Source organism: Saccopteryx leptura, chromosome 1, assembly GCF_036850995.1.
Source record: "Saccopteryx leptura isolate mSacLep1 chromosome 1, mSacLep1_pri_phased_curated, whole genome shotgun sequence".
In the NCBI taxonomy this organism is placed as follows: Eukaryota; Metazoa; Chordata; class Mammalia; order Chiroptera; family Emballonuridae; genus Saccopteryx; species Saccopteryx leptura.
In genome coordinates this window covers 12,042,290-12,103,237 of record NC_089503.1, presented here as the reverse complement: position 1 = coordinate 12,103,237, position 60,948 = coordinate 12,042,290, and the positions used below count along the sequence as shown (strand labels likewise).

Below are 60,948 nucleotides of genomic sequence, written 5' to 3'. Positions count from 1 at the left end.
TACTTGAACATAGTTGACCAGTAAGAGGCCTAAAGACAGCAACAGACGAGCACTTCTCTGTGTTGATCTTCCTATTCCTGGTTAGGCACTATGAAGTGATTACGTTGAACCCCACTGCTCTTGCTCAGAAGTAATGCTGTAATAGTTTATGTTATGATCAAACTTGTATTTTCCTCATGACTGCTAATTCAGTATCTCCCACCTCGGTCACTCATGCTCACTGACGTCTAGTATGTTAAATTTGGAACACTAGGAAGCAAAGAGAAGCCATTCGGAGCCCCCATGTTTCTAAGGAGGAGAAAATTGAGTTGTCCCATCTGTTCATTTGTTTATACAGCAAGAAAGGGACACCCTGTCCTAGGTGATTCACTCCTTAGGTGCTGGTTAGAAGAGGTGAGTCAAAAGCTGAAGGGAGTTTTAATGGCCAGCAACTCTCTGTACCCCTGTGGCAAGACCCAGGACCTTGGACTCCGGATAGAACACGGGGCCCCAATCAGCAGTGGCAAGATCCTTCAGGGACAGATGTCTTCAATGCCACGGTCCTGGCTCTTGCCTTCCCTGCTTCTCTTCAACAAAAGTGGAGAAGCTGCTTCTTCAGGAGCCTGAGGCAGACATCACAACCCCAGAGTGACTGGGCTGCCAGGCCTCAGGGGGAGCAGTAATGCTTCCTTTCTAAACCCTGCTGCAAAGGTTCAGCGGCTGTCTCCCTCCAGCCTGCGACACTGAGGTTCCAGGGAGGGCGGAGAAGGCACCGAGAAGCGGACCAGTAAGATGAGCGGTCTCTCCTGGGTGAAGTTTTCCTGCTAGATCTCCTGATGTCTGGGCTCAGTTTGTCCTCCCTGTTCTTCTAACCCCTTCCCGACTCCCTCTTTGTCCACCTGCCACCTGTATCTGACACACTAGGAAAAAGAAACAAAACCCACATCCCTGCCCCAGCAGCTCCATCCCTTCTCCAGAGGTCTCGCATATTCCCCCTCCCTCTTTGGGTCCCAGATCTGCCTAGGTGGGAGGGTTTGAGCTCACCCCCCCCCATATTAGAAGTGTAGTGGCATTGTCCTTCAAGGTCCCCTCTGCTCTGGCTCCAGAGGCTCCTCTTCCAGGTGGGAGGTGGGGGGCAGTTGTTATTGGTGAAGATAAGCGTCTAGCCAGAGTTGCCCGGACTCCTTCAGCGAGCTGCAGGGATAGAGGGGAGCAGGCAGTGAGGGAGACGGGGCGGAGGTGAGCCCCAAAGCCTGACCACCCACCGGGAATGCAGTGGGAAGCTCCTACAGAGGCACGGGAACTTGTCTCCATGACATCAGGCACCGTCCCATGTAAACACTGGCCTCCCCTTTGTCTGAGAGAGAGCTTGGGCCATGGCCCTGATGGCAAAGGACTGACCTGGCCCCCGTACCAATAGCGTGCCCTGCTTTCGCCTTACTGACCTCCATTCCATTGGGGAACCTTCCTACAACTTCAACCCCGCCCTCCACACACACCCGGCACTGCCCGCCCTCTTCCTGCCCTACCAGCCGTCTTCCCAGGCCCGGGTACTCACTGAACGATGTCGGCAAAGGCTGAGAGCAGGGACTTGGACTGGTACTCAATGCCATGCTTGGCACACAGGGACTGCACCAGGGGAGCCACCTTGTGGTAATTGTGTCGAGGCATCGTGGGAAAAAGACTCGAGGGAGAACGTTACAGTCAGTGAGTGGCTCCTACTTCTGTTCCCCCCCACCCCCCACCCACTTGGCCCCTGCCCAAGACCCTGCTTCCCAGGTCTCCCTGCTTACTGGTGCTCGATCTGGAAGTTGAGATGCCCACTGAACCAGTCATTGAAGGCAGACTTGTGGACGTTGCATGTGGCCTGGAGCTGGAGGAGAAGAAGGAGGGTGCAGAGCTCTGGGGACTGGGTGTGAAAGCCAGTCCCGCCCTCTCCAGGTGAGGCTGCCTGAGGGGCTCCGGGCCTGCCCCTGGCCCCTGGCCACTCCCATCCCCACATGGTAGCAGAGCTAATGAGGCAATGCCCTGGGAACTCTTGTTACTGCCCACCCACCTTTCTTTAGTTGTGTCATGCCTAGGTCTTCCAAGTCACCGTCCCTTACCTGGGTGGAGACCCAGTCCCTGTTCCGGTCGTGATCAATGTGCATAGGGATATGGTTCATCTGGGTCACCCACACAAACCAGTTGCTTTCCAGAAATCTGGCGGGTATAACAAAAACAGTACAGCGGAGCCCAGAGTTCCCACTCCTCACAGATAAACGCTCCAGCCTGGCCACCTTCCTGAGCCAACACCTGAACCACGCCGTCACCCAAAGCCCCGCACAGCCCTCGGCCCAGACTGGTCACCCCCAAACACCTCCTCCTCTTTCCCTACCCCCCCAGCCCCGCACAGCCCTCGGCCCAGACTGGTCACCCCCAAACACCTCCTCCTCTTTCCCTACCCCCCCAGCCCCGCACAGCCCTCGGCCCAGACTGGTCACCCCCAAACACCTCCTCCTCTTTCCCTACCCCCCCCAGCCCCGCACAGCCCTCGGCCCAGACTGGTCACCCCGAACCCCTCCTCCTCGTCCCCCCCCCCTCCTCGTCCCCCCCCCTCCTCCTCGTTCCCCCCCCCTCCTCCTCGTTCCCCCCCCCTCCTCCTCGTTCCCCCCCCCTCCTCCTCGTTCCCCCCCCCTCCTCGTCCCCCCCCTCCTCGTCCCCCCCCTCCTCCTCGTCCCCCCCCCTCCTCCTCGTCCCCCCCCTCCTCCTCGTCCCCCCCTCCTCCTCGTCCCCCCCCCCTCCTCCTCGTCCCCCCCCCCTCCTCGTCCCCCCCCTCCTCCTCGTCCCCCCCCCCTCCTCGTCCCCCCCCCTCCTCCTCGTCCCCCCCCTCCTCCTCGTCCCCCCCCTCCTCCTCGTCCCCCCCCTCCTCCTCGTCCCCCCCCTCCTCCTCGTCCCCCCCCCTCCTCCTCGTCCCCCCCCCTCCTCCTCGTCCCCCCCCTCCTCCTCGTCCCCCCCCTCCTCCTCGTCCCCCCCCCTCCTCGTCCCCCCCTCCTCCTCGTCCCCCCCCTCCTCGTCCCCCCCTCCTCCTCGTCCCCCCCCTCCTCCTCGTCCCCCCCCTCCTCCTCGTCCCCCCCCTCCTCCTCGTCCCCCCCCTCCTCCTCGTCCCCCCCCCTCCTCCTCGTTCCCCCCCCCTCCTCCTCGTCCCCCCCCCTCCTCCCCGTCCCCCCCCTCCTCCCCGTCCCCCCCCCCTCCTCGTCCCCCCCCTCCTCGTCCCCCCCCCCCCATACCTGACCATGAAGAAAAGGCCCAGCAAGCCTCTCACTCCCAACAACGGCCCGTAAGTGAGGAAGACGCGGATGTAGAAGGTGAGCATCCAGGCCAGGTCCTGCGGTGAGAGGCAGGGAGCGTCACGGCGGCACAGAGCACCTCTTCCTCTTCCTCTTCCTCTCACTTCACCTCTCTGCACGGTGTGGCTGGCCATCCCCCTGGTACCCGGGCTGGGGCGCTGTCACCGTCAGCGTCGCTCTCGCTTGCCCAGCCCCGCGGTATCTGGTGCCGCTGCTCCCTCCTTCCATTCCTGGTGGCACCCCCGGCTCTGCTTGCCTGTTTCCTTCACAGGCCTCCCTCGCTCCAGCTCCTCCCAGCCCATCCGAGTCCTTCATCCCTTCCTCATGCTGCCAAATGAATCTTCCCGCAGCCCCATGACGGCTCAGTCCTTGCCGACGTCCTGATCAAATCTCCAATCACTTCTGCGCCAGATGCCTCCCCTGGCACTTGAGTCCGCCATGAAACTTCCAGTGGAAAACTCACCCCTCAGTCCCCCGCTGCTCTGCTCGAGTCCATCCTCTCCCCCCCACCACCTGTCTCTCCTCCAAAGCCAGTCAGAAAGGACTTGGACAAAGACTTTCCGGAGGCCTCCCCTCAGCCGTTTGTGGTCAGGCCCCTTTCGGAATCTCAGAACCTTGCCTGTAGCCCCTTTCTGGTGTCAGCCACATCCTGCTTCATCAGAAGTTTCCTGAGAGTCGCTGCTGTCTCTTCCTCATTCCCCCCACGCCCCAGCCCCTCCTGGCTCTTTGCGCCCAGCTGGGGAGCCTCAGAACTACAGAATGAAACGGGGCCCTGAGAGTCGGGTGGTCTGAGCCCAGACCGTCCCACTAGAGACAATAACTCGACCTGGTTCCAGTTCTTTGCTCTGTCTTAGGCCTGAGTGAATCTCAGTGGAGCTTTCTCTGGAGAGCCCCTTTTCCCTCCCGCAGGGTACTGAGCCCAGAGGATGGGAAACCCTTGGGCCATGGATACTCACCACCCACTTCTTGCGCTGGATAACGAAATAGAAAATATACCACTGGAAGTAGAGAGGCAGCAAGGCTGGGGGCCCAACTGGGGAGGAAACAGAGACAGGGAGGAGGTGTGAGCAGCATGAGGGTCCCTAAAGGGCTGCCGGGTGCTGCAGGGATGGCCTCAGCATCTCGGCCATCTCCCGCTGTCCCTCCTCAGTCCTCTGGGACCAGCAGGAAGGCGGGAATGAATGCGAGTGTGAAGAAGGCAAAATCTCCCAAGAGGATGCCGGAGGGTGAGGGGTGGGAGTGGCAGTCTTTTCCAGTGGAACAGGGCAGCTAGGGAAATCCAGGCTCTAGTCATGGATCTTCTCTGCGCCCATGCCTTTTAAAGGGCATGGCTAATACCCCGAAGTTGTCCTGGCTACAGCCCTGCCCCTGCCAGGGACCCTCCTACTGACCCGATGCCTGTCCTTGCAGTCATCTGCCCAGTGTTCCCGGCTGCTCCACCACGCGAAGGGGCAGGAGCAGGAAAGTGTGTGTACGCGTGCGTGTGTGCATGTGGATGGGGACCTGCTGCCCCTTCACGGGCTAAAAGCTCACTTCCTCGGACTTGAGAAATGAGCTTGTGCCACCCAAGCTGCAGCCGAGGGGTCAGCTGTGAGAAGCCACAGAGGGGCTTCTCCTCACACTGGGAGTGGAAGTGGGTCCCATCCAGGGTGCTGTCCTGTTTCCTTTCAGGCGTCCCATCTCTGTATAAGCCCCGCATTACCACGCGGACCCGAGGCTCCTCCACCCCGAGGGGTCATGCGTTCTAACCTTCTTTCTTCCGGACATTTCCGTCCCACCCTCTACCCTATCCCCTTTCTCCAGCAGGGACGGCTGGTAATAGGCAGTTAGGATAAATTCCTTTGAACTAAAACGGGATCGACGGAATCATCCCTTCCCTTCCTTTAAAAACTTGAATTATTTCCTTCTTTTTTAAAAAGAAAGAAAATAGAATTTCTATAGGAGTTTTAAAACTCCAATTTTAAGCATTATGGAGATTTTTGAAGCAAGGAACATACAGCCGTCTTCAGAAAGAGCTTAAGACAACTACAGAAATGTCTTCTCCTTTCTCCAGCAGCTCTTCCAATCCCTCTTCAGGGGCTGGACCTCCATGGCGACATCCGGGGGATTGGACTGTACCCTGGGTCACCTTGACCCAGGTCTCTGTTTGACAATGTTCAAGGTGAGGTTTAAAGCTAATCAGGATGGCCCCACGCAGCCACTCAGTTCCCTTGTGGAAACCAGGGTGGGACTGCAGGAACGAGCTTGCCCCCAGCACACATGAACTTTGACCAAACATTAGCCTCCCTGATGACTTTGCTTAGCTGAGAGGGTGGACGGCTGCCCAGCACTTGTTGGGAGTGGAGTACTCCATCCAGACTTTTCCTAAAATACCGTGATCCCTTGGAGAGGCGTCTCCTCCTCAGGTCCGTTCAGCACCCCCCCCCCCCCCCCCCGAAGGTAGTCTCCCTGTGGTGGATGGGGACACTCACTCAAGAAGAAGTATTTGTGCTGGTGGTTGTATGGCATGTACTTTTTCTTCTGTTTCCCAAGCTGTGAAGAAAAGCAAACACGAATCAGCACCCACGGACCAGTCACCCATGGCTCTCCCCTTTGACCATGGCTGTTCTCTGCTCAGGAGCTCAGGGCTACTCCTGGGGCTGTCAGCTTGTTGGTGTCACTGGAAGGCTCCAGCAGACCCAGTCTGACCTCCAGCACCCGGCACATGAAGCCCAGGCCACACCACGGCATGCAGCTCAATGGCCCACGCCACAGGAGGCATGTCCACCACAGTCTCTGAAAGGCCCAGGACTCCTCACGTTGACTCCAAGACACCTTCGTCACAAGGTTCCCAGGCCCCTCCCCCTCTTTCTCTTACACCCCTGCACAGGTCAGGACGCCCTCTACATCCAGCCCTTGTACTCCTCATTAAAATCTCTTGGTCTCTTGACTTCCACCTGAGCTTTATAAACCCCCTTGAACACTAAGCCAAGTTTGGCAGGTATTTATAGACAAGGTACCAAGAATCTGAACGGCAGTCTGAAGATTCTGGCAAGGTTCTTTCCAGCAGGTGGTGGTTATTTTGCCAAACTGCTGGAGAAGACAAGCTGGGACCAGCAGGTCAACCAATCAGCATGGAGCCCCTAGCGCTGCTCTCACTTGACGGCTCCTTCTGCTCCTCTTGCCCCACTTAGTTGTGGCGACCAGACAGCCACGGAGCGGGGGAGGCACCTTACCCAGAGCAAAACGCCTGCTCCTTCTTCTTTCGTACGTCGACCCGCTGTTTTGACAGGTCATTTATTGAGAGTGTATTCTGTGCCAGGCACTTCTGCTAAGTGATGCATTCTTTCTCTGTTAACTGATTCATTCAGCAAGGACTTACTGAGTACCTACTATGTGCCAGGCATTGTTCTCAATGCTGAGGATACAGCGGTGAACAGAACAAGCTTACTATCTTCATGGAATCTGGAATCTGCCAGGAAGCCGGTGATAAATCTAAAAGCAGGGCTCACGGTATAGATTAAAAACAAAATATTAACAGAAGGTGAGGGAAGCAGTGTTTGGGCTGGGGTGCTCAGAAATGACCTCCCTGAGGTGCTGAGGTATGAACTGAGAACGGAATGATGAGAGGGGCCAGGACCTCGAAGGTTCGGGGGAAGAGCATTTACAGCACGGAGAGCTGCCATACGAAGGCTTGGGGTAGTCAAGGAACAGAAAGGGGTCAGCATGACCAGGAACACCAGGGGAAGAATAGTTGAGAAAGCCGAAAAACAAGGCCTGGCCAAATCACGTCAGACCTCCGAAAGCCCTTGGTAAGCCCTGGTAAGATTGGATTTTATTCCAGTGGTGATGGGAAGCCACTGGGGAGGCTTTCCATGGGTTTGGCATGATTTGCTTTGTGATTTAAAGCAGTGTTCCTCAACCTTTTTTGGGCCACGGACTGGTTTAATGTCAGAAAATATTTTCATGGACTGGCCTTTAGGGTGGGACGGATAAATGTATCACGTGACTGAGACAAGCGTCAAGAGTGAGTCTTAGACGGATGTAACAGGAAATCTGGTCATTTTTAAAAAATAAAACATCATTCAGACTTAAATATAAATAAAACGGAAATAATATAAGTTATTTATTCTTTCTCTGAGGACCAGTACGGGTCCGTGGCCCAGGAGTTGGGGACCACTGCTTTAAAGGACTCCCTGGCCCTGGCCAGATAGATAGCTTGGTTGGTTACAGCATTGCCCTAAAGTGCAGAGGTTGCTGGTTCAATCCCCAGTCAGGGCACATATAGGACCAGATCCATGTTCCTCTTTCTCCCTCTCCCTTCCTCTCTCACTAAAATCAATCAATAAAAATTTTTTAAATAAATAAATAAAAGGCTCCCTGGCTGGCAGTGGTGAGAATGAACTGTAGGGGGCAGGTATAGTCTCAATGAGAAGGCTAGAACAGTGGTTCTCAAAGTGTGCGCCCTAGAAGATTTCCAGGTGTGCCCTATGGTATTCTAGAGAAATACGTGCCTGTTGGGGACCAAAAAAACAACAAGAGTTTTTGGAGTTTAGATTTTTGGGAACAGAGGTGTGGGGAATTGGCTGTAAGCTGAGTCTGCCCAACCCCCCACCTCACTTGCCTGATTAGGTTGCAAAAGGCTGTTAAGCTGTGGTGCTGGATTGTTTACACTACCCCCATGTTCCCCAGAAAGACTGGAGGCAAGTTTCTTCTATCCTTTGTTTGGTGTAAAGTTAAGATGATGTGTATGGTGGGGATTTTCTGCACTTAACACAGTTAAGAGTAAAAAAGAGAGGAATCCTTCAATGTATTGATGAGAAAATGAGAGTTTGCCTTTCAAATATCTGCCCAAACATTGAAGAAATTGCTAGGACACATCAGGCTCATGTTTCTCATAAACACAAGAATGAAAAAACTTAACATGTTCGTACCAGGACCTGCTAAATTTACTAAATCTTACTAAGAATGAATCTATATATATAAAAAGATAATTTTTTGTCTTTTTTTTACTTTTTAACCCTTTTACGAATTCTAAAAAGCATACCTAAAAAAATGTGACATAAAAATGTTTTTTAATGTCAGAATAAATTTAATTTTGTTGTATTTATTTCATTTAATTACCATAAAAGCACGCTTGGACTTTATATTTTTTTCTTTGATAGTTGACTTAATTATTATAACATATTTCTCAGAAATTTGTATATAGTGAGCCTACAATTATCTGTAGGATTTTAAATGCGCCCCAACTTCAAAAAGTTTGAGAACCACTGGGCTAGAGCAATAATCTAGAGCCTGGCTGGATCAGACCTGGGGAAGGGAAGCAATGGAGCTGGAGAAGTCAATGGGTTTGGGGTACGTGTTAGAAGCAGTATTAACAAGGCTTGATGGTGTAGAAGTCCATCCCACCCCAAGCAACACTAATCGAGAGGGGGAAACTGGAAGAGGAGCAGCTGTCTTATCCGATGCGTGGATGGGCTGGAACTCTGGCCTCCTACTTCGGAAGAGCTGTGGAAGGAAGCCCCGTCTGGCCTCCTTGAATGGCAATCACATGCCATTAGGATCCTAATAAACTGCCTCCTTGTACTTTGGCTCTTGAAAATCAGAAGGGTTATATTTAGGGTGAAGTGTTCCCTGTATCGCTTGTCCTCTGGGGGAGCTGGGAGGCACTGAGGTGGACCAGCACGGAGATCAATGCCCAGGGAACTAGACCCAGGGAGGGTGAGCCGAGCCCCAAGCAGCCTGTACCCAGTGCAGTTACTAACATGCTGACAGGGTGCTCACCTTCAACTTCATAACTAGGCAGAAAACGGGGGTGGGCATTCTGGTCCCAGATCATTCTCAATTTTTAGGGTCTATAGGTAGGAGTTTCCTAAAACCCTAGTGCCAAGAAGCAATACAGGCAGTGGTGCAAGAAGGCTCTCTTCCACTTAAAACCCCCACCTTTTTTTTAACCCGCTATAATAACAACAGATGTGCTACCAGGAGCTCCACGATCTGCCTCATAAGTAACCCACACTGCTCTCAAAGCAGCCACTGAGCCAGGAGACGGCCAGGGCTTGGTCATCTTCCGCACAGTGTTGACTGTCACACTACTGGACATGTAGCAAACCAAACAAGTACCCGCTTAGGAGGTGGGAAAATTAGGGCATTACAGACAGGTGAGAAACAAGTTTCAAACGAGGGGCTTCTGGTGCTGGGACAGCCAGTGCTGCCAAAGCCTTTCCGCAGAGTTCTCACGGCCAGAGGGGAGAGAGCCAGGCCACCTTGAACTCATTCCTGGTACTGAATGAAACGTGTTTAATGACAGTTTAATTCTAGGCAGGCTGAAATGTCATAAAGTGGTGGAAGGGGACCTCCTGACTGCACCCTAGAGCAAGGGTCCCCAAACTATGGCCCGCGGGCCACATGCGGCCCCCTGAGGCAATTTATCTGGCCCCGCCGCAGTTCTGGAAGGGGCACCTCTTTCATTGGTGGTCAGTGAGAGGAGCACAGGACCCCGCAAAGCGCGGCGTCGCTCACATACAGTACTACTTCCGCACGGCCCCAGAAGCGCATCGTATCACTTGTTACGGCTAGCAGTGACAAATATGGAACCGGACATTGACCATCTCATTAGCCAAAAGCAGGCCCATAGTTCCCATTGAAATACTGGTCAGTTTGTTGATTTAAATTTACTTGTTCTTTATTTTAAATATTGTATTTGTTCCCGTTTTGTTTTTTTACTTTAAAATAAGATATGTGCATTCGATTCCCGGCCAGGGCACACAGGAGAAGCGCCCATTTGCTTCTCCACCCCTCCGCCGCGCCTTCCTCTCTGTCTCTCTCTTCCCCTCCCGCAGCCAAGGCTCCATTGGAGCAAGGATGGCCCGGGCGCTGGGGATGGCTCTGTGGCCTCTGCCTCAGGCGCTAGAGTGGCTCTGGTTGCAACATGGCAATGCCCAGGATGGGCAGAGCATCGCCCCCTGGTGGGCAGAGCGTCGCCCCTGGTGGGCGTGCCGGGTGGATCCCGGTCGGGCGCATGTGGGAGTCTGTCTGACTGTCTCTCCCTGTTTCCAGCTTCAGAAAAATGCAAAAAAAAAAAAATAATAAGATATGTGCAGTGTGCATAGGGATTTGTTCATAGTTTTTTTATAGTCTGGCCCTCCAACGGTCTGAGGGACAGTGAACTGGCCCCCTGTGTAAAAAAGTTTGGGGACCCCTGCCCTAGAGCCTTGGGACAAAGGTTTTACATGAACTTTTCAAAGGTCACGGCAGGCCGTTGCATTGCGCTCCCTGAAAGCCCGCCAGCTCCACCCTCAGGCGCTCTTCTGTAAGCGGCTGCATTCCGACTTGCTCACAATCTCAGATGACAACTCAAACCCAACAGTGACTGAGCACCCAGGAAGTGAGACTGGGATCAGGTGGGTGGGAAGAGTTATCTGGTGAATGAATGTTCCAGCCACAGGGTGCCAAAGAAGAGGAAGACAGTTACGCCTTGATGGAGGAGACAGACACAGTAAGATATCAAAGAGTAAGAGAGGAATAGAGTGTGGCACGGGGCAGGGCGGGGATGACTGCCTAGGCTAGGAGTGTCAAAAAAGCCAACAAGGGCCATCTATCACCAAGGATGAGCAAGGGTTTGCTCTTGTTTATCCTTTAGGTCCTTAGCAGCCTCTGGTACCTTTATTTTACAAGTTGAACTCACTAGGGAGTACAGGTGAGTCCTCCTCGGGCCGCCATTTACTGCCCGCTGCCTCCCACACGACTTCCAAACAGCAGGGAGCCAGCCCCCAATGTCTTCCCCACACTGACAGCCCTGTGAGCATTTCTCCCAAAGCCCTCTGTGCTTGCACGTTTCCATTCTCCAAGCCCTTTCCGCGCATAACTGCTCACCTCCACAGAGAGGATCTTCCCCAAGGCAAAGAAGAAGGGGTGCATGTTGATGTCTGGGTCTTTGCGGAAACAGTTGGGCTTGGCATGGTGCTGGAAGTGCATGTGGTTCCACCAACTGGCCGGGGCCCCCTACAGAAAAGCGGGGACATGAATATGAAAACCTAGTGCCCCCCCCCCCCAGTAGTCCTTCATGAGCCAGAGTTTCAGAAAGCCCCTCCCGATCCACTGACCTTCAGGTGGCCAATCACAAAATGATGTAGCAGGTGGTTCCACGTAGAGGTGCTGAATACAGATAGGTGCCCAAAATCATGCTGCAGCCAGCCAGCCTGGGCCTGGGTGAGAAAGCAGCACTGAGAGCAGCCCACCAGCCCAGCACCCCTCTCACTGACCTCAGGGAGGTTCTCAGCCTCGAGGCCTGTGATGGCTGCAGTACCCTAACTTAGCACACCAGGAAAGGAGTTGGGAAGCCTGGGCCCTAACTCTCGCTCTGGCACTAACTCACGTAAGAGTTGGGTCAAATCACTTTCCCTTCCCTGCCCATTAGTTTCCCTCGCTCTGGAGGTCTGTGACTTATGATGGACTGAACATCCAGGCTGCAGGAAAGGACAGAAAGTGACAAACTCAAAGGCTTGGCAAATGGATTCGGACAGCCAGATATCAGAGCCTAGGCACTGTGAGCACGGTGGGCAGTCTTGCGGTAGGGAGGACGCCAAGCTTGCTGATAAACCAGAGTCTTGGTTCTTGGCACACTTGGGCTACAGCAGAACCTAAATGTGAAGTTTCAGAGGAGAAATTCCCCAGGAAGAAGGAGACCCTGGGAGAAGCAGCTGGAGAGGCAGTGAGAGGAAGGAAGGTGCGCAAGTGACTGATGAGCAGACAAAAGCCACAATGGCATGTGTGTTCCCTTTCGTACCAACTCTCTGCCCATTAAAGGGGAGGGCCCCTTGGCCCCCTGAGGGCTACGAAGAGCTCTCCCTAGGGGAGACACAAACCCACCTGAACTGTGCTGAGCAGCACCGCACAAAGGACGAAGGGCACAAAGGACGTCCCAAAGACCCGAAGGGTGAGCCAGGCAGCAACATCCAGCAGCAGGATGTGCAGCAGGTACAGCAGGAAGAAGACGTGGTTGGCCTTCATGAGCCCCATTTGTTCCACTGTGGTCCGTAGCTCCCGGAACTCATCGGTCAGCTCTTTCTATGGAGCGGAGAGGGAGGCTGTTATACTTCCCAAAGCTGCAAGCCAACACTGCTGGTGACAAGGGCCCCCTTCAGCTTAAGGCCATCGCACCAGGGTCGCAGTGGGAAGTCCACAGTCCTAGATAAAAGTACCACAAGACTGAGGAAGGATGATAGAAGGTGCTATGGGATCACGCCTAAGAGCACATAGTCTTTGGAAGTTCGACTTGGTTCAAGTCCCTGCTCTGCCATTTACTAACAGTATGATCCTTGGCCACACTGCTTTAACTTCTCTGAGCCTCAGTATTCTCATCTGTAAATATGTTTGAGGGTTATATGAGGCTATGCTTGGCACAGAGTAATTGCTCAAGATAGGTCCCATGCTGCTGCTGCTGATGACAACAGTGACAGCTTTGTGAGAACCATGGGTCCCTAAGCCCTGCTCTCTTAGGCATGTGACCCAATGACTATGGAAGAATCAGAAACCTCAGGATTCCCAAGAACTACTGACAGTAGTGTCCTGTGATCCCACCTAGGCCTTTCTGCCATCCCCTGCCCCTCCACAACCACAGGGTTTGCAAACAGCAAACAGGGCCTCACATTCTTAGTGGGCTCAAAGCTAGGCTGCTCCGGAGACAGTTCTCCAATCAGGAGAGAGCTCATGTACTTCCTCACAAGGCCCTTGTTGATGTGGAATGCCACAAAGGGATCCTGCAAAACAGAGAATGCAAAACAGTGAGGAAGCCAGCCCAGGTCTCCTGAGCTCTTGGAGGGCGCCCACCAAAGGTAATCCTCCTGACCCAGCAAGGAGACTGTACCAACGTTCAAACAGACACCACCTCCGTCCAGCCAGCTGTCCTTTGAGGGTGCTCAGACCTCTTCCAGGTGTCCACAGCGCAGGATCACCCAGCATCTGCGGTCCAGTAAGGACACCACACCAACCAATAAGAAGCACAGGTGGGGGAACCACAGAAAGACGTCCCGTGCCTGGCCTTTCCTCTGGGCCAGGGACAGCTTTTACATGTGAATTTAGATATTGGTGAAAAACAGAAGGGGAAGTGAGGCTACCAGACTTTTCTCTATCTTTTTCTGTGGGACTTAAACCCCTCTCTGAGCCATCAGTCTCAATAAACTGTTTTGAGAATCCCCAGGAACTTGAGCATTTCTCCTTCGCTCTGCGCTCTGTTCCAGGTGGGCTTCCATATTTCCCTAGTACTTTAACACATCCTGCCCTAGCGCTGCTAATTTCGGTTAAGCGAGGTGTGTGTGTGTGTGTGGGGGGGTGTCCTTGGTGATAAGATTCAGGTCCTTGGGTCAGGAGGCCCCAGGCCTAGGGGGAATCCGAAGAAGAGGCGGGAACCGGGGCGGAGCCGGTGGCCGGTGGCGCCACGCAGCCGGACCAATCGCCGTCCCAGCTGAGGTCGGCCCCGGCCCCAAATCACACTACAGGAAGCCTTGGAATTACTGCCTGTTCGTTCTGCGCGTGCGCGGGTCCAAGCCGTGGCCTTCTGCCACGGTCTGGGCTTTCCAGTGGTCACTCCCGGTGACAAGCGCAAGCTATGGCCTCGTTCCCCAGGCCTGCCGCGTAAGATGGAAGGGCGGGCCCTCACCTTGAAGGGCCTGTGTTCCTTTGCGACATAACGGGAATCCTGACGGCCCGGGACGCCCTCCAGGATGGCAAGGGCTGAGGGTGGCTACAGCGGAAGAGGTCGAGCCGCTGGGCGCGAGATGGGAGGAGGATATAGGGGAAGGAGATGAGGCGAAGCGAACGCTCCAATCTTTGGGTCCCAAGATGTGATCCCAAGCTCTCCAACCCGGGAAGAAGCCAGATGTCTTAACTCTGAGAGCCAGGGGGTCTAAAAAGGGAAGCAGGACCTGGGCTGGGGCACGCGCTGACCCCGCAGGGCAGCTGGAGGGAGGGTTGCGACCCTGCACCAGGACTACAGCCCTGGAACGCAAAGAGCTGTCCGCTGCGGCGAATAGCTGGAGACCCCGCCGGCCTGCGGCTGAGTGAACGCCCCACAGGATTAGAGGACCGTTCCGGGGTCCTCGCCAAGTGTGTGTTGATGCAGCCCCCCACCTTCAGCACGTCACGGCCTTCTCCCTGTGCACGAGCAGCCGCTACCCTCTCCGGCTGCTGCGGCCCCTTCCCCGCCCTCCCGCCTGCACCCTGTTGTGCAGGGGTTCCCAAGAGAGGGGGCGCCATGTGGCTTCCCACCTCAGCCCTTTCCCTGAGAGTGGTTCCCTGTCCAGCTCCCGCTCGCGAGTGTAGCCCAGCACACTCAGTCCAGACGTGGTTGCGCTCCCTTCCAAACCACCGTCGACACCCCCTGCCACTGACCCCTCCTCCCTCGGCCATGGCAGCACGACCAACCCGCGCCCTGCATCCTTGCTGTCCTCCCTCCTAGCCCTGCTCAGGGCTGGCCCACGCCTGAAGACCGCAGACTCGCGGCCACAGATGGAATGCATGCAGTCCCGTGCGGCCCTTTGTGTGTATGTTGCCGGCCTCCATCCCCACTTCCCAGACTCGTTTTCACAGCCTCTCCTGCCCTTGCACCCTGTGTGCACAGCACACCCAAGTATGCTCGGGCGTCTTCAGCTTTCCGCCTGAATTAGTTGGTGTTAGCCAAACTTGCTGTCTCGCACAGTGAGCCTCTGGCCGCGGCCGCCGGCCCCGCCTCCTCCCGTGTCCCAGTCTAGCAGTGCTCACCGTAGCATCCTGCCCCGCGTAATGGCTGATGACTCGGGAGCCTCCGGGGTGCCGGCGGGTGAACTCGCTGATGTTATACACCTTCCGCTCGATCACCAGCCACCGCTCCTTCTCGCGCCCGGAGCGCTGCGCCACTTCGTCCCAGGTGAAGTAGCGCGGGGTCGGCCCCTGGGCAGCGGTCTCGGGAGCCATTCAGGCCTGGCGTTGTCGCGCGCGGACAAAGCGGAGGCAGCCAGGCGCGCGCTTGAGGCCCCCGGATAGCGCGCGCCGGCCTCGCGTGCTTGGCGAGCTGGTCTGCTGGCGCGCGCCCGGATCCTGCGGCCCGCGCGCCGGGTTTTCAGCACCCGCCGCAGGGACCGCTGCGCACGCTCCCATTGGTCGAGCCGCGTGGCGCGGGATCGAGCCCCCGCCTTGCAGTGAGGGCGGGCAGTTGCAGGCCTGTCGCAGGCTAGGAGGCCGCCCCCTTGCGGGCTCAGTAGCGGGGTCACCTCTGGGTCCCACTTCCCGATTCGGCGGCTTTCGCTCCCAGGAGGCGCTGTGGGTGAATAACGGTTCCGGTGGAGGCTCTTTGATGCGGGGTCAGCTCACTAAGGACAGTGGCTCCGAGTGTGCAGGTGGTCCTGGGGCTTTAGAGCTGGAGTTGGCTCCGCTGGCGGCCAGGGCCTGGCGACAAGAGAGGCTGTCCATCTGGCGAGGTTAGGGAGCGTGGTAAGGGAGGTGGAGAGGATCTGTCCCTGCTGCTGAAGTTGTCCCGGGGCTGAGGCTGTCCCATTGATGGAAGCTGTGGTCCTATTGATGGAAGCTGTCCCAGGGGCATTGTCTGTAGGCTATGAACGCCCTCGCCAGCGTCCATACCCTGCCTGACCTTTGGCAGTGTACCTGATGAACTATTTCCTCTGCATGCTGCTCCACGGCCGGGTAACTCTTGAGAACACCTGGCAATTATCTTGTGAACAGAATAATTGTAGTGTATTGGGGGGGGGGGGGTTGTTATTGCTTTGCTTGATATAACATTAAAAATGCTCCTCAATATTTGTAACCGTGTGTGTCTTTTTGTTGTTTTTTATTTTTGTTCTGTTTTAAAATTAACTGAGATCCTTGCCCTGGCCCCATAACGCAGTTGGTTTGGGCCACGGACGGGTTTAATGTCAGAAAATATTTTCACAGACCAGCCTTTAGGGTGGGACGAATAAATGTATCACGTGACTGAGACAAGCATCAAGAGTGAGTCTTAGACAGATATAACAGAGGGAATCTGGTCATTTTTTTAAAAATAAAACATCGGCCCTGGCCAGTAGCTCAGTGGCAGAGCGTCGGCCTGGCGTGCGGGAATCCCGGGTTCGATTCCTGGCCAGGGCACACAGGAGAAGCTCCCATCTGCTTCTCCTCCCCTCCCCCTCTCCTTCCTCTCTGTCTCTCTCTTCTCCTCCGAAAGCCAAGGCTCCATTGGAGCAAAGTTGGCCTGGGCGCTGAGGATGGCTCCATGGCCTCTGCCCCAGGCGCTAGACTGGCTCTGGTCGCAACCGAGCGACGCCCCGGATGGGCAGAGCATCGCCCCCTGGTGGACAAGCCGGGTGGATCCCCGTCGGGCGCATGCGGGAGTCTGTCTGACTGCCTCCCCGTTTCCAGCTTCAGAAAAAATAAAAAATAAATAAAATAAATAAAACATTGTTCAGACTTAAATATAAATAAAACAGAAATAATGTAAGTTATTTATTCTTTCTCTGTGGACCTGTACCAAATGGCCCATGGACCGGTACTGGTTCGCGGCCCAGGGGTTGGGGACCACTGGCTTAGAGCATTGTAGGGATACACCATGTTTGTGGGTTTGATCCCAGGTCAAGGTACATAGAAGAATCAACCAATGGCCTAGCCTGTGGTAGCTCAGTGGATAGTGTGTTGACCTGGAATGCTGAGGTGGCTGGTTGGAAACCCTCGGCTTGCTGGGTCAAGGCACATATGAAAAGTAAACAATGGACAACTAAAGTGAAACAACTATGAGTTGAGGCTTCTCATTCCTCCCCCCACCTCTCATCTCTGTAAAATCAATACATCTTCAAAAAAACAAAAACAAAAAACAACCAATGAATGCATAAGTAAGTGGAACAACAAATCAATCACTCTCTCTCCCCCTCTCCTCTCCCTCTCATTCTTGTTTCCTCTCTCTCTTAAAAAAAAATCAACAAATTAACTAGATCCTTAAATAAGAGGAAATATCAGAGATTTCTAGGAAGCCCTGTGTGAAGAGCCTGGGCCTTCAAGCTGAGGCAGCTACAGTACTCCATTCTGGGGGCAGCTGGGCTGTATGAGAGATTTGGGGCTCAGATTCCCGGGCTTTAGGAAGCAGTAAGAAGCACCCAGAGGCTGGGGCACCAGTCACAGAGCTGTTGTGGTATAAAGAGACCCACAGTTTACATGTTAATTTTTTTTTTTTTGTATTTTTCTGAAGCTGGGAACAGGGAGGCAGTCAGACAGACTTCTGCATGCGCCCAACCGGGATCCACCCGGCACGCCCACCAGGGGGCGATGCTCTGCCCATCTGGGGCGTCTCTCTGCTGCAATCAGAGCCATTCTAACGCCTGAGGCAGAGGCCCCAGAGCCATCCTCAGCACCCTGGCAAACTTTGCTCCAATGGAGCCTTGGCTGCAGGAGGGGAAGAGAGAGAGAGAGAGGAAGGAGAGGGGGAGGGGTGGAGAAGCAGATGGGCGCTTCTCCTGTGTGCCCTGGCCGGGAATCAAACCCGGGACTCCCACACGCCAGGCCGACGCTCTGCCACTGAGCTAACCGGCCAGGGCCACATGTTAATTTTATTAAACATATTATACAGCACTTAACTAGTGCCAGGCGACCATCCTTAATGTTCTGCTCATTTCATTCTCATAGAAACCTTATAACAGGGGTCCCCAAACTTTTTACACAGGGGGCCAGTTCACTGTCCCTCAGACCGTTGGAGGGCCGGACTATAAAAAAAACTATGAAAAATCCCTATGCACACTGCACATATTTTAAAGTAAAAAAACAAAACGGGAACAAATACAATATTTAAAATAAAGAACAAGTAAATGTAAATCAACAAACTGACCAGTATTTCAATGGGAACTATGCTCCTCTCACTGACCACCAATGAAAGAGGTGCCCCTTCCGGAAGTGCGGCGGGGGCCGGATAAATGGCCTCAGGGGGCCACATGTGGCCCGCGGGCCGTAGTTTGGGGACCCCTGCCTTATAAGGTAGAAACTATTGTTAACCTCACAAATGGAGAAACTGAGGCACTGAGAGGGTATTTTGTCACATAGCTAGTAAGTGGCAGGCTGTGCTCTGAACCCATAGGCTCTGCTGCGTCTCCTCTAGTGGTGGGGCACTGTGATGGGGCTGCAGACAAGGGGGAGGAAGCAAAGCTTCATCCCATGCACTGAACTAAGTCTGAGCCCCCGGGAGTCAGGGTGATATAGAACTGACTGGGAGAAATACAACTAAGATGGCTGGTAGAAAAGGCCCTTAATCCATCCAATTCAAATCCCTCATTTTATAGGTAAGAAAATTAAGGTTCAGAATGGGGAACCTCAGGTGACCTGGCTTTCAGCTAAGATGCCAGACTGCTGTGCCTTGCTCAGGAAAGGTGGTGCAGGCAGCTGCTCTTCGGTACAGTCGGCTTTCCTTTAAAAAAAAAAAAAAAGCAAGCACGCAGCTTGACCAGGTGGTGGTACAGTGGATAGAGCATCAGACTGGGATGCAGAGGACCCAGGTTCGAGACCTCAGTGTCACCAGCTTCAGTGCAGGCTCATCTGGCTTGAGCGCAGGTTCACTGGCTTGAGCGCAGGGTTGCTGGCTTGAGCATGGGATTATAGACACGACCCTATGGTCACTGGTTTGAGCCCAAAGGTTGCTGGTTTGAGCCCAAGGTTGATGGCTTGAGCAAGAGGTCACTTGCTCTGCTGTAGCCCCCAGTCAAGAAAGAAATCAATGAACAACTAAGGAGACTAAAGAGCCACAACGAAGAATTGATGCTTCTTATCTCTCTCTGTTCCTGCCTTGTCTGTCCCTATCTAGCCCATTCTTTTTCTTTTCTTTTTCTTTTCTTTTTTTTTTTTTGTGGCAGAGACAGAGAGAGTCAGAGAGAGGGACTGACAGATAGGAAGGGAGAGAGGTGAGAAATATCAATTCTTCGTTGTGGTTCCTGAATTGTCCATTGATTGATTTCTTATATGTGCCTTGACTGAGGGGCTATAGCAGACCGAGTGACCCCTTGCTTGAGCCAGTGACCTGGGCTCAAGCTGGTGACCTCGGGGTCTCGAACCCAGGTCCTCTGCATCCCAGTCCGATGCTCTATCCACTGCGCCACCACCTGGTGAGGCTCTATCTCTTTCTAAACAAACAAACAAACTTGCCCAGCAACTCAGCAGTGTGTAACAAGAGCTATAAAATTATTTGTACTCTTTGGTCAAGTAATTTTACTCTTGGGAAAGTGGGGGACAGGAAATTGCAAAGATATTTATAGCAACAACTGGAAATGACTGAGTCCTAACAATAAGAAATCATCCAGCTTGCTGGGAGGTATAAAAGCACCCCGAGAAATTACAGAGCAATTGACAATAACCAAGAGGCCCTGGCCGGTTGGCTCAGAGGTAGAGCGTCGGCCTGGTGTGCAGGGGACCCGGGTTCGATTCCCGGCCAGGGCACATAGGAGAAGCGCCCATTTGCTTCTCCACCCCCACCCCCTCCTTCCTCTCTGTCTCTCTCTTCCCCTCCCGCAGCCAAGGCTCCATTGGAGCAAAGATGGCCCGGGCGCTGGGGATGGCTCCTTGGCCTCTGCCCCAGGCACTAGAGTGGCTTTGGTCGCGGCAGAGCGACGCCCCAGAGGGGCAGAGCATCGCCCCCTGGTGGGCAGAGCGTCGCCCCCTGGTGGGCGTGCCGGGTGGATCCCGGTCGGGCGCTTGCGGGAGTCTGTCTGACTGTCTCTCCCCGTTTCTAGTTTCAGAAAAATAGAAAAAAAAGAAGAAAAAAAAAAGAAAATAACCAGAGGCGAACTATGTCATTAGGGAGGAAAAGCAGAACCCAAAGTAGCAGGGACTCAGGTGACAGCTATGTAAGAAACCCGTGAGTACTAAACAGAAAAGTTCGCTGTGATGAGAACATTTCATAGTTTAACATTTTTAAGTTTATTTTTCTGTAAAGTTACTTGATCTCATTAAAGAAAAAATAAAAGACCTTGCTGAAACCATTATTCTGGTAGTGATAGTGCTATGGGATAGACACTCGCTTAGACTTCTAGTGGGGATGTAAATTGATTAACTTTACTGGAAAAATAGTTTGGCAATTTTATTTAGAACCTGAAAAATGAATGTTCCTGGACACTGGCCAATTGTCTCAGTGGTAGAGTGTCAACCCCACATGTGGATATCCTGGGTTCTATTTACGGTCAAGATGCACAGGAGAAGCGCCTGTCTGCTTCTTCACCACTCCTCCTTCCCCTTCTCTCTCTCTCTCTCTCTCTCTCTCTCTCTCTCTCTCTCTCTCTCTCTCTCTCTCCTCCTCCTCTTCCTCCTCCCACAGCCATGGTTCGATTTAGCTCAGTTGTGCTCATGGTCCCAGATGGGCAGAACATTGGCCTCAGGGGTTGCCATGTGTATCCTGGTCAGGGCCCATGTAGGATTCTGTCTATTTCCCCTCCTCTCACTTGGAAAAAAAGGGGGGGAAATGAATATTCCCAATAATTTCATGTTTAGGGATATAGTCTAAGGCAGTGATTTTCAACATTTTTCAGCTCACAGCATACATAAACTAATTACTAAGATTCTGCGACATACCCAAGAATATATTTTTTGCCAACCTGACAAAAAAAAAAAAGGTATAATTGTGATTTATTCACAGTGGATGGCTATTGTTGTTGGCTGTTGTCGATTTTTTTTATTTGATAATTTAATGTAAAATAGGACAGTGTCCCTGACTGAATAGTCGTGTATTTGATGTTTTAAAAATTCTCGTGGCACATGGGTTGAAAATTGCTGGCTTGGAGGATGATTCTTTGATTCACTCACCTACCTGAAACTATTAAGTGTTTCAGTCAACATTTGTGGAGTGTTAGCTCTTTGTCATATTTTGAGAGGAGCTGCAAGTACAAAATTCAATACGGTCTGGATCGTGCTTAGCTGAAGCGCACTGAGGAAGACAGACAGACAGTCATTGATTATAGGTCAGTAGGATAGAGGCAAGTTATTCCTTTTTCCATTATGCAACATGTAAGCAACTTTTGTGACGGGGATCTGCATTCACATTTCTTTGTTTCATAAGTGTTCTTATGCCAGTGCCTTGTATGTTGGCTACCTCCCTAACTCAGTTGCAACCTGGGACAGGGACTGTGGTTTCTTTTTACTGCTTCCTGATAGCAAGAATATGCATGTTTGGGGTTCTATATAGACTCAAAAAATTTGTTGAACGGATTATTTTAACCTGAAAAAAAAATACAGTTTAGCAAGTGTGAGGTCGGTTGACAATGGGGGAAGGTCACGTGAGAAACCAGGCCCAGGAACTTTGGCTGGAACCGCCCACACCCAGGCCCGACAAAAGAAACTTCCCAGGAGCCCTCTGAAAAAGAACGACTGTCTGTCAGCCAGTGAAATTTCACACGTCATATCAACCTGACCACCCTACTGACGCTATAAATTACCCCCAAACAGGGGAGGCGGCGTGACTTCTCTGGCCTGTTTTGCGGACCAGAGAACCTCATCTGGGATGCACTCTAATAAATAAAGCTTTTGCTATTCCACACTTGGGGGCTATGCCCTTCTTTCTTCCATGGCGGGGAAAATACCTTACGTTTGGTGCCAAAACTGGAGAGGAGCTTGGAGCCTGCTGGGGCCGCTCCTCTCCCCTTCCCTTCTGAGGAAGAACCAGGATCTCCGACCTCCCACCCACTTCGGCATGTAGTGCGGTAGGTCCCATGCCTCCAGCCTCCCCTCAGTTCTTTCCGCTGAGACTCCCTGTTCGTAACCGCATCTGCGTCAGGGACCTCTTATCCATTCCAAGTGCGTGTGTGCCCGTGGAGATGTCCCGGACACACCCACTCTACCTAACCATCCAGTGACCAGAGCTTGAGTTGTGGCACGCCAATTCTCATCTCTGATCACTCCGAGGACTGAGGGTGGCCATAGAAGCACAGGAATCTAAAAACCTGACTCAAAGACACTCCTGGAGTGCCTTATCCGGAATCTCTCCCTCCCTAAAGAAGAAGAAACTGATCTTCTCCAATGTGGCCGGGCCACAGAACCCACTGGATAACCAGACCAGGTGGCCTCCTGAAGGGACTTTTGATTTTAACAACCTCACCAATTTAACTATTGCCAAAGAACTGGGAACTGGTTGGAGATCCCTTACATTCAGGGCTTCTAGTATATGCACTCCCATCCTAATCTCTGTGCTGCCTGCTACATGGTGCAGGCCCTTTTTGGCCAGTGTAGTGGAATAATCCACTACATGGCCTTGGATGGGAACACAGCCAACAAGAAAAGAATGTTTTGCCAAGAGAATTGTTTTGTGACTTGAAGGCGGGTCACTGAAACAGGTCTATGTGACTGAAGGCAGTACGGGGCTTTTCTCAGTAAAACATTCTCATAGGATTTCTGTTCCTTTCAAGGTTATCCCTTAAGATAAAGGGAGGAATGTTGTGGGAACCATAGAAGCAATAGCAATTAATGCCTTTTGATATTATATTATTATTAAGCTATCATGCAGGTGTACTCCACGTATCTTTAAGTAAAAGTTATGCTTGATGTTATGCCAATTTCTCAGTAAATAAGTTTTTTGAAGTCTTGTGAATAAAAGACTTCAAAATAAAACAGGCCAGAGAAACCTCAGCTAAATCCTCCACTCCTGATCTTTCCTCCTTTGCCAACCCCCAACTCTCTCCCCCTCCTGCCCGACCCCTGGGGGGCGCCCCTCTCTCGGGACCCCTCTCTGGTCCCTCTGCAGACCTCTTCCACTCGGGTCTCTTCTCTCCAGGAAGCCTCCTCCCCTGCTGGCCAGGATTCCCTCCCTTCTCTGCTGTGTTCTTAAGCCCCTCCCCCGTCAGGCCCTCTTCTGCCGGCCATTGGCCCTCACACAGGTTTGCAGGGCTCCTGACCCCACGGCCTAACCCCAGTCTTCTTCTTTTTTTTTTTCTGTATTTTTCTGAAGCCAGAAACGGGGAGAGACAGTCAGACAGACTCCCGCATGCGCCCGACCGGGATCCACCCGGCACGCCCACCAGGGGGCGACGCTCTGCCCCTCTGGGGCGACGCTCTGTTGCAACCAGAGCCACTCTAGCACCTGGGGCAGAGGCCGAGGAGCCATCCCCAGCGCCCCGGCCATCTTTGCTCCAGTGGAGCCTCGGCTGCGGGAGGGGAAGAGAGAGACAGAGAGGAAGGAGAGGGGGAGGGGTGGAGAAGCAGATGGGCACGTCTCCTGTGTGCCCTGGCCAGGAATCGAACCCAGGACTTCTGCACGCCAGGCCGACGCTCTACCACTGAGCCAACCGGCCAGGGCCTAACCCCGGTCTTCTTGCAGGAAGGCCTGGCCCTGTCCTGCCTCTGGTTCCGGTGTTTCCAGATGGATCTGGGTGCTGGGCTCCCCAGGAGCCCCCCCTCCTCTTATTCTCAACCCCCAAAGCCCTATCCGACACCTGATGAACATGGCATTTAAAGTTTTTAATGGTCGTGGCTAGTAGGAAAAGGCCGAGGCTGCTCGCCAGGCCCGCATGCAGCAAAAGGTGACGCTCCAAACCCAGGCTCTTGTGACAGCCCTGAGGCCGGCAGAGCAACAGGGGTAAGGGATAGGAGATGCCCGACCCAAGTCCGAGCCGCAAAGAGGAACCCTACCAGGAGCTTGCTTTAAGTGTGGCAAGGAGGGTCACTGGTCCCGGCAGTGCCCCTGCCTGAGGCCGCCTACTAAGCCCTGCCCTGACTGCAAGCAGCCTGATCTCTGGCAGAGCGATTACCCCCTTTGGGTAACAGGCTCTTTCTTGGCACCTCCACGTGGAGGACAAACCGCCCAAATGGGAGGCCAATCCAACCAGGCGGGCCCATCGCTCGAACTCTCATGGACGACTTACCTGCTACCTGCAGTATTACCCTGGGCCCAGACTTGAAGACCCCCATCACCCTCGCCGAGCCCAGGGTAATACTGCAGGTAGCGGGTAAGTCCATCTCATTTCTTGTGGACATGGGGGCTACCTTCTCTGTTTTGCCATCACACTCTGGACCTCTAGTTCCCTCACGGGTCTCGGTTATGGGAGTGGACGGGACCCCTTCTTTTCTCCTTCGCGCACCACTCCCGACATGCAGTTTGAACGGAATTCCCCTTTCTGCACTCCTTCAGATGCTTTCTTCCCTTGCTCTAATAGGCTTCTTTAGACACTGGATTCCCAATTTTGCTCTCTTAGCCAAACCCCCCTCCTCTCGCCACCTACCTCCCCTTTCTGTCTTTACTCTGCCATCTTCTCAGGGAACACATGGACCGGACCCTTCCTCCCATAGGGGGTCCAGATGAAGCACACCCAGCGGTCCCCATCCAACCAGGAGACAGGGTTCTTCTGAGGGAGCTCCAGCCCGGCTCCCTACAGCCCAGGTGGACGGGACCCCATACGGTAATACTGACTACTCCTACCGCAGCCAAGCTCCTAGGGCAGACACCTTGGTGCCATGTCTCTCGCCTCAAGCTCGCCCCCATACAGGACCGCTGGCAGTCGGAACCACTGGGCCCCACCTGTCTCTGGCTCACCAAAAGATTGGGCCCTGAAGATCCCCCCGTTGCTCCTGTCCCTCCCACCAGGAACCTGCCGCCAGAGTGAGGTAAAGCAGGGAGCAATGCTGTGCAGTGAGACTGGCCCGAGGGAAGGAAACATCAATGTCCTCAACCGTCTACAAGAGAAACTGCACAAGGCCCTCTCCTCCTACAGCCGCTTCACTCCTGGTGGCAGCCACCCATCCTCACCTGGGCTGCCCCTATCCTAGGTCCTCCTCTAGTTATCAGCATATTACTCATGTTTGCTCCTCTTTTTCTTAGATTCTTACAGGGCCGCATCCGCGAGGTTTCTCGAGTCACGGTCAACCCGATGCTCCTACACCCACATACACAACGCCCCTCAGAGCCGCCACCTTCCGACCTCCCTTTCCCCCGACGCCCCTAACCAGCAGGAAGTAGCCAGAGGAATAGCGGCGCCCTATCTGACATAAAAGGTCGGAACGTGAGGTCGGTTGGCAATGGGGGAAGGTCACGTGAGGAACCAGGCCCGGGAACTTTGGCTGGAACCACCCACACCCATGTGCGCCCAAAGAAACTTCCCAGAAGCCCTTTGAAAAAGAACGACTGTTGGCCTGACCTGTGGTGGCGCAGTGGATAAAGCATCGACCTGGAACACTGAGGTCGCCGGTTCAAAACCCTGCACTTGTCTGGTCAAGGCACATATGGGAGTTGATGCTTCCGGCTCCTCCCCCCTTCTCTCTCTCTCTCTCCTCTCTAAAATGAATAAATTAAAAAAAAGAAAAAGAAAAAGAACGACTGTTTGTCAGCCAATGAAATTTCGCCACGTCATATCAACCCGGCCACCCTACCGACGCCATAAATTACCCCAAACGGGAGGCAGCGCGTTTTGTGGACCAGAGAATCTCATCCCTGATAAAGCTTTTGCTGTTCCACACTTGGTGGCTCTGCCCTTCTTTCTTCCTCGGCGGGGAAAATACCTTACAGCAAGCTTTAGGGCCACTATGCAAATGTGCCTATCCTCCTACACAGGGTCATGCAGATTGTAAACACACTATTTCCTGGCTTGAGTCAGGGGTGGCAGGGAAGGGTGGCAACTGGACAAATCCTTTGCCTTGTGGGCACTGTTGATCCTACACTGTCTTATCCAGGAAATAAATCACATGCTTAATTCCGGGTTGGGACTTGTGAATGCTCCTAATTGTTGTGGCTAGATTTATTAAGGGGACAGAGAAATCAGCTTAAGATTCTAATGCTAATTCCGACCAGACCATATTTAAGTAACGTGCTTGCTAAAAACCATTGCGGTAACCTGAGATGTGAGTTCACATTCTGATCTGTTTTGAGAAAAGACACAGCAGTCAAAGGCCTGGACCCTTTACAAAGGCGTCAGGTGCAGGAGGAAGGATAGTGGTTGTATTCAGCCCCCGCTGTAGCCTTTCCTGATTGACAGCCCCGCAGGCCACTAAACATCAAAGCCATTTTCTAGTATCTGGGTTTCTGTGAAATTAGGTAATTTACTGGGGGTGGAATTAGATTCTTTATGGCACAGAGTAGGCACTAATAAAGTTAACTGAACCGGTCTTTGTGGAGCCTCCTGTTTTATAGATAAGGTCGCTGCGATCCAAAGACTTGGAGCCACATGCAAAAAATAGGAAATCTGCGGCTGGAATTTGCCCCAGGACTCGTTTATACCTTTAGTTCCTCTCTGCAGCAATTTCTAAACAGCGGGTTTAATAAGTGTGTTTGATACAAGGCCACCCTGGCTCCAGGAAGCGGTGCCAGGGTCATTTTGCTGTTGGAGCAGCTTCTTCCTTCCTGGTCCTTATGCCAGCCACAGCCTCCGCAAAGCTGGAGCAGGCAGGCCCGCGCAGGGGGCCCGCTCAGGGCTCCCCAGGAAGTGGTCCTCGTCCCAGGCTCCCACGGCAGCTTTTGCTAGTCTTTTCATGCAACTTCACAGTACAAAGGATCTCTATCGAAAAGAAAAGAAGGGAAGGGAAGAGAGGGAGGGGAGAGAAGGGGAGAGAAAGGGGAAGGAAAGGGATAGGGGAGGAGAGGGGAGGGAGGGGAGGGGAGGGGAGGGGAGAAGAAGGGAAGGAAAGGGAAGGGAAGGGAGGGGAGGGGAGGGGAGGGGAAGGGAGGGGAGAAGAAGGGAGGGGAAGGGAGGGGAGGGGAGGGGAGGTAAGGGGAGGGGAGGGGAGGGGAGAAGAAGGGAAGGGAAGGGAGGGGAGGGGAGGGGAAGGGAGGAAAGGCGACTGGAAGAGAGGGGAAGGGAGGGGAGGGGAGGGGAGGGGAGGGGAGGGGAGGGGAGGGGAGGGGAGGGGAGGAGAGAAAGAAAGAAAGAAAAGAAAAGAAAAGAAAAGGGCTCAGCTCAGGATACTTATCACAAGAAGGTCGTTCACTTCACTGTAGCAAGTCACCATAAACATATACCCTAAAATCCCTTTCTCTATTATTGGACATTTGTTTAGAAGTGTTTGCTTGTATAAAATTGAAGTGATGAACCATTTTTTTTTTTGCCCATAATTAAAACTACTGAAAAACTGAGACCAAAATAGATCACTGTTATATAGATACTTACAAAAGTAAATGTAATTACAGTATCTTGGTAGATTAACCTGAATTACTAAACTGATAAAGGCTATATATTTTTCTATTTCTCTTCCAAGGATGGATGTGGTAGATCTCTAGCCAAAGGCACATTGGTCCTTTCACAAGCCCAGCCCTTCCATATCTCTGAGGAGACGCCCCTGGCCAGCGCATGCCATTTGCAGTGATGGACTTTTACAAAAAGCACTAGCCAGAGGGAAAGGTGGGGGGTGGGGGTAGAGGGCTGGGGGCAAAGGGGGGGTAATGGGGTGGAAAGAGACTTTGCATGGGGCATGACATGGAGTGTAGAGGGTGTTGTTATACTGAGTGAGACACTCGAAAATAAAATAAAAAGCATAGTGAGTCCTGGCTGGGGAGCTTAGTTGGTTAAAGTGTAGTCCCAATATGCCAAGGTTGTGGGTTCGATTCCAATCAGGGTGCATACAAGAATCAACAGTTGCCTGACTGGGCAGTGGCGCAGTGGATAGAGCATCGAACTGGGATGTGGAGGACCCAGGTTCGAGGCCCCAAGGTCACCAGCTTGAGCGCGGGCTCATGTGGTTTGAGCAAAGCTTACCAGCTTGGACCCAAGGTCTCTGGCTAGAGCAAGGGGTCACTCAGTCTGCTGAAGGCCCATGGTCAAGGCACATATGAGAAAGCAATCAATGAACAACTAAGGTGTCACAATGCGTAACGAAAAACTAATGATTGATGTTTCTCATCTCTCTCCATTCCTGTCTGTCTGTCCCTGTCTATCCCTTTCTGACTCTCTCTGTCACTGTAAAAAAAAAAAAAAAAAGAAGAAGAAGAAGAATCAGCCTGACCTGTGGTGGCGCAGTGGATAAAGCGTCAACCTGGAAACACTGAGGTTGCCGGTTCAAAACCCTGGCTTGCCTGGTCAAGGCACATATGGGAGTTGATGCTTCCTGCTCCTCCCCCTTCTCTCTCTCTCTCTCTCCACCCCCCCTCTAAAATGAATAAATAAATTTTATAAAAAAGAATCAATAGTCAACCAATGAAAGCATAAATAAGTGGAATAACAGGTCGATGTTTCTCTCTCTTTAAAATCAATAAAGAAATATATATATTAAATAGTGAACTGATGTTACCTCAATAAATTCAGTAATTTAAAAAAGAACATAGATATTGGTTTATACTTATATTGGTTTATCTAAGGATAAGTTCTACATGTATAACTAGCAGATTAAAAGATAAGAACATTTTAGGCTCCTGTTATTTGTTGCCAAACTGTTAGTCAGCAAAGTTTATTGAGCACTTACTGTGTTCTTCAGTTTTAACTGCAGCTGCTGTCCCCAGCACAGGAAAGGAATGTCTTCCTGCTGCTCCCTGGCCAGCTGCCTCCCCACCAATGCTCTGAGCTCTAAACATGCAGCAAAACCACTCTGGGTCTCTCGGCGAGTCTCCCGGTGCCCTTGAGTTCTATCCAAATAACTGCATCATTGAACTGCAATCAAACTCTATTCTAACGCATTTCATAGAGAGAGAGGGTCCATTAAATTCCATCAGGGTGAGCAGGGAAGAGAAGCCATGTGGTAGATAGACTGATTGGTATTTTAAGAGATGCAGGACCTGACCCTGCTACTCCACGATCTCTGTTCACCTAGAGATCGTGCTTCTCATAATAACTGATAGGTTTGTTCCCCAACCTGCCATCTTAAGGCAACTGAGTTTGACACACCTGGGTAAGTGTATGCCATTTTTATTGTTGATAAAATTTGAATGTTATTTAAATGGTTATGATGTTCACCAGAAGTGAATAAGTTGCTATCTAATGAGCTTGGTGTAAAGTAGTTTGGGCTGACAAAAGTTGTTAGCTAAGGCCTGACCAGGCGGTGGCGCAGTGGATAGAGCATCGGACTGGGATGTGGAGGACCCAGGTTCGAGACCCCGAGGTCGCCAGCTTGAGTGCGGGCTCATCTGGTTTGAGCAAAGCTCACCAGCTTGGACCCAAGGTCACTGGCTTGAGCAAGGGGTTACTCGGTCTGCTGTGACCCACGGTCAAGGCACATATGAGAAAGCAATCAATGAACTGAGGTGTCACAATGAAAAACTGATGATTGATGCTTCTCATCTCTCTGTGTTCCTGTCTGTCCCTCTCTCTGACACTCTGTAAAAAAATAAATAAATAAAAGTTGTTAGCTAAGCTAACACACGTGTGGCATTTTCACAGACCCTGTGTTCTTCATTCCTCCTTATTAAAACAAAACAAACAGTAGGTGAGATGGGTCAGAAATTTCCACTTTTATCATGACAAAGCTGAGGGGCTGAGAGGCTGTGAGACCTCACAACCTGCAGTGGTTGACAGAATAGGAACACTGTGTGGCTCAGCGGCTGCCCTGGTGACCTGGGCCTAGGCAGTGTCTCGTTCCCCTGACAACAGTCACTGGTTTAAGGGGTAGCTACGTGGCCTCAAGCCCATTAGAGTCAGTTCCTGGGATTAATTCATGGAAGCAGGGCACAGGCGGGCATTCCTTCTGCTAGGGTTGATTAGCAGGCACAGCCGTGTTTTCTGTCACGCGGAGAAGACCTTTCTGCACCAAGAGAGAATCAGGCCAACAGAGAATGAAAAGCGGAGGCAAATAGAAAGTGTTGAATGGCTGCTTCCAGAGGCCCTAGTTCCCACTGCTCTGTAGTTTTACGACCTATCTGCCCAGTCTTTCAGGCTCGGTGAGTCAATACAGTTCTTTTTCCTTGATGCTAGTTAGAACTTTTTTATCTTTTGTCATTTGTCACCCAGAAATGAACCTAGAACCTCTGGTTTTCAGGCCAGGGTCCTTTCTTCTAATGTTAATGATTGCTGTGAGTAGTTGGACACTTACAATGTGCCAGGCAGCGTGCTAAACACTCCCTTCTGTTTACTGTTGTTCCGAAACAAAAGCCCCAATTCAGAAGGGCTAAATATAAAATCCTGGAAAAGAGACCCCCTTCCCCAGGTACTGTGGCCTCTAAACCATCTTTTTTAAGAAGTGAGGAGATAGGAACTTTTATAAAAATGTGACCAAGTGATTCTGCCCTGGCAGAGAAGGACACCTAACTGTGGGGGGAGGGCTCCAGACCATAACACCCCCCTTCTACAGGGAGGGAGCTAACCCTTCCCCTCTCTCCTCCCTGCTAAGTGCTTCCTCATTCTCATCGGCCATTCTGACTCAATAATGTGCATTGTGTTTTTTGACAGAAAGGTTTGATATAAGAGCAAGATCTATTTCATTGCTAAATCATGCTTTAAAATTTTCTAATCCATTGCTATTTTTTTAAGTGGAGGTACAATTGACGTAGAGCATTATGTTACTTTCAAATGCACAACATAATGATTCGATATTTATGTATATTGCCAAACAGTCACCACAATAAGTCCAGTTAATGCTACATCCTTCTAGATGGCAAAACTCTAAATGTCCACGTCATTACATTTAATTATTCTCAGACTTCACACTGAGAACACAAAAAGCAGTTCCCATTAAATTTATGTTTAATCCAGACCACTCTTTTGAGCTTCTAATTCACAGAACCAGAACCAGTGGCTTCTTGCCACTTCTGCTGATATGTCTTACCATCATCCCTAAATTAGCATGTCCAAGCCTGAACTTTCTACCTCCCATTTCACCTCCCAAACCAGCTCTCCTTCTGTCGCCTCCTCCACGGTGACGGATGCTTTGTTCTTTCGGTGAGATAAGCCAAAGACCTGAGCGTCATTTTTGAAACTTCATTCTCCGTGAGCCCCCACCATTGATTCCTTATCAAGGCCTGCTAGTTACACCTCCGGAAATGTCATACATTTCCTCCCTTCCCTCAATCTCCAGAGTCTCCACTCTCCCCAAGCTATTGTCACTTGCTCAGATTTCTGCACTAGTGTCCTGACCGCCCCCCTGCCTTTATCTACCCTGGACTTCCTCCTATCCACTCACAGAATAGCTCCAGTGATCTTTGAGAATTTAAGATTGTATCAGTTTCCTGCTTAAAACCTGCCCTTAGTTTCCCGTAGCACTTGAAATAAAAGTCATACTCCCGCAGCCCCTACCTACCTCTCCAGTCTCATCTGGTGGCACTCTTCCCCTCACCGGGGACACTGCAACCATGTGGCCTTTCTTCCCCTGAACCAGGCTAAGCTCCTTCCGGAATTAGAGCTTTCACATATGGCTGTTCCTTCTGCCTGAAACATGATCCCTTGCTTCTCACATGATTGTCTCCTTCTTAACCATCTGTTCCCAAGGTACATTTCATTTCTTCAATACTCCTTCCATAACTACCACTTTTTTTTTAATTTATTCATTTTAGAGAGGAGAGAGAGAGAGAGAGACAGGGGGAGGAGCTGGAAGCATCAACTCCCATATGTGCCTTTACCAGGCAAGCCCAGGGTTTCAAACTGGCGACCTCAGCATTTCCAAGTCGAGGCTTTATCCACTGCGCCACCACAGGTCAGGCCCACTTTTTTTTTTTTAAGTGTGAGTGGGGGAGATAGACTTCTGCATGTGCCCCTACCGGAATCCAGCTGGAAACCCCAGTCTGGGGCCAATGCTCTGACCATCTGGGGCCAATGCTAGCAACTGAGCTATTTTTAGCACCTGAGGTGGAGGCTCCATAGAGCCATTCTCAGCACCCAGGGCTGACCCACTCAAATCAATTGGGCCATGGCTGTGAGAGGGGAAGAGAGAGAGAGAGAAAGAAAGGAGAAAAAGAGAGAGGAGAAGAAACAGATGATCTCTTCTCTTGTGTGCCCTGACCAGGAATCAAACCCAGGACTTTCACACGTTGGATTAACACTTTACCACTGAGCCAACCGGCCAGGGCCACTCCCACTCTTTCTAAGGAAGATACGCCCCCCAGCCGCTATTCTCCCTACTGCTGCTTCCTCGTGGTTTTAACCCCTTCTTTGTTTTCTTCTCGCAAAACGTGTAATTGTTTCATTCTTTCTTTGCTAATTTTCCTTCTCCCAGACTGGATGATACACTTCATGAGGGAGCGGCTTGGTCTTGTCCACTGTCGTAGTCCTACTATGTACTCAACACAATCAGCTGGGTAAATGACTACAACCAGTAACCAAAAAACAAGCCAGAATGGGTGACACCAGCAGGAGGTTAGGAGGTTATACGGAAAAAATGCGTAGAGAGCCAGTAAACACGAGAAGGTGCTCAAACTCTGTCCCGGGATTTTAAAAAGAGTTGTGCTTTTCATGTTATCAGAACGGCAAATGTAGAGGTTTAGCCATATCTCTTAGACTTGGCAAGAGTTTGGAAAAACAAGTTGTGATTTAGTGCAGTGTTTTTAGAAAGCATTTGGCAATATCTAACAAGTTATAAAAGGCTTATAGCCATGACCCAGGAATTCCAGAGATAGGTTTGCACAACAGTCAAGTAAATATGTTCCAGAATGATCATGGCAGCATTGTTTGGAACAGGAAGAACGTGGAATAATAACAGCAAAATGTTCGCAAACTCACTGTGTTCCCTGAGCTGTTCGGAGACCTCTGCGTGCAGTATCTCATATACTTCACAGAGCAGCCCAATGACGTAGTTGTTGTTCTTTTATCCCTATTTATTTTTTAAGATTTTACTTCTTCATTTTAGAGAGGAGGGCGGGGATGGGAGAGGAGCAGGAAGCATCAACCCCCATATGTGCCTCGACCAGCCAAGCCCGGAGTTTTAAACCTGCGACCTCAGTGTTCCTGTCAACACTTGATCCACTGCGCCACCACAGGTCAGGCTGCATCCCAATTTATAAGTGAGGGAGATGAGCTGGTAGCTTCCTCAAGGACACACAGCCAGTAAGTGGCAAAGCCAGGAATTTAACCCAGAGCTGCCCACTTAATCATTATGCTATAACATCATTTAGCACAACCAAATTACCCACTAAAGTAGAGAATGAGTTACACACCTGGCCCTCCGAACTAAATAAAGCTATTGTCTGGGACACTGTACACTAGGCAGTGCAAGACTGTGACCCCCAAGTGAAAGGAGGACACAGAGTGAATCCCACTGTCTCCCTGGCCTTGTGCCCAGTGGCCCTTGGGACACAAGCAGAGAGCAGCTACTGGGCCTCACAGCACTGGGTGACACAGAGTTCCTATTAGCCAGACTCAGAGACCTCAGCAGATACGCTGAGCACTCAGTTGAGACCCCAGTAAGGCATGCATTAGTAGGCTACTCTAGCTAGCTCTAGACTATGTGCTACTCTAGGCCTTTCCAATAAAGCTTAAAAATAAGCTTTAGAAGACAATGGGGAAAGTACTCTCAACCTAGGAATCGATATCTATCTATCATCTATCTATCTATCTATCTATCTATCCAATTTTTTCTTGAGAGAGGGGAAGGAAGAGAGAACCATCAACTCTTTGTTCCACCTAATTGTGAACCCACTGATTGCTTCTCATACGTGCCATACCAGCGCCCCCGGGATGGAACTGGCGACCTCAGCGCTTTGTGACGACTCCAGCCACCGTGCCACCACCAGGGTGAAAATATCCTTGATAAATGAATGCCTGTGTGCAGAGAAGGGAGAATGCAGGGGTATGTGAGACTTTTCTGTACTTTTCACTCAATTTTGCTGTGAACCTAGAACTGTTCTAAAAAGTCTATTTTTGAGGCCCTGGCTGGTTGGCTCAGTGAATAGAGCATCAGCCCAGCTTGTGGGCATCTGGGTTCAAGCCCTGATCAGGGCACACAAGAGAAGCAACCGTCTGCTTCTCTCCCCTCCCCCTTTGCAGCCAGTGGCTGAGGATGGCTTGGTAGATTCGGGCATCGGCCCCAGACAGCATCTGCTGGGTGGATCCCGGTTGGAGCACATGCAGGAGTCTGTCTCTCTATCTCCCCTCCTCTCACTTAAAAAAAAAAAAAAAAGTCTATTTTTAAAAATGAAGCCAATGCCCTGGTCAGATAGCTCAGTTGGTTGGAGCGATGTCCTGATATGCCGAGGTTGCAGGTTCAATCCCTGGTCAGAGCTCATACAAAAATGAACCAATGACGGCATGAATGGGTGGAGAAACAATACATGTTTCTCTCTCTGTCTCTCTTCCTTCCTCTCTCTCTAAAAATCAATAAGTAAAAAAAAAATTTAGTGAAGTTAAATTAAAATATTTTTAGCCAAAAAGGCTGAGAGAATTCATCAGTAGACCTGCGCTGCCAGAAATGATGTTAACGCAAATTCTTTAGATCAACGGAAAATGATGTAAGATGGAAACTTTCATTTATAGAAAGGAATGAAAAGCACCAGAAATGGTGCTTATGTGGGCAAATAAAAAATACCTTTTCCCACTTGTTACCTTCCTTTAAAAGATAATTAACTGTTCAAAGAAGAAATAACGACACTATATTGTGAGGTTTATACAACGCATAAAAAGAATGCAAACTGGCTCAGCGGTAGAGTGTCGGCCTAGCGTGTGGAGGACCCAGGTTCGATTCCCGGCCAGGGCACATAGGAGAAGCGCCCATCTGCTTCTCCACCCCTCCGCCGTGCTTTCCTCTCTGTCTCTCTCTTCCCCTCCCGTAGCCAAGGCTCCATTGGAGCAAAGATGGCCCCGGCGCTGGGGATGGCTCTGTGGCCTCTGCCTCAGGCGCTAGAGTGGCTCTGGTTGCAACATGGCGACGCCCAGGATGGGCAGAGCATCGCCCCCTGGTGGGCAGAGCGTCGCCCCTGGTGGGCGTGCCGGGTGGATCCCGGTCGGGCGCATGCGGGAGTCTGTCTGACTGTCTCTCCCTGTTCCCAGCTTCAGAAAAATGAAAAAAAAAAAAAAAAAAGAATGCAAACAAGGGGAGCTTATCTCAGGAATGCAAGTCTGCTTTAAAATTTGAAAATCACTGCAATTCACCACAGTTTACAGGATGAAGAAGAAAAACCATATGATCTTTTCACAGTAGATGCAGTAAAAGCATCTGACAAAATTCAATGCCCTTCATGATAAAAACCCCCAATTACCTAAGAATAAAAGGGGACTGCCTTAACTTTTTTAAGATTTTATTTATTTATTTTAGGGAAGAGGGAGAGAGAGAGAGAGAAGGGAGGAGGAACAGGAAGCATCAACTCCCATATGTGCCTTGACCAGGCAAGCCCAGGGTTTTGAACCAGCGACCTCAGCGTTTCAAGTCGATCCTTTATCCACTGCGCCACCACAGGTCAGGCAGGGGACTGCCTTAATTTGACAAAAGCATCTACGAAAAACCTACAGCAGACATGTACTTAATGGTAAAAGGCTAAATGCTTTCCTCCTAACGACAGAGGCAAGAATGTCTGTCCTCATGACTGTTCAACAGCATCACAGGAAAAGAAATAGAAGACACAGATTGAAAAGAAAGAAGTGAAACATTATGTACAATGTGATGTGTATGCAGAAAACATGATGGAATCTATAAAACAAACACACAAACCCACACCAAACTTGCTAAGTGAAATCATCAAGGTCACCAGATATTAAGTTGACAATTAAAAATCAATTGTAATTCTATTTTTTTTTTTCTGAAGCTGGAAACGGGGAGAGACAGTAAGACAGAACCCAGCACGCCCACCAGGGGCGATGCTCTGCCCACCAGGGGGCGATGCTCTGCCCCTCCGGGGCATCGCTCTGCCGTGACCAGAGCCACTCTAGCGCCTGGGGCAGAGGCCAAGGAGCCATCCCCAGCACCCAGGCCATCTTTGCTCCAATGGAGCCTTGGCTTGCGGGAGGGGAAGAGAGAGACAGAGAGGAAGGAGGGGGGGGGGGAAGCAAATGGGCGCTTCTCCTATGTGCCCTGGCCAGGAATCAAACCTGGGTCCCCCGCACACCAGGCCAACGCTCTACCGCTGAGCCAACCGGCCAGGGCCGATTGTAATTCTATGTACTGGCAATGAAGAGATGGAAAATGAATGTTTAAAACTGCCATTTACAGTATTAAAAAATACATGAAATATTTGGGATCTATTTTATGGAAAGATAAAGTCTCTATACTGACACTTCCATGGGACTGTATTGTAGCTATTTCAAACCTAATGTTAAAAAATGGAATTTTTTATTCTTCATCCTTACCCCCACTCCACTTCCCCATTCCAGTAATGGTATCATTATCTATTCAGTTGCTTGAGCCAAAGGCTAGGAGTCTTCCTTGATTTCTCTCATTTCTTCGTCACCACCACCGACCCTGCCCTGGTACATCCAGTTCATTCGTAGGCCTTAATTCTACCTCCAAAAGATTCTGAATTTAGCCACTTGTCTCCATTCCATCCCGTCTGCCCTTAGTGAAGCCACTTTCTTTGCCTGGACCACTACGGGGGTCTCCTTTCTAGGCTCCCTGTTTCCATTCTTGCCCCTTTAGAACCCACTTTTTGTACATAAGCCAAAGTCATCTTTAAAAAAAAAAAAAAAGTCAGATTATTCCTCTCCCCTGCTTTTAAAACCCTCCAGTGGTTTCTCAATGTACCTAAAATATAAACTCACTGAGACCTTTGAGGTCTTGAGTGATCTGGCCACCGCCTTCCTCTCAAACTTGATTTATCGCTGGTCCCGCGCCCCCCTGCCCCCGCCCCCAGACGCTCTGTGCTCCAGCCACACTGTCTTTCTTCTTCCACCTCAAACACTCCAAATTCATCACCCTCTTGTTGGTCTCTCTTCTTGGAATACTTTCCTCTCAGATTTTTATAAGTCTGTCTCCTTCTTATTCGGTTCTCAGCTGAAATAAACATCCTTGTCTCAGAGGGGCCTTTCTTGCCTTCCTGCAATGTTCAGATTAGATTAGAGATGGGCACGATGCGAACGCGCGCACGCGCGCACACAGAGAGCCGCTCCCCACGAATGCCGACACAGGCATAGGAAGGGGCGTGGCTCCTCAGCAGAGCCGCGTGTCGGCCTCAACTCTTCGCTCGCTCCCTGGTCCCTCAGCACAAGAAGGGTCCTGCCAGAACCCAGGAGGAAACCAGATTCCTGCCACATTTCTGCTTTTCTAAACTCAGGCTTACGTACGTCACTGTGTGGGAAGACTGCACTAACAACCGCGTGCTTCCATGTAAGGGCAACTTTGTACGCCCGGGCTCTGCCGGCTCTGAAACAGACTGAGCACCGGCGGGACTGCACCCTCCTCCAGGAGAGATGAGCCTCATCTCTGCACTCAGCGCTCTCCTGTGCCACACAGCCTGTCTCCCCCTGGAACCCCCTCTCTTCCTGGCCTCTGCCAGTGACACTTTGCTGCTCTGTTCCTGCTTCTTCAAGACTTACCACTCTCGGGAGGTATTTGTTTTCCTGTTTCCCCCCACTGAACTATGAGGACCCTGTGAGCAAGACCTTTTCTTTCTTGTTCACAGCTGTCCTTCCAACACGTAGAACAGCGCTTGGCCCAGAGCAGATAAGCAGTAAAAATGTGTTGAGTGAATGAATGAGTTTACCTCCTGCCTCGGCTATGGCCACACTCTAATTCCCATGCCACCTGTAGCCACTCAGTCTCCTGGCTCCTCACTGACCTTGTGATGAAGTGTAATTCCTGGTCATGACCTGCAAGGCCCTTCGTGAGCTATGGCTGCTCGACCCTCAAGCTCTGCCTCTCACTTTCTTGCCTGGAATTCACTCGAGAGCCGGTGTCATTCCTTAACACTCAGCTCTTAGCTCCTTAGTACTTAACTCCCTGTCTTGTGAGTGATGTGTATTCATTGTCACCTCTCCATGCTGGGAGCTCCGTAGGACCAGAGGTTAGTTCATTTAATTGTATATATGTTCACACACACACACATCTTAGAAGAATGCATACAGTGCTAGTAAAGTAGATTGTGTCTGAGTGGACAAGGTGTTTTTTAGGTTTAAAAACATTGATTTGTATTTTCTGATTTTCAAAACAAATATCTCAACAACAAAAAAACACAATTGTAAGACTTACCATAAAGCTACAGTGATCGTAACAGTGTGACATTAACAAAAAAGTCGAAAAATGGGTCAGTGGAACAGAATAGAGTCTAGAAAGAGACCCAAACATATATAGTTGTCAACTGATCGTTGACAGAGGAGCAGAGCAACGAAATGGAGAAAAGATAGCGTTTTCAACGGATGGTATTGGTACAACTGGACATTCATATGCAAAAAAAGGGAATCTAGACCTTAGATGCCTCACAAAAATAAACTCAAAATGGGTTATAGACTTAAATGTAATTTTAAAAAATTTATTGATTGATTTTAGTGAGAGAGGCAGGGAGAGGCGGGGGAGAGACAGGAACATCAATCTGTTCCTGGATATGCCCTAACCAGGGGTCGAACTGGCAACCTCTGTCCTCTGGGACGCCGCTTTTAACCAACCTAGCTATCCAGCCAGGGCTATAGACCTAAATGTAAAACACAAAATTATAAAATTCCTAAGAAGATAACATAGGAGAAATCTAGATGATCTTAGGTTTGGCAATGTCTTTTTTTTTTCTTCAGAGAGAGGAATGGGGAGCGACAAGTATCAACTGACAGTTGCTTCACTTTCCATGTTCATTGCTTGCCTGTTGCTTGTCGTATGTGCCTTGACGGGGCAAGCCCAGGGTTTCAAACCGGCATCCTCAGCGTTCCAGGTCGACGTTCTGTCCACTGCGCCACCACAGGTCAGGCCGCAGGGGAATGGGAAGACACGCCACAGCCTGGGAGAAAATATTTATAAAGGGCATATCTGATACAGGACTGTTACCCAGATATACAGAGAACTTGTAAAACTCAAAAATAATAAAACAGCCTGACCTGTGGTGGCGCAGTGGATAAAGCGTCGACCTGGAAATGCTGAGGTCACCGGTTCAAAACCCTGGTCTTACCTGGTCAAGGCACATATGGGAGTTGATGCTTCCAGCTCCTCCCCCTTCTCTCTCTCTCTCTCTCTCTCTCTCTCTCTCCTCTCTAAAAATGAATAAAAAAAATTATTTTAAAAAAATAATAATAAAACAAACGGGAGAAAATACTTGCAAAGTATATATCTGATAAGGGGTTACTATCCAAAATATATCATATAAAGAACTCACTTTAGGGCTATATATATTCTTAATAGCAAAATAAAATAAAATTCATTTTAAAAATGGGCGAAGTACCTTGTGAGATAAGAGAGAATAGACTGCTCAAAAAAAAAATGAGGGGATATTTGATCGCTTCGTATTCATCTTGACATGTCCCCGCATTTCTGTGAGCAGTGTATGTACTGGTCTGGGCCCTGGGTTCCTGGCAGGGCGCCCGAAACCCTTGTACTGTCCTGGGTGATAGGATTACCTTTTGTTCTAAGGAGGTGACTCTGGGTGGGCTCTTGCATGGGGCCAGTCACCAGAAAGAAAAGCCATAATTAGAAGCATGGAATTTTCACCACCACCACCCCCCCATTCTCCAGAGAGGGTAGAGGGGCTAGAAATGATTGATTATGCCTTTGTGGTGGAGCCTTCACAAAAATCTCAAAAGTCTGAGGTTTGGAGAGCTCCCAGGCTGGAGGACACAGGGAGATGTGGGCAGATGGGTGCGCCCGTGGAGTGGGAGCTCCGCACCCCTTCCCACACACGCATCTCTCCCACCTGGAGGTCCATTGTATCCTTTCTCGTGTGTGTTTTGTGCCATTGAATCAGCTCTGACTCCCGACAGCCCTGTGAATGAGTGACGTCCACAGTGTCTGTCCTCAACAGCCTCTCTCGGCGCCCATGGACTCCTGCCCTTGGCTTCTCTTAGGGAGTCAGCCCACCTCCTGTTTGGTCTTCTCCGGTCCCTGCTGCCGTCTAGTTTCCCCAGCATTACTGGGTTTTCCAAAGACCCCTGCCTTCTCATGATGTGAGCGAAGTAGGACAGCTTCAGTTCTGTCATCTTTGCCTCCAGCAATGTTTCAGGCTTAATTTTATCTAGGACCCACTTGTTCATCTTTCTGGTGGTCCAGGGTATCCCCAGATCTCTCCTCGGACACCCTATTTCCAATGAACCCATTATTTTTCCCTAACAGCCTTCTTCACTGTCCAACCTTCACATCCATACTTAGTAACTGGGTGTGTGAGGGTGTGGATGATCTCAATTAACTTCCGTCTCTAATGACGCCTCTTCGCTTTCCGGGATTTCTAGTTTCCTCCACTGCAGCCCTCCTGAGTCTCAGCCTTCTCTGAAGTTCCTGGCTGCAGTCTCTATCTGGATTGATGACTGAACCAAGCAAGAGAAGCAAAACCTCTAACAATTGCGATATCTTCCTTGTCTCTGTTAAAGTTGTATCTTTATTCTGTAGTCCTGCCTTTTGTCTCCTTGATGTTCAAATACAGTCCTGCTTTGGCACCCTCATCTATCAAATCTTTTTATTATATACTGGCAAAGAGAAAGTAAACATTTCCTGAGTTCTGTGAGCTGCTCCAGAAAATTTATAGAACCCAACGAGGGCATCCTGGGAACCTCAGATTTATCGCTGATTGGTCAGCAACAACCTGGACTTTTCGACTGGCATTTACAGTCATGGTGGAGGGAGTCTTGTGGGGCCGAGCCCTTCACCTGCAGAATCTGATGCCATCTCCAGGTAGATAGTGTCCGAACTGAGTTAAATTTTTGGTGTCCCAAAATTGCTTGATGTAGGGACCCCCCCCCCCACACACACACACATTTGGTGACCAGAGAAGTGTCATAAGTGAAGTGTTCTAAAAGTGAAGGAGAGACATAGGACATAAAGACGACTTAGTTTTCCTAATATAGACCTGCATGGACATTTTTCCAAAGAAGATACACAAATGGCCAACAGGTACAGGAAAAGGTACTCAATATCACGAATCAGGCCCTGGCCGGTTGGCTCAGCGGTAGAGCGTCGGCCTGGCGTGCAGGGGACCCGGGTTCGATTCCCGGCCAGGGCACATAGGAGAAGCGCCCATTAGCTTCTCCACCCCCCCCCTCTTTCCTCTCTGTCTCTCTCTTCCCTCCTGCAGCCAAGGCTCCATTGGAGCAAAGATGGCCCGGGCGCTGGGGATGGCTCCTTGGTCTCTGCCTCAGGCGCTAGAGTGGCTCTGGTAGCGGCAGAGCGACTCCCTGGAGGGGCAGAGCATCGCCCCCTGGTGGGCAGAGCGTAGCCCCTGGTGGGCGTGCCGGGTGGATCCTGGCCGGGCGCATGCGGGAGTCTGTCTGACTGTCTCTCCCCGTTTCCAGCTTCAGAAAAATACAAAAAAAAAAAAAAAAAAAAAAAAAATCACGAATCATCAGGCAAATGAAAATCAAACCCACAGTGACATATCACACTAGAGAGGATGTCATTTATTAAAAAAATGTGTTAAGAGTTGACAAGGGTGTAGAGAAAGGAGAACCCTTTGCACTGTTTCTTTGTTTTACTGTATTGATTTTAGAGAGAGATGAACAGCAAGGTGGCGGGTCGGGAGAGAAACAATGTTCTTTTGTTTCACTTACTGATGCCGCCGCTGGTGGTTCTTGTGTGCGCCCTGACCCAGGGTCAAACCCGCAACTTTGGCATATCAGGGACGACACTCTAACGCAGGGGAAGTCAACCTTTTCATACCTACCGCCCACTTCTGTATCTCTGTTAGTAGTAACATTTTCTAACCGCCCACCGGTTCCACAGTAATGATGATTTATAAAGTAGGGAAGTAACTTTATAAAATTTATAAAGCAGAGTTACAGCAAGTTAAAGCATAGAATAATAATTACTTACCAAGTACTTTATGTCGGATTTTTGCTAAATTTGGCAGAATAAATCTTTATAAAACAACTTACTATAGTTAAATCTATCTTTTTATTTATATGTTGGTAGCTCTGCTACCGCCCACCATGAAAGCTGGAGCGCCCGCTAGTGGGCGGTAGGGACCAGGTGGACCACCACTGCTCTAACCAATGGAGGTGCCCGGCCAGGGCCCCTTGTACACTGTTGATGGAATGTAAATTGATACAACCACTATGGAAAATAGTGTAGAAGTTCCTAAAACAATTGTAAATAGAGCTACCATCTGATCCAGCAGTCCCAGTTTGGGGTACATATCTGAAGGAAAGGAAATAACTATCTCAGAGAGAGATCTGCATTCCCTTGCTCACTGCAGCATTATTCACAAGAGCCAAGACACGGAAACAGCCTAAGTGTCTGTTGATAGATGAATGGACTAAAAAAATATGGTATGTTTACAGAATGCATTATCCAGCCATAAAAAAGAAGAAAATCCTGTTAGTTGCAACATGGACAGACCTTGAGGCCATTATTCTAAGTGAAATGACTCAGGCAGAAAAAGACTGACTGCCTGGCCTGTGGTGGCACAGTGGATGAGGCGTCGACCCGGAACGCTGAGGTCGCCGGTTCAAAGCCTCGGGTTTGCCTGGTCAAGGCACATATGAGCAGTAACTATGAGTTGGTGCTTCCCGCTCCTTGCTGTCTCTCTCACTCTCTCTCTCTCTCTTTCTCCCCTCTCTCTAAAACCAATAAATAAAATCTTAAAGAAAAAAAGAAAGAAAGAAAGAAAGAAAGGAAAAAAAGAAAGAGACGAATACTGTATGTTCTCATATATGTGGAGCCTAAAAAAAGCAAACTCCTAGAAACAGACAGTAGAGGAGGTATGGAGGATGGGTGGGCGAGATGGGTGATGGTAGTCAAAGGATATCAATTTCCAGTTACAAGATGGATATCTAATGTACGGCACGGTGACTCTAGTTAATAGCACTCTGTTGTATCTTTGGAAGTTACTAAGGGAGTAGATCTCAAATGTTCTCATCAGACACACACAGAGGTAACTATGTCAGGAGATGAATGTGTTAATTAACCTTATTGTGGCAATCATTTTGCAATATATGCATGTATCCAATCATCACATTGTACACCTTCAAGTTGTACGATGTTATATGTTAAATATATCAGTACAGCTGGAAAAAATAAGAAAACGAACAATTTGCCTGACCTATGGTGGCGCAGTGGATAAAGCGTCGACCTGGAATGCTTAAAATCCCGGCTGGCCCGGTCAAGGCACATATGAGAAGCAACTACTACAAGTTGATACTTCCCACTCCTCTCCTGCCCCCTTTCTCTCCTTTTCTCTCTCTCCTCTCTCTTTAAAATAATAGCAATAATTAATAATAATAATAAATCAATAAATAAAATCTTAAAAAAAAGAAAGAAAGATAACGAACAACTCGATTAAAAAGTGGGCAGCCTGACCTGTGGTGGCGCAGTGGATAAAGCGTCGACCTGGAAATGCTGAGGTCGCCGGTTCGAAACCCTGGGCTTGCCTGGTCAAGGCACATATGGGAGTTGATGCTTCCTGCTCCTCCCCCCTTCTCTCTCTCTGTCTCTCCTCTCTGTCTCTCCCTCTCCTCTCTAAAATAAATAAATAAATAATTTAAAAAAAAAGTGTGCAAAGGACTTTAAGAGATACTTCCCCAAAGAAGATATACAGATGGAAGTAAGCCTTTGAGAAGGTGCTCAACACCCTATGTAGTTGGAGAATTGCTGATTAAACCAACAGTGAGCTCCCACTCCACAGTTACTAGGATGGCAGAAACCCAAAGCACTGATTACACCGAATGCTGGCAAGGGTACGGGGCAACAGGAGTTTGTGTTCGTGGCTAGAAGGAGTGCAAAGGTCCACCACCTGACAAGACCTTTGGGCAGTGTCCTACAAAGCTCAGCATGCTCTCACCCTGCAAGCCAGCGGCCGAGCTCCTTCTCTTTGCCTGACTGAACTGGAAACTTATGTCCACACAAAAGCCTGCCACTAATGTTTGGCTTTATTCATAAGCACCAAAAACTTGAAGCAACCAAGATGTTCTTCATAGGTAAATGGACAAACAGACGGGTACATCCAGACAACAGAGTTTCTTCAGTGCTGAAGAGAAACGAGCTCTCCAGCCACCAGAACTGCATGGAGGCACCTTAGCTGCACACGGCTGAGGGAAAGGGGTCTCTCGGACCGCTCTAATGGAGAACTAGACACTGGGTGGCTTGTGAGCGACGCACATGTACTTCTCACCTTCCCGGAGGCGGGGAAGTCCCAGATCAAGGCACTGGCAGATTGGGGGTCTGATGACAGGGTCCACTTCCTAGCCAGCTGTCTTTTCACTTAACCTCACATGTGAGAAGGGTCAAGGGACCTGGATCTCTGTGGGGTCTCTTTTACAAGGACACGAATCCCTTTCATAACCTAATCACTCCCCCCCTCAAAAAAAACCCCATTTCTAAACTCCATCACATTGGGGATTTGGTCTCAACATTGGCATCCTGAGGGAGACACAAATATTCAGATACAGTATACTCTGTGGTTCCATGTATATGACATTCTGAAAAAGGCAAAAATTACAGAGACAATGCACTCTGTCATATCTGGTACTGAAATATAGAAAAGAAAGGCCCTTAGCATGAATAACTCTTAGCAGAACTTACTTTCTCTAAAACAAAGAGACTTGCCTGACCAGGCTGTGGTGCAGTGGATAGAGAGTCGGACTGGGATGCCGAGGACCCAGGTTCGAGACCCTGAGGTCGCCAGCTTGAGCGCAGGCTCATCTGATTTGAGCAAAACGCCTACCAGCTTGAACCCAAGGTCACTGGCTCCAGCAAGGGGTTACTCGGTCTGCTGAAGGCCCGCGGTCAAGGCACATATGAGAAAGCAATCAATGAACAACTAAGGTGTTGCAACGTGCAATGAAAGGCTAATGATTGATGCTTCTCATCTCTCTTCGTTCCTGTCTGTCTGTCTCTGTCTGTCCCTCTCTCTGTAAAAATAAATAAATAAAATAAAATGTCGGTTATGGCCTTTAAAAAAAATAAATAAATAAATAAAACAAAGAGACTTTTGGCAGGACTTACTGTTCTAAAAAGACTTCCTATTGGCCTTGAGGCCGGCCTCCTGGACTGTGGCCTTGAGCTAGCTTTGCAAGGTTGCAGGTGTTCTCAGAATGTTTCCTCCTGAATTAATCCTTTAGATAAACATTGTAAGAAAGCTTGTTTCACTGCTTTGTCCTACTGCTATGTTTCCTCTCCTCCCCATTTCTCAATCAGTACATAATTTTGCCTTTAAAAGCTAGCCCCAGACTATATTCGAGACCACATGATTTGAAAGACTCAGGCTTCTTTTTTTTTTTTAATTTTTTAATTTATTTATTCATTTTTAGAGAGGAGAGAGACAGAGAGGGAGAGAGGAGAGAGAGAGAGAGTGGGGAGGAGCTGGAAGCATCAACTCCCATATGTGCCTTGACCAGGCAAGCCCAGGGTTTCGAACCGGCGACCTCAGCATTTCCAGGTCGACACTTTATCCACTGCGCCACCACAGGTCAGGCGATTCAGGCTTCTTGATTGTGTGGCAGGACGTCTCTTTCTCGCTGTTCCGATACAACAGTACCAGTTTGTGGATCAGCTCTTGTGCTGGCTAAATAATACCTCCCAACCGTAGTCCTGGGAGGCCTTATGCATGTTAGTCCTTGTGTTGCAGAAGGTCCACAGCAGATATCCTTAGTGCTGGGCCTGAGCCAGAAGTGAAGAAGAAATGCCAGCACTGGAGCCCGTGCCCTGCGTGCTGGGCCCATTATTATTAATACTAAAAACAACCCTGTGGAGTAGGGATTGTGGGTGACGTGCTGAGGCTTGGGAAGAGCAAGCAACCCGCCCAGGGTCATACTGTCGTAGGCATCTAGGCAGCACCAGGACGCAGGCCTGGGCCTGTCTTGACTTCAAAGCCCATGTTGTTTCTGCCCAGCACTCTCTTTTCTTATGGAAGCAATATTCTCCTCTTCTAAAAAATGGCTCCTCCCCCCCTTCCCCCACTCCAACATGTGATTACTTGAGGTCCAACTCCAGGCCACAGCTGATTCATCCCGGCCTGGGAACTTGATCCACAGAGGGAGTGCCTGTCCGGGTTCTTCCTCGTGTGTTTGAGTTCACAGCTCAAGAGACGAGAAGGCGTTACAGGCCAATACAGCAAGCCACGGGGTCTGAGACTCAGCCGTTTTCAGCAGTCTCGTCCCCGGGACTGGCCTGCAAAACGAGAGAGAGAGAGAGAGAGAGAGAGAGAGAGAGAGAGAGAGAGAGAGAGCAGGAGAAACCTGGCAGCCTGCGAATCCCTAGAGCCACTTGTTCCCGAGACCCCCATCCCCACCTTTTCGTGGTTAGATTGTTTCACTCTCCCTGGGATTTAGTGTTAGATTGTTTCACTCTCCCTGGGATTTAGTGTTAGATTGTTTCACTCTCCCTGGGATTTAGTGTTAGATTTTTTCACTCTCCCTGGGATTTAGTGTTAGATTGTTTCACTCTCCCTGGGATTTAGTGTTAGTTTCACTCTCCCTGGAATTTAGTGAGTCCTAAATCCTTCCTTTTTCCTGGGCCAATGCAAGTTTCTATCACACTCGATCAGAACAGCTTGGATTCCAGCATTGTCATTCTTTTTGCCAGGAAGGAGCCAGCACTGCATTCCGGTGGAAAGAATGTGGACTTCTGCGTGTGGTCCTTGACCAGATGTGGACAAAACAGTTCTTCACCGTGTCAGAGCTTCAGAAACTGTCAGAAGCACTTCCCTTAGCAATCAACAAACAACTAAAAGTGCCACAACTATGAGTTGATGTTTCTCATCTCTCTCCCTTCCTCTCTCTCTCTCTCTCTAAAATTAAAAAAAAAAAAAAAAAAAAAAAAAAGATCAGAAGCACTTCCCTTAAGCCACCCCAAAAGGGACAAGAGACGCCCTGGCCGGTTGGCTCAGTGGTAGAGCGTCGGCCTGGCGTGCAGGAGTCCCAGGTTCGATTCCCGGCCAGGGCACACAAGAGAAGCACCCATCTGCTTCTCCACCCCTCCCCCTCTCCTTCCTCTTTGTCTCTCTCTTCCCCTCCCGCAGCCAAGGCTCCATTGGAGCAAAGTTGGCCCGGGTGCTGAGGATGGCTCTGTGGCCTCTGCCTCAGGCGCTAGAATGGCTCTGGTTGCAACAGAGCAACACCCTGATGGGCAGAGCATCACCCCCTGGTGGGAGTGCCGGGTGGATTCTGGTTGGGCGCATGCGGGAATCTGTCTGACTGCCTCCCTGTTTCCAACTTCAGAAAAATACAAAAAAAAAGTACAAAAAAAAAAAAAAGGGACAAGAAACTGAGCTGTTGTCTCAAACACCAGACAGTGCATTTGGGCTGTTACTGTGCTGGAGACACAGATCTTAGATCTACTTGAAGGAAAACAAACCGCTAACCTGTATGTTTATTTTCAGTTCAGTCACTTTTGAAGTCATAACAGAAAGTGCAATTATGAACTGAAACTCTCTTCTCCACCAGTCATGCTTTCTAATTTTAACATTTTACAATTGTACTTTCTTTTCTAGAACATATTACGGGCATTCAAATGGTTCAAAATGCAAAAGGCCCCCCAAAAAGAAAATGATACAAATTCTTCCTTTCATCCGCTCCACTGCCCCAGTTTTCTGTAAACCCCCCCCCCCCCCCGCCCCAGACAAGCGTAATCAGCCAAGAAGTCTTCCCACTGGTCTCTCTGCATGTGTATATTGGCTTTTGCTGCTTGACAAGTCACTCCAAAATGTAGCGGCTTAAAACAACAAGCGTTTGCATTAGCTCAAGATTCTCAGGGCCAGACGGACCGTTTTTGTCTGAGCGTGTTCAACGGACTCGATGATCTAGAATGGCCTTAGTCACAAGTCTGACAGTTGACAGGCTCCTTGGGCTCGGGGGTCTTCACCTGCCTGGAGGCTGGCTCTGTGTCAGCCGCTATGAGAGCCTCACACCCCCCACTGTGCCACAGGCCAGCCTGACCTCACTCATGTTATGACAAGACCTCCCAGAAGGGAAAGAGCGTAGCTCCCGCGCACAAACCCTGCACGTTGCTGCTTTCACCGCAGTCGCTCACGAAGCTTTGGCCGAAGCACATTGAATCAAAGCAAACAGCCAGGTCCCGATTCAAGGGGTCTGAGGGAATAGACTTCGCTTCTGGATGAAAGGAGCTGTGAAGTCACACTGCCCAGGGGCATCCGTGCAGGGAGGAGAAGAATCTGTGGCACTTTTCTCAGTCTACCGCAGCCTATGTTTCTGAATACGAGTGTATGTGTGTGTATACTTTTTCTCAGTTTTTACAAAAAGGGTAGTATATAATTTTTATGGCTTTTTGTAAATATTTGAAACCTGTTTCACAAACCTCGATGTCTATCAAAACAGGAAAGTTGATGTGTTAGATGGTAAAGACAGATTGCAGTCAAACAATTTGGCAAGAGAGTTGGTTTCTCTTTATGTCAAAGGGTAGGAAGAGCAGGCGGAGGGACCTGTGACTTACAAGTCGAGAACGGAACTGACTTCAGTGGCGCTCGGTCGTCTCCCCGAGTGAATCGTCGCGGATCAGGACCTCGGAATCGTTCCCTAAGATTGGAATGTCAGCTCCCCCCGCAAGCATCCACTCTCAGCATCCAAATAATCAGAGTAGTTTTTGGTCCAAGGATTTCTTTCATAGTCTCCCTTTAATTAGAGCTGATTCCCTTCTTGAAAGAAGACTCATTATATATATATATATATATATATATATATATATATATATATATATATATATATATATTTATATATAGTTTATAGTTTAGTTTATATATAGTTTAGTTTATATATAGTTTAGTTTATATATAGTTTATATATAGTTTATATATAGTTTATATAGTGTATATATATATATATGTACTATATATATATATATATAGTTATCCCTTATCCAAGAGGGGGTTGTATTGTTCTTTGTTGGGTCTCAAATGCCACCTCTTCGGGAAGGTTTCCCACCCAGTGGGAAGGGGTACCTCACTTCAACTGCTGGCTTCCCCTGCCCCTGTCCAGCTCTACTCTCTTCTGTAAGCACAGTTGCCACCTGGCCTGCCACGTCGTTCTCTGTTTGTCTGCGCGCCACCCATCTAGACCTAGCTCTAGGAGGACAGGGAGTTTGTCTTGTTTACTCCTGTGTGTGTCCCCAGCACCCGGAACGGTCACTGACACGTCGACGGCCCTTACTAAAGACGTACGGAGTGAGTGAAAATAGCGCGTATTGTCACACGCTGGGTACCTTGCCTAGCCTCAGTTCCCTCATCTTTAAGATGGAGGTTTTTCATACCGCCTTCACTAAGTTTCCCTGCAGTCAGGGAGTTGTGTACGTACGACACCTCATGTCACGGGAGGTGTCTGGACAGACGGACCTCCACTGCCCGTCTGTCAACCAGGTGTGCTCACAGCCTTTGCTTATACCAGGGCGTAAGTGTCTACAACACAAGCAGCGCCCTTTCGGAGGCCACTTGAGCTTTGGGTGAAAAGAAGAAAGTTAGCTCTATCTAAGGTTACTCGGGACATCCCTTGCAGTACAGCAAGTGGGACCTGCATGCGTGTCTTCCCCACCTCCTGGTACTCCATCAAAATGAGAAAAAAATAAGCAAACAGAAAACTAAACTCATAATACTGAAGACAACAGGATGGATCATCAGAAAATGAAGGATTTCCATGAATTTCCAGAAGATATAAGGTAGATGGAAACGTCTTGAAAAGGAATGGAGGAGGCTCCGGCCAAGAACAAGCCCTGGAGGATACAGTCAGCGAGCGGAGCAGAAACGCAGAGAGAGGGGGTGCCTCCGGGCCGAGACAGGAATTCCGGCTACGCCAGGGATTCATGCCAGCCCGTCTGCTGGACAACTGCACCCACCAGCTGCTCTCAGTCCTGTCCCCTCCCTTCACTCCCCTGCCTGTGCCAGCAGCTAGCCAGCCATGGATCCCTACCCGAAAATCCGGAAGGAATATTCTTTAAGGAAACGGAATGAACTGCAGCTACATTGTCTGTTGGCACCCCAGAGGGGCAACCTCTCCATTCATCCTGCCGTGGGAGGGTTCCCACACCCCAAAGGCGAGCTCCTGGTCCATTTACCCCAGCGTAACACGTGTGAACCCACAGGCCCTGCCCAGCCGCTCGGATGGGCCAGTCAGGAGAGGGCTGCTAGAATAATCCACCTTGCCCTCGTTTACAAACGTCAAACGTCACACAGGGGTGAGGGCCAACCGCACGGGAGGGAAAGACAAGACGTCCTTGCGCAGAGAGCCGAGGTCAGTCATGCGCTCAGGCCCGAGCCAGGCTTCTCCGAGGGAGAGGACAGATGACCCCTGGGCGAGTGTCAGGACAGGAGAGAGAGGAGCCACGTCGTAAGCACGGACATCTGCCCCCGTGAGGGTGCAGAAATGCGTACAATCAGCCCCTCTCTCATACTCATGGGGATCGGGGAGGACTTCACAGAAAGGGTGTGTCTGAGGGGCTCTCAGACGACATGGTGGGTCATTGTTCGCATCGACGTGGCTGAGCCCTGGTGCCCAGGTCCTTGGTGAAGCACTGTTCCGGATGGTTCTGTGAGGGTGCTTTTGGTTGAGATCGATGTTTAAATCAGTGGACTTTGAGTAGAGCAGATTGCCCTTCATAAGGTGAGTGGGCCTTAGCCATTCAGTTCAAGGCCTTAAGAGAGAAAGACCGACCCTCCCCGAGCAAGAGGGAACTCTGCCAGCGGACGGCCTTCAGACCTGAGCGGCAACACTGGCTCTTTGGTGGAGCTCCAGCCTGCCCACCCTGCGGGTTTGGGGGTGGGCAGCCTTCGTTATCACCAGAGACAATTCCTTAAAACAGTGTCTCTCTCTTTCTGTGTACACACACACACACACACACACACACACACTCACACACACTCACACACTCACACACTCTCTGTTCTGCTTCTCTGGAGAGCCCTGACTAATCCTGACGGGCATCTCTGGTCCTCTCCAAGGGTGTTCGTGGGAAAGAAGGGTGTTTGCCAGGACATATTAGACAGCCAACCATGGGCAGGGTTGACGGAGAGTCATTGTATGCGGAGAAGGCAGACGTCAAGCCAGGGAGTTCTTTGTCATAAGAGAGAGTGAGGTGAGTGCAAAGCCTCATCTTTGCCATTTTCCAGCTGAGGGGCTCGGGCACTAGGCTAAGCACTGGGAATGTGGTAACGCGCAAGTCTCTGAGGAAGAAGACTTGAAGATATCATTGATTGATGGCAAATGTGGCATATGCTGCCAAGGAGAAGCGTGAGTGCTCAGGGTGTTGAGAGATCATGGCTGGTTGGAAGGTCAGGGAGGGTTCCTCCGAGGAAGTGATATTTAGCTCAGATCCAAAGAAGGGGTAGAAGTCAGAAGGGTAGGAGTGGCGGGAGCCTTCCAGGTAGAGGGAACAGCATGTGGAACAGCCCAGGCTAGGAAGTCTGCAGAGCTGAGAAGTCCAGCATGGCTGAAGTGGGTGAAGGAGGGAGTGATGGAGCTGAAATTGGAGAAGTAAGCAGGTAAAGTAGGTGGGTAGAATCTTATAGGTCTGCCTGAGCAGGCCGTGGTGCAGTGGATACAGTGTCGAACTGGGACACGGAAGACCCAAGTTCGAGACCCCAAGGTTGCCAGCTTGAGCACGGGCTCATCTGGTTTGAACAAAGCTCACCAGCTTGAGCTCAAGGTCGCTGGCTCGAGCAAGCGGTCACTCGGTCTGCTGTAGCCCCCCTCCCCTGTCAAGGCACATATGAGAAGCAATCAATGAACAACTAAGATGCCGCAACAAAGAATTGATGCTTCTCATCTCTCCCTCTTCCTCTCTGTCTTTTTTTTTTTTTTTTTTTTTTGTATTTTTCTGAAGCTGGAAATGGGGAGAGACAGTCAGACAGACTCCCGCATGCGCCCGACCGGGATCCACCCGGCACGCCCACCAGGGGGCGACACTCTGCCCACCAGGGGGCGATGCTCTGCCCCTCCGGGGCGTCGCTCTGCCACAACCAGAGCCACTCCAGCGCTTGGGGCAGAGGCCAAGGAGCCATCCCCAGCGCCCGAGCCATCTTTGCTCTGATGGAGCCTTGGCTGCGGGAGGGGAAGAGAGAGACAGAGAGGAAGGAGGGGGGTTGGAGAAGCAAATGGGCGCTTCTCCTATGTGCCCTGGCCGGGAATCGAACCCAGGACTGCTGCACGCCAGGCCGACGCTCTACCGCTGAGCCAACCGGCCAGGGCTCTTCCTCTCTGTCTTTATCTGTCCCTCTCTCTGACTCTGTCTCTGTCACACACACACACACACACACACACACACACACACACACACACACACACACACAGAATCTTGTAGGACCACATGAGGAGTGTGGCCCTGGCCGGATGGCTCAGTTGGGCAGAGCATCGACCCGAAGCACAGAGGTTGTGGAGTCGGTCTCTGACCAGGGCACATACAGGAACAGCTCGGTGTTCCTGTCTCTCTCTCTCCCTCCCTCTCTCTCTCTTTCTCTCTAAAATCAGTAAATTAAAAAAAAATTTTTTTAAACATAAGGAGTGTGGATACTTTTTTTTAAGCACAGACACGTGGAAAATTATGGAATGGTTTTCTTTGGGAAAGTGGCCTGATTATTTCTTCAGCTACTTTTTCTGTCTTGCCCCGTCTCTCCCTCACTTCTGCAACTCCAGGGACACATGGGCGAGTGCTCACTATTTCCACGGGTCACTGATGCTCTGCTCATTTTTCATTGTTTTTTTTTTCTTCTCTATTCTTCATTTTGGACCACTTTCTACTGCTATGTCTTCGAACTCGCTTATCTTTTTCTGCAGTGTCTGATGTGCAGCTTATCCCATCCAGTGCAGTTTTCGTGCTAGTTATTGGCGTTTTCAGCTCTAGAAGTTTCGTTTGAGTCCTTGTGTTATAGCTTTCGTTTCTCCTCTCGTCTTGTTTCTGTTCCCCTCCCCCACCCACCGCTTCTTGAACATGTGGAGTGTGCCTATGATGGCTCGTTCATATCCTTGTCTATAATTTCGTTCTCTCTGTCACTACCGGCTCTCTTTCTATTCATCAGTTTTCTTCCAGGATATGGGCCGGATTAGTTGCTTATTTGACATCGTCAAGTTTACACTGATGGATGAGAGATCGTGTTGTATGCATTTAAGTCAGCCATTTTCAACCTTTTCCATCTCATGGCACCCATAAATGAGTTACTAAAATTCTGGGACACATCAAAAATATATTAATATTTTGCCAATTTGACAAAAAAAAATCAAGTATCTTTTTGATTCATTCACACCGGACAGCTATTGTTGTGTTGGCTGTTGACATTTTCTTATTTGACCTTCTAAGGGAAGAGAGGTCAGGGCCCCTGACTTAGTAGTCAGGTATTGTATGTTTTAAAAATTCTTGTGACACACTGGTTGAAAATCCCTGCCATAGGTGGTGTCGGCCTTTGTTCTGACATGCAGTGAGTTGCTCAGAATCAGTTTGATCCTTTTGAGACTTGCTTTAAAGCAGGGGTCCCCAAACTACGGCCCGCGGGCCACATGCGGCCCCCCGAGGCCATTTATCCAGCCCCCCGCCGCACTTCCGGAAGGGGCACCTCTTTCATTGGTGGTCAGTGAGAGGAGCATAGTTCCCATTGAAATACTGGTCAGTTGGTTGATTTAAATTTACTTGTTCTTTATTTTAAATATTGTATTTGTTCCCATTTTGTTTTTTTACTTTAAAATAAGATCTGTGCAGTATGCATAGGGATTTGTTCATAGTTTTTTTATAGTCCGGCCCTCCAATGGTCTGAGGGACAGTGAACTGGCCCCCTGTGTAAAAAGTTTGGGGACCCCTGCTTTAAAGCTTTGCTAGGGCCGGTCCGTAGCAGCCTTTAAGCTAGGTCTGGTTCCTCCCCACCACGAAGGTGCTGCCCTGGGCGTCGTGCGGCCCTTCCGCTCCGGCTGCTGGAACCAGCGCCAGCCTTGCGTGAGGCCCAGGAAGCTTTTGGCTCACAGCTGTCTGGCGGTTCTTTCTCTGGACCCACTCGTGTTCTGGTCACTGCAGAACTGGCAGGTGGAGGAGAGTCTCCTGCAATTCTCTTTGCATCTCCTCTTGATTGGTGGGGACTTTCTCGTGACTCGGTCAGGGTGGGTTCAGGATGCCACGGTGGTACTGGTTCCCCTTTCCTGCCCAGGGGCCTCGGCTGGGCTCCCGGGCACTTGGCTCTCGCTGTGCGCGGTCCTGTGCTTGCCTTCTCAGTTCAGCCGGAAGGTGTGGTTTCCAGGAATGAAACGCAGCGGCTGATGAAAGTTTCTTGAACTGGGATGATACTGCTTAGGTCAGCAGCTTTCAACTGGTGTGCCGCCAAAAGTTTTACAACAGGCGACAGCTGGCTCTCTAGTCAGGGCACCGACCTCTTTTCTCTCAGATTGTCCAATAAAAAGAAAATGACAACAGCCAACGCAACAATAGGCTTCTGGTATAAATGCATCAAAATTATACTTTTTGGCCCTGGCCGGTTGGCTCAGCGGTAGAGCGTCGGCCTGGCGTGTGGGGGAACCGGGTTCGATTCCTGGCCAGGGCACACAGGAGAAGCGCCCATTTGCTTCTCCACTCCCCCCCTTCCTCTCTGTCTCTCTCTTTTCCCCTCCCGCAGCCGAGGCTCCATTGGAGCAAAGATGGCCCAGGCGCTGGGGATGGCTCCTTGGCCTCTGCCCCAGGCGCTAGAGTGGCTCTGGTTGCAGCAGAGCGACGCCCCGGAGGGGCAGAGCATCGCCCCCTGGTGGGCAGAGCGTCGCCCCATGGTGGGCGTGCCGGGTGGATCCCGGTCGGGTGCATGCGGGAGTCTGTCTGACTGTCTCTCCCTGTTTCCAGCTTCAGAAAAATACAAATACACACACACACACACACACACACACACACACACACACACTTTTGGGGGGGGCAGATTGGCAAAAAAACAATTATTTTTTGTGTGCCACAGAATTTTAGTAATTAGGTTTACATGTGCTATGAGATTTTTTAAAAAGGTTGAAAATCGCTGGCTTTGGTGAAACTACAGAAAATGGCACTTTAAGGAATTCCTATTGGAGTTCTGTCCCGGAATCAGAAACCCATTAGCTGACTTCGGATGTGCGGTCCTGTGACGCTCAGGTCACACAAGGGCATCTGATGTTCTGACCTGCCCTGACTGAAATCCGCGGAATCCAGTCATGCAAGCATCTACGAACGCGTTTTAAAACAAATCTTTCAAGAGGAATCTATGTTTCTTTTGGCTCTTTTTGAGGGGTTGGGCCAGCAATAAAAGACTGGGCTTGTTGGGCAGATAAAATGTATTATGCTCACTTTGTTAAAGATGACGCTGCCCACGAGGAGGCTGTTGCCCAGGTGATATTAATGTATGTATGTTGGGGTGGGCTAAAAGTAGGCAGGATCCTTGTAGCCTGGGGCTTGGTTTTGGGATTAAGCCTTTCCCACCCTTTTTGATGTGGGGCGGTACAATCCCATCATGCCTCAGAAAGTGACTTTGTATTAGAGACTTCCCTATTTTGTATATTGGATTAAAGGTTGTGAAGCTACACTATAAAATGGGGGCAGAACAGGAGCTTGCTCTCTTGGTTCCTGGGATGATTAGCATGAAGAGAGCAGAGAGGTCACAGCAGAGAGCAGAGTAAGGCCACGTGGAGTAGGCCAGGAGGAGCAGCCAAGATGGCGGAGTATTGAGTGAGAGGCCAGTTTGTGCAGTTTGACGCTGGAGAAGGAAGGAGATGGGGAACAGAGGTGAATAAGGCTGGTGAGCTAGAAACCTTTGATTCTAGGAAACTCGGATAAATCAGTGGCTTTGTGAGCACTGAATGTGAGTGGGTTTTGGAGCCCAGTGTGTGTTTTTACTTGCCCGCCAGGTGCAAGCTAAAATTAAAGATGACAGCCCATCAGTTTTTGGCTCCGTTGTTTCTTTACCGACTGTCCGAATCCAATGCGAACCTGCATGGGCCAGGCAGCTGTGATAGCAGCCCTGGCGTGGATACTGGCTTTACAGGGCTACACCAGATAATCTGGGTCACCACGATTTAGAGCCCAAGGTTTCCGATGGGTGTGTCAGAAACGTCTAGAGACAGGCGACTGAGGAAAGCTAAATCCTTGATGTCTTAGCAGGGGGCATCTTGACAAAGGTGGGGCAGGGCTGGAGAGGAACCACAGGACCCAGCTTCTTAAGGGAGAAGCCCTTTCGTTTTCTTTGTTTCTTGTTTAAATTGGGGTAAGATGGATGTAACATAAAATGAACCCCTTCAAAGTGTAAATTCAGTGGCATTTCGTACCTTCACAGTGTTGTGCGACCATCACCTCTGTCCAGTTCCAAAACATTTTTGTCGGTCTGAAGGGAGCCCTGGGCCCGGCAAACAGTCTCTCTCCGTCCCAAGCCCCTGGGAGAAGCACTTTTCGGCACAGGGTTTCTGAGTGTCAAGGTTGGCACTAAAAATCTTGGGTTGTTTTTTTTTTGTTGTTTGTTTGTTTGTTTTTTTAAATTAAGTACTTTGATACACAGAGAAAAGAATACGCATGGGTTTTAGGGTCAAACCGGGCCAGGTTCTAGACCAGCTTTGTTATTTATCTGTTTAACCCTAAACCCAGTTGCATAATCTCTCTAAGTCTCAGCTTGAGCATAAAATCAACATCATATCCAGTGTTGAAATACCTGCAGGGAGGTATTTCATAAGAATTAAAAGACAGATGTGTGGGCCTGACCTGTGGTGGCGCAGTGGATAAAGCGTTGACCTGGAATGCTGAGGTCGCCGGTTCAAAACCCTGAGCTTGCCTGGTCAAGGCATATATGCGAGTTGATGCTTCCTGCTCCTTCCCCTGTTCTCTATCTCTCCCTCTCTCTCTCTCTCTCATAAAAATGAATAAATAAATAAAAATCTAAAAAAGTAAAAAGACAGGTGTGTGGCTGCTGGTCCGGCTCAGGGGCGCTTACACTTGGTCCTGATGTCCTTCCATTAGCCATTAGCAGCAGGGAAGCCGTAGGAACTTGTATTCAAGAATATTGCAGGTCATCGGCCTCTACTTCTAATATTTAATACTGCGCTTGGCTCATAGATAGTCGGGAGTAACTGGATACATGAGGCAGTCATCACCTTACTCGGGCCATTCTGGAGACGTGTTGAGAGTTGAGTCTGGGTGTTAATTGAGTCTGGTTCATAATTGTAGTTCTGTGGGATCCATGGGCCCCTAAAAGGGCTGGTGGAAATTCCCTTGCAGGGTTGCAAACAACATTACCCCTTCGGAGTTCTTTGCCTCTTAGACCCTTGTACTGGATGGAGTATCACGATGGCAGAGGGGACAGTGGGAACCCTGGGCATGGGCCAAACTTATCCTGTGGCCTGGTGTGCCCTCAAAGGCACTGGCCCCCCAGTATAAGAAGCACAGATACGGGATAGTCGCTGGGCTCCCCTCCCTCAAGCCCACACAGGAGGGGAGGTTCCCGGAGCCGCGATGGACGGGAGCCTGTTTCTGTGACAGCGGTGAACTCGTGTCACTGTGAGTTCCCTGCTTTTCTGCGGTGTCATCTGTGAGTAGCGTAAGTAGATTCTGCAGGTTGGTGACAGTCTTGTCTGGGCTATCTGGCTGGAAGAACAGACTGACAAGGGTGTGGGGGTCTTTAGCAAATAAGCAACTTTGGAGAAGGCCTAGCAACTTTGCAACTCAGCCTTGCAAGTTCTCGAGTCCCAGGGTGCATGCAGAACTGGCCCATCTCCCAGGCCCTTCTGGGCAGAGCTGACTCAAGCGAAGGGGCTGGGAGTCTCTGTCGAGTCTGCCACCGGTCAGGATGATTGCTTCCGGCCCCAATGGTCAGACATGGCTTCACTTGCTTAAGCAAGTCCTAGCAAGAGGAGAAGTTCTAGGAGTTCAGAGGAGCTGGAGCCTGTTCTGTGACATGGGCCAAGAATGCAGTTCTTGAATGTAACATTCAAGCCCCAAGAATGCAGTTCTGGGGCCAATGGAAGCCCTAACCGGAAGCCTCAGGGGTCAGCGACGCTGTTCGGAAGACGTGATTTGCTGGACTTGAGAAGTTCAGAAGAACAGGCAGGGTTTGTTAGCGGTGGGGGAGGAGCGGGGCCGGCTTGGCCAGATCCAGGGTCAGGGCGTTTCCAGCATGAGTTGTGGGGTTATCCTTTTATTAGCGTCCTCCCCAATCCTGGCAAAATTCAATAACCTCCTCACTATTTTCTGACAGGTAAGCCACCACCCATGGGCGGCTCATTTGTCTTCCTGAAAGGCAGTGGCTCTTTGCATTACAGAATGAATGCCAAGGGGGGAGGTCACCGGCCACTGGGAATCCCCTCCCAAGCCCTGGGCCAGTCTCTGGAGATCAGCTCCGGACAGAAAGGAGGCCAGCAGCCCTGGTGGCCCGTGGGCCTCGGTTTGCCTGCCTGTGTGGAAAAAAAAGTGGCCCTAAACCTTCCACAGTGAGGCGGTTTCTCTCTCTCTCTCTCTCTCTCGCTCTCGCTCTCTCTCGACTTCTGGAGAAACTGAGGGCTTCTTTGTCACCCAGGGGTGGCTGGGCCTTGGCGTTTGTTCTGGTAGTTTCCCTGCAGGATTGTGTAACGAGAGCCATCCCCCCCCCCCCCCCGGAAGGCACAGCATGGGGGGGGCAGGGAGGGAAGGCTGCCCAGTCTGGGACCGGAGGTCTCGAGAGGCGTGGAGGCCAGATGGGCAGCGATAACGAGGGAGCTAGCCACCCCGCCTGCCCTGCTCAGTAAGACGTGGGCAGAGAGCCGCACTGCTTCTGACGGGAATGAGAAATCGGGAAGTTGAAGCAGCCGAGGGGATGACGGGACTCGCCGGGAAGGACCCGGGGCTGCAGCGTGGGAATGGCGGGTGGTCGGGCTGGGGTCATGGCAGCGGAACTCGCCGGGAAGGACCCGGGGCTGCAGCGTGGGAATGGCGGGTGGTCGGGCTGGGGTCATGGCAGCGGAACTCGCCAGGAAGGACCCGGGGCTGCAGCGTGGGAATGGCGGGTGGTCGGGCTGGGGTCATGGCAGCGGAGTGGAATGAAATGGATGGACAGGTCTCTATGTTGATTGAACCCAGCAAGAAACCCGGAGAGAAACCAATAGTGATTTTTTTTTTTTTTTTTTGTCTTGGGCAAACAGTGGTGCCATTGGCTGAGAGAGGGAAAGTGGGGTACAGGATATGAGGGGGTATGATAAGCTTAGGTTTGGATGTCCTGGTCTGAGAAATGTGTGACACCCAGGTGAGGTCGTCCAGTCAGCAGATGGAGGGAGAGCTCTGGTTAGAGACGCAGGTGCGGGAGCTCTTAGTTGGTGGAGGAGGCAGAGGAGCAGCTGACCCTGGGGAGTGAGAAGGAAATCCTGGGACAAAGCCCTGAGGAAGGTCCCCAGCGAGGTGCTGGGCCGGGGGAGGGGAGCCAGCAGAGGAGGCCGAGCAGAGGCAGTCGGATAGAAGGCGGAAAGCCAGGACAGGACAGGACAAGACCATGGCAGCCAGGGCAAGAGTTTGTTTTTAAAAGGAGAAGGGGAGTGGTAAAAGCCTCGAAGAGGCCAGCGGCTAGTCAGAAAGGACTCCGCATGGTGTGTGCGTGTGCACCGAGGAGAAACACCAGTATATTCTCCCGGGGTTGCGTGGGAATCTGGGTTCTTGGCTCATTCGGCTTGCTTGGGCCCTCTGGTCCTGTCCTACAAGCCGTTGCTGCCGGGCCCACCTGAGCCAGTGGCTCTGACAGGAGGGGACTCCTGGCGGGCAGTTCTAGCCACATGGTTACTTGATACCTCCTGGTCAGTCACTCCATCGCTACCAGGAACCAAAGCATGCCAGGGGCTGACGTTCAGAGTCTCTGCTGCAGATGACATAGCCTTGTTTCAGGGCTCTGAGGGTTTATGATGTGATTCCCAGTGTGGAATTTGACATAAACTCCACCCATCTTTTCAGAGCCCAAATACCTCTAATACTGTGGTAGCAGAGGTGGGGCGACCTGTGGTTCCTGCGACCGAGCCAAGCAGCAGGACTTCTGCTTCAGCCTGGACCTCCTGCAGAAGCCTCTCCCTCTACGGAACCCCACTCAGAACTAGCCCGACGCTCGCTGGCTTGAGCAGGTCTCGCTGGCTGGCTGGAGCCAGCTGCTCAGGGCACGTATGAGGAGCAATCCATGAACAACTGAAGTTACGTAACTATAAGTTGATGCTTCTCCTCTCTCTCCTCCCTCACTCTCTCCCTTTCTGTCTGTCTGTCTGTCTCTCTCTCTCTCTCTCTGTCACACACCAAAAAAAAAAAAAAAAAAAAAGAGAGAGAGGTTTTCCACTGGACCTTTGACTCTTCATAGGATTTCTCTCCTATCCTTTGAAATAAATATATCTTATCAAGGCCTCCAGTAAACCTTCTACTTTTGCTCATGGATATAGTGTATCAGTGAGATATTCTACAGGATTTCCAGATGGTCCGGACCTTTGTAGTGTATGAGAGAGGACAGAGAGTTAATATACCTTGGGGCAAGATCATCATGTATGCTGTTGTCCATCCTTGTGAATGCGAACTGCTTCCGGTCGTCCCCCTTCTAGACAGGGATAGAACGCATCCGCGTATCAACAGCTGCATGCCACGTGCGTGCCTGAACTGGACCGGCTCCTCGTCGTTGACTTGAATTGGAGCAACCTTCAATGTGAGATCTCACTGCCTCCACCAGTCACTGGATTTGGGCTGCCCCAGGGAGGGGCCTAACCTTGGGTGAGGCAGCCCCCTTCAGCCGAGGGCAGTTCCTGGGGAAGGTCTCAGCTGTGAGCAGCCAACACTACCGGCAGCTGCAGGACAAGTGCCTCGCACGTGGAAGGGGGAAGTCTAGGCTGCGTTCCACCGCATCTGCCGCACAGGTTAGTCAACCAAGTGAAGATGTTGGGCAGGCAGGCGATTC

General features: G+C 50.5%; 1 protein-coding gene and 1 long non-coding RNA gene across 4 annotated transcripts; both read right to left on the bottom strand.

The window, feature by feature from the left end:
- Positions 1-992: 992 nt before the first annotated feature.
- Positions 993-15,393, bottom strand: FADS1 (fatty acid desaturase 1). Of its 3 annotated transcripts, none has more exons than XM_066360683.1 (12): positions 15,048-15,393; positions 12,938-13,048; positions 12,159-12,356; positions 11,393-11,494; positions 11,163-11,291; positions 5,780-5,840; positions 4,265-4,341; positions 3,249-3,346; positions 2,085-2,181; positions 1,773-1,852; positions 1,538-1,663; positions 993-1,173 (listed from the first exon to the last, which is right to left on the bottom strand). In XM_066360683.1, the coding sequence occupies exons 1-12, from the start codon at positions 15,237-15,239 to the stop codon at positions 1,122-1,124; spliced, it is 1,323 nt and encodes a 440-aa protein (XP_066216780.1). In that variant the 5' UTR covers positions 15,240-15,393; the 3' UTR covers positions 993-1,121. The 3 variants fall into 3 exon arrangements, with proteins under 3 accessions (XP_066216780.1, XP_066216792.1, XP_066216786.1); XM_066360695.1 differs by lacking the exon at positions 15,048-15,393 and adding an exon at positions 13,156-13,239; XM_066360689.1 differs by lacking the exon at positions 15,048-15,393 and adding an exon at positions 13,138-13,237.
- An 11,032-nt stretch (positions 15,394-26,425) lies between these two features.
- On the bottom strand, positions 26,426-31,497 carry LOC136388565 (uncharacterized). The gene is made up of 2 exons (XR_010748195.1): positions 31,413-31,497; positions 26,426-26,752 (listed from the first exon to the last, which is right to left on the bottom strand). It is a non-coding gene; the product is annotated as an uncharacterized lncRNA (long non-coding RNA).
- Between the last annotated feature and the right edge of the window lie 29,451 nt (positions 31,498-60,948).

What these genes read in the sequence shown, in the direction of transcription:
- FADS1 (XM_066360683.1), bottom strand. Translation starts at nt 15,239, where the DNA reads ATGGCTCCCGAGACCGCTGCCCAGGGGCCGACCCCGCGCTACTTCACC. An exon ending in TCCAGCGCAAGAAGTGGGTG is followed by an intron (nt 3,347 to 4,264) that starts GTGAGTATCCAT and finishes CTCTCACCGCAG; the next exon opens with GACCTGGCCTGGATGCTCAC. An exon ending in GCCTTTGCCGACATCGTTCA is followed by an intron (nt 1,174 to 1,537) that starts GTGAGTACCCGG and finishes CTATCCCTGCAG; the next exon opens with CTCGCTGAAGGAGTCCGGGC.